Source organism: Nansenia antarctica (assembly GCF_963989245.1).
Source record: "Nansenia antarctica genome assembly, chromosome: 7".
NCBI classification, from domain to species: Eukaryota; Metazoa; Chordata; class Actinopteri; order Argentiniformes; family Microstomatidae; genus Nansenia; species Nansenia antarctica.
In genome coordinates, this window is record NC_137677.1 from 10721289 (window position 1) to 10793377 (window position 72089).

A 72089-nucleotide genomic window follows, 5' to 3' on the forward strand; every position below is an offset into this window, starting at 1 on the left:
TCTCTTTGGAATCATCACTTTCTTTTCTTTGTTTTTAATCAATAAACTATTTTTGTATAGGCCTATATAATATGTTCAATGACAACAAAAGCACATACAACAATCAATCAACCAACCAGTCAATCAATCTAGGGTGACAATCTGAAATTAGTGATTATTAGAAAAGCAAGATATTATTTATTAATTTACAGTTAAACCCACAGATAATGTTGATCTTTCACACAATGTGGGAATGACTAAATAGTCTTGTTAAGGTTGAGGTGGTGGGCTGACATCCAAGCAGAGATGTCTGACTGCAAGACACAAAGAGATAGGTGGTGTTGCCACCTGTGAATCAGAGGTGGTAGGAGAAACCAGATCAGCGGTTCGAGCCTCGGCTGGCCACATGTCGAAGTGTCCTTGGGCAAGACACTGAACCCCAAAATTGCTCCCAGTGAGCGGGCCAGCGCCTTGCATGGCAGCTTGTCGCCATTGGTGTGTGAATGTGTGTGTGAATGGGTGAATGAGTGGCTGTGGTAAAGCGCTTTGGAGCAGCTCTGGAGGAGCAAAAAAGGCGCTATATAAGTGCAGTCCATATGAAATTACAGAGACAAGAGATATGGTATAGACTAGAGCAAGAACAGTAATGGCCTTAGGACAGAGCCCTGGGGGACCCTAGTGGTGAGGGTGTTCCTCTCCCTGTCACCTGGTAAGAGCGATCAGCCCAGGTATGCTGCAAGCCAGGAGAGTGCAGAGCCAGAGATGCCCAGATCAGAGAGGGAGGAGAGGAGGGTCAGGTGGTCTTCTGTGTCCAATGCTGCAGACAGGTCCAGAAGAAGAGAGAACAGAGAAGAGGGAGGAAGCTCGAGCAGAGTGGAGGGCCTCCGAGACGGCAAGGTGGCTTTGTAAATCTAGTCAACATAACATTTTAGACAAGCTGGTTAGCTTACTTAACACCCATTAAACAAGATATCTGAAATGACAAATGATCAGCCATCTGCACATTAGCAGAAGATGCTAGTTAAATTAGCTATCCAGATTATAGCGGTCATTTGTCATTTTTCTACACACAAAGGTCGACAGTGTTGTTCCGAAAATACATGTTGAAAGCTTGTAGCTTAGAGAGAGTGAAATTGCCAATTTTGGAAAAATGTACCTTTTGTACCTAGATTTTTTTTTTATTAATTTGATTCTGAAGCGTCAGATTGCACCCAATATTATGCTAATAAATGCTAACATTTTCACATTTATCTCAATTAATTTCAACGCAAAAACAAAATACAATTCGGCTCCAGTTCTCCAGATCACATTTGGAGGGCGGGTCGACTCAATCAGTGACAGAGAAGAGACGGGTGAACTTTACTTTTAGTGCTTTCTTAGCTAATCTGGCGTTAAAATGGATAGTTATTTTACCTTTTGAGCAAATTGATGATTGGAACACGCGTGAATTGATCAATTTATGTCAGCTACCACTTGGTAAGCCACTACATTTAGGCTACTCCGTTCACAGGTAAGTAATATATCATCATAACTAGCTAGGTAGCTATACAGTGGCTAGATAGTCTAATTCCATTTAGCATGTTTTTGTTGTTGTTGTTTTTTTTTTTAGTTCAGCTGTGGAGCCTGATTGCCATCGCAAACCCTTGCAGCAACAGATTAACACATGTTGTTAATTAATTCATCTGCATTATGACTATAGGATCAGGGCTGCCAAGTTTCACCAAAAGTTTGGAGTGAGAATTTTTGGCGGTGGAGCGACCCAAAACGGTGCGCGTTTTGGCAGCGGAGGCCCCTCTCTCCCGCCCAATTATTTGTGCTAGTTTCCTGCAATTTTACATGTTGTTCATAATAAACCAGCACAAGAAATGAAAATAATTAACGTTTTATAAAACAAGAAAACAATTCAGACAATATATCATATTTATGAAATCTTAATAAACAAATACAGTAGCCTACAGACTCTAAAAGAAAAATGGGCCCCATCAACAGGACTCAGCCCCTTGGTCAGCAGCAGAAAGACCCTTGATCATCATCTTATATACAGTGCATTGCTCATAGATGGCTATCATGTTATACAGTACATACCAGGGTTTTTCCTGGGTCAGGATGAGGGCTCGGTGGTTGATCGCCCACATTTTTTTTGAGGGACCCCCAATTGTTGTATTTGTATTGTAAATTGTAATTATTATGAATTATTGTTATTATTATTAATGTACCTGGTTATGTTACAGTAGAGAAACAAAAAACAGTTACCAAAACGGAGTATTTACTAGATAAGATTGGCAAAAGATTGGCGTGGTGCAACCGAAATGAGTAAACAACTAGTTTGAAACTAGCTAGTAACAACTAGGGGTTTAGTAACTACTAAATGCCTGCATTTAGTAATGACTTACGCCAAATTGGTGCAACCCAGTCCAGTAGGCTACCAGATTACGATGTTGTAATGTATGCACATATTTTGCTACCACGGTTGCCAGATGGAATTGACAATGTCCAGCCCAACCGGTCTAAAAGCTGCCGAATCCACCCGTCCAGTGTGACCAAAAGTAGCCCAATCTGGCAACACTGCTTGCTACGTTCTTGCAGCTCGCGTGAACACAGGTTCTTCCATCAGCGCTCGCCTGCCGCTTCGATTGCAGACTCAAGTTAACGCGCGTGCAGAAAGATGCCACGAAACTCATGTTCGGTAGCTTTCTTTCAAGGAATTTAAAACAATTGTTATTTCTCGCCGTGAGAAATAGAGGTGCGGCGTGAGAGCGTGAGAACTGGTTGAAATGCGTGAGTCTCACGGCGATTGCGTGAGACTTGGCAGCTCTGTATAGGATGGTGGGGCTCAGCATTATACCAAACCAAACACATGTGTGTGCTGATGAGAGATAATTTATTTTATTTTGAAGCACAGATGATGAAAGAAGGAAAACAGACCACCGCCATAGTCAGGGGGTGTGGGGGGGGCTCAGTTAGTTTGAAGGACGAGCGGGAGAAATTGGAGGTTGACAGGAGGTATTCCTTCACAAACCACCACAACAAAGAAATAGGCTACGACCTCTGCGTGCCCCCTGGAAGTCCGTCCAAGCCAGGCCCCCGGCCGAGGAAGAGTACAGCTCAGCAGGCCATCCTGAGGCAGGCCTTCCTCACCTGCCAGTGGCCCACCAAGGAGGACTACACACTTTTGCAGGCGCAAACGGGTCTCACCCGCCATTACATCACCCAGTGGTTCGGCGACACGCGCTACCACGTCAAGCACGGCTTAGAGAGATGGATGAGGAAGGAGGATCGCTGTAAGGTTATAGCTGAGGTCAAAGAGAGGCAACAGAGGAAGTCACAACAAAAGATGATGATGATGATGATGATGAAGTGATGATCCCTGGGACAGACTTGTCGTCGTCTCCCTAGAGGTCAAAGGTTACTAGCTCTGTAGGAAGTGTGAGATTATATATAGATTGCTGATAAAGTTATTGCAAGTTCTGTTGTGGTTTTGCAGTGTTAACTTGTTTGTTTGTCGCACCCTCTGTTTATAGTTATCAATTCATTCAAGTATAATTATATACTCTAACTATAACAAACTTCAAATATCAACTCACTTTTGGAATTGTACTTTTGTACTAAACCTATTTCCAGTTTGTTATTTTGTTTTAATCTTCATTCACTTTATTGCCTCCAGATTTACATGTTCTTTCTCATTTCTTTATGAATAAACAGTTTTTTCCTTGTTCTGCAACTATTGCTCCTCATTTATATTTTGTGAGCTGCATCATTGTCAACAGAAGAACTACACAGATGAAATCATGTATATAAGAGAGTAGGAGATGAATGTAATTAAAAAATGCCATCTTTGTCCATCACACATTATATCATCACTGTGTTTAACACGGTACAATTGATAGAAAAGGAGGATTATATACATCAAACATATTTGTATTCTAATTTGTACAACCAACTTTTCTACATTTTACATTATACACCAGCAGCGTAATGTGTTAAGCTTATCATACTCATTGTACATATTATACTATTACATAGTATTCAAAATATTACTCGAACAGAATCGTTGCCACGATTGGCACAAGTACATGTTGTGATCAGCTCCACATCTTATCTTCTATTCTCATTAGACCTGATGAGTGATTAGCCAATCACAGAGGGTTAGGGTTAGGGTTAGACACTCCCCTAATTCCAGTACTCCATAGAGCCTGCCGGCTGGGGCTGCCAGGACTCCGCCCCCTCGATGATCCGGCGAATCACAGAAGCAGCGCTGATCATAATATGACCAGCTGCTTGGAGGAGGGTGGAGGCAACACGGAGGGCTTCTCTGAGAGAGGAAGAAAGTGAGTGAATCAGTTGAATATACAGGCAGTAACTAGTAAAAAAAAAAGTTCAATACTCCCCCCCCCCCCCTTACACGCACAAAGTCACACCATATCACACTCTGCTCACCTGACGATTTTCTTGGGCCCAAGGCATTTGAAGTCTGCACTGACTGAATACCAGCCCCTGAAGGTGGCCTTCACGCTCAGAGAACCAAACAGGTCCTTAGGGTTCAGTCTGTACAGGTCAAAGGTCACACGTGCGATGTCTTTTCCTGTCCGGGGCTTGATCTGATCCTGGGATTTGGAGTAAGCCTTTCCCGGAGGGTTTGGTTGAGAGAAACAAGGCTTTAGTTTAGACGGTAAGGCAGAGAATTTCATGTCGAGATCCTTATGGATCACACACTTCTTCTTTCTTTTTTTTCTTTATTTATCCAGGGAAAACTGAGACCAAGGTGTCTTTTGCTCCCTGTCTACACTATTAGTATGATTACAAACCAACATTAAATATATATTAAATATGCAACACAATAAAATACAAAATATACATGCTAATTAATCAAAACACGGGCATGGTTCTATGAGCTGATCCCTAACCAAGGACTTAAACCAACTAGTTTAGCTCTAAATAAGAAACCTCATCCTGGGTATACTCATTAACACAGCGTGAGCTTAGAATTATAAGGTTCTATCTCCGTTTAGAATTATAAGGTTCTATCTCTGTTTAGAATTATAAGGTTCTATCTCCGTTTAGAATTATAAGGTTTGCAAAAGGTTTTGCCAGAGCCAGCCGGTGAGGGCCCTGTCAGAGGAGACGGTGGTGTCTGTGCTGAGCACGCTCCACGAGGTGCTGGGCTCCAGCCTGGACGCCGCCAAGACCCTCCGAGCCTCCCAGGGCATCGAGAGGCTGGTGCTCATCAACAAGGACGGGTAAGAGAGGGGGGGTGGGCAGGGTTCCCACGGGTCCTTGAAGTTTGTGAATTTGAGGGGAAAAAATCAAGGTCTTAAAAGTTTTTGAAAATAGACATGGGTCATTAAAAGTGCTTGAATTCCCCTCTCTCTCTCTCTCTCTCTCTCTCTCTCTCTCTCTCTCTCTCTCTCTCTCTCTCTCTCTCTCTCTCTCTCTCTCAAAATAAATAAATATATATATATAAATGTTTTACTTAGCTCCTCCTCTCTGTATTGCTTAACTTTACTCATATTTCACAAAATATTGTTTTGCTGTGCTGTGGTACAGTGTTTCTCAACCCTCTCCTCGGGGCGCCCCAGCCGCACCACATATTTGATCTGTTCCACCACCAGCACACCTGATTCAACTAATCAAGTACAAAGCAATTCTCAAAACTATGCCGTGTTGGGTCCTTGAATTTGAGGGAATTGAGTCTTGAAAGTCCTTGGAAGGTGCTTGAATTTGATGTTTCAGAAGGTGTGGGAACCCTGGGAAGGGAGGGAGGGGTGGGGGACAGGGATCAAGAAGATGCACATGTTCTTGTCTGGCTCATCCTCTTTCTGGGTTGGGGGTTAACCGTCTAGCTGTGTATTGGCAGGCTTCCCCTCTCCCCTTTTGGTACTGTGTGTGCTTGCGTGCGTGCGTGCGTGCGTTTACGTTGATCTCATCCCACTCTCTCTCTCTCTCTCTCTCTCTCTCTCTCTCTCTCTCTGCAGTAACCGGTCGGACCGGGAGGTGCGCGGCGCGGGCCTGTTGCTCCAGACGGTGTGGGGTTTCAAGGAGCTGAGACGCACCCTGGAGAAGGACGGCTGGAAGAAGACGGACTTCATGGTGAACCTCAACCCCCCCAACGCCGTCCACTCCAACGGGGGCTACGAGGACAGCACCCTGCCGCTCATAGACAAGCGGGACAGAGACATGATTCCACTCAACGACATGGGACCAGGTGAGTCTGAGCACACAGACACACACACACAGACATACACAGACAGACAGACAGACAGACAGACACTTCTAATGTGTGTCCTCTCCAGATGCCTACTCCACACTGGACCAGAGGGGAAGGAGGAACACTCTGGATGACTCACTCGAGCCTGCCGACAAAGACGCAGCACAGGTAATCACACACACACACACACACACACACACACACACACACACATACACCTGCACGCCTATCAGATTGCAGTTCCGCACTGTCTCACACACTTTCGGCATGTGATTGCATGTCTCACCTAATGTAACGGTTAACTGGTGTTCTCACGAACATTTTCTCACTAACTCGAGCGAGCTCAACTCTTTTGAAGGTGTGTTTTTTCCCACGTCTTCCTCCTAAACTAAACCACTTTATTTACCTTTCTTTCTTTCTTTCTTTCTCTCTCCTTATCTGATGCCCCCGATCTTCCTGTTGTTCTGTTTCCATTTCTGCCCACACCCATCATCTTTTTCATTCTTTCTCTTAATCTTTCCTCTCACTCTCCTTAAACACCCTACTCCTCTACCCACGCTCCCTTTCCTTCTTTCTCCTCATCCCATGCTGTTTTCACTCCATGGTTCTCTCTCTCTCTCTCTCCCCCCCTGCTCCCTCCCTCCTCACACACTTCCTATCATGCCTCCATCCCCCATTCTCTCTCTCTCCTCCCTCCCTCCCTCCCTCCCTCCTCACCCACTCCCTATCACGCCTCCATCCTCCCTTCTCTCTCTCTCTCTCTCTCTCTCTCTCTCTCTCTCTGTCTCTGTCTCCCCTCCTCTCAGGGAGAGATGTATGAGGGGGGGCGGGGCTCTGTGCCTCTCATGGACTCTTACGACGGTTAGGCCACACCCACTCACGCACTGCATGGCTACTTTGGGTGGGTGATTAGGGTCGGGGTGTTTGAGTAGGTTTCTATGAACTTCCATCGTATTTGTGTTTATTTGTTCCTGGCTCCCCCTGTTGGTGATTTGTGTGTGTTACATGTTTGTGTCTCAATGTGTCCATCTCTGTATCTGTCTGTGTATCCACGTTCTTATCCATGTATCTTTTGAAATGTATATGTTTTCATGTTGTTTGTGCCTAATGGATGTTGTGATGTTAATGTCATCTGTTCTCTGTCCTGTGGGCTGATATGGTAAAAAAAAAAGGAAAAAAAGAAGGCCTTTAAACGTGAACATACTATGTGTCTTCACACATGTCCAGATGTGCATGTTGTATTAACCCTCTTGGCATTCATCCATCCTCTCCTTTTCCTTTTGACAGAAAAACTGATAGTCTGCATCACGAGAAGAGAGCAGCACCCTCCCACCTACTGCCCCTGCTGAACCTGTGGAGACCACACTCACTCTCTCTCTTGCTCAAGGCACAACAAGGCACAACAGCAGCTCTACTTCCTGAGAGTCCTCAGGAAGGAACACAACAAGCAGGAGATACTGGTGGCCTTCTACCGCGGCGCAGTGGAGAGCATCCTCACCTACGGCATCTGCAACTGGTTCTCCAGCTGCACAACCGCGGAGAGAAATGCGCTACAGAGAGTTGTGAGAACAGCCCAGAAGATCACCGACGCCCCCCTCCCCTCTCTGGAAGAGCTGTACAACACACGCTGTCTCAGGAAGGCCTCCAAGATCTCCAGAGACCCAACCCACCCTGGGTACGAACACTTTGCCCGGCTGCCCTCGAAAAGGCGGTACAGGACCATGGCCGCAAGGACAAACAGACTGAAGCACAGCTTCTACCCCAGGGCCATCCAGGCCCTGAACACAGCAAAGACCTAGGTTCTGGGCCCTGGACAGTCTGGACGGATTGATGGCAGCTGCTGGACTGAAAAAAATCAGGTGTAGTGCTGAGGCACAAATATGTACATTTCAAGCCTGCAAACTGCGACACTTTAAATGAATGTGCAATAACACTATGTGCAATATGACAACCCTAGTCGTCTATCTGTACAGTATAGTATAGTGGATAGTGTACATAGCCTTTATTTATGTAAACCAGCTCCTTCCCTTCTTTTTTATTTTATTCTATTTTTTTTGTTTTTTTTCTTTCCTAGCACCAGGGGAGCCACCCCTCCTAAATTTCGTTGTTTGGTACCTGTACTATAGCAATGCCAATAAAGACCATTCATTCATTGCTCACTCCATCTCTCTCTCTCTCTCTCTCTCTCTCTCTCTCTCTCTCTCTCTCTCTCTCTCTCTCTCTCTCTCTCTCTCTCTCTTTCTCTCTCTCTCTCTCTTTCTCTTTCTCTTTCTCTTTCTCTTTCTCTTTCTCTTTCTCTTTCTCTTTCTCTTTCTCTCTCTCACACACACATTCCTCTGCTGAAACGAACAGACGTTAGCCACTAAGGAAACATTACGGATACCAGAGATCCCTCTCCGCCACTCCCAGCGGAACACTCGACATGACACATGACCCAACCCCCCTTTTAAGCTCCTCCCACTGTGAAACCTCATCGACTAGCTCCTCCCACTCCCAGACCCACAACACTATCCACCGCAGTCACAATCTCCTAACTCCTCCCACTATGATACTGACAGCGTCGACTCATCTCATCATTACCGACCTCGGAATTTACACTACGCGATAGCTAATCAAAACAAAGGGAACCATTGGAATCGGAATTGGAACTGAACTTTTTCCTCTGAGAAGCCGTTTCTCCCTGGAATGACTGAATCACAGTGGCCATTTTTTTTTTTTTTTTTAAGTGCTTGCTTTCCTCGAAGTGACCGTGAAGATTGCCAGTCTGGGATTTTTGTGTGACGACTAATGAACTAAACCTTTCCTACAGCAAAGAACCCAATGTTTTTGTTTATCTAATTCTGGTGTCGCTTCCCTCTCTGTGTTGATTGTGATGCCTCCCGCATTTGTATACCACAGTGATGTACACGTGCTGAAACTTCGTACTGAATATTTCTGAACACACTACATAGACTCCTGCTGCGGTTCTACTGACATACTAGATTAAGTTTATTGGATTGGGGAAGGAGAGGGTATGTTTGGCTTTAAGCTGAATCTGTTACCCTAGAGTAGGCCCACACTAACACTTTGCCTCCTGCGTTTTTTTGGGCATCCCTGCAGTGGTTGCCATGGGAACACACGCCAAACCTTGTGCTGCTATCTGTTGTGACAAGATTGGTCAGAGTTATTGGAAAAGGATTTGGGGGAAATAATCTCTGTTGTGTGGTCTTCATTTAGACGACCGTGTACACGGGTACATCACAGAACATGCAGATTAAAACAGGTTGAATAGAGCAGACATGGTGTATGTCGTTGTTGTACCCCACTAAATAAGCCCCTTCTTTGATTCTTGTGAAGCTTATGAGAAACCACATTGATTGTTCCGGTGTGCATTTTTTTTCAATCTGCAAATATATATATATATATATATATATAAGAATATCTATATATATTAATGTGTAAATAATGTGACTGGCTTTAACAACCTTCTGTGTTCGCTCGTTGATGTGTCTTAACGGGTGGACGGGTGGGCCCGGGAATGTGTGGTTTGCCAAGAATGGGTCTACCATTGATTGATTGATTGATTGATTGAAAACTTTATTAGAAGATTTGCAGAAGTAGGTACATGAAAGTACATATTACATACAAGGTCAACTAACAGGATAAAAACCCAAGAAAGCCACTGGCTTATTTCAATTGGGGTCCTTCCCAGTGAGCAATAGACGTCTTTTCAACCTCGCGTCTAGAATATAAACCAATATAGACCAGCTATATTACGGCTATATTTTCTACTTATCTTAAATGCATGAAAACCGTTATTAAACCCCTCTAAACTGTCAGAATACGTCCCAGACGTCATGTAGTATGAGATTCCATGTAGTCTAGCATAGTTATTCATGCGGAAGTGGTGGTTTAAATTGCGTCTATACGTCGCTGTCCTTTAACCCAGATAAATGCGGTCTGTGTCTAAACCTGTTTTAGTCTAGCAGCACGTTGAGTTTAAATTAATACCCTAAACGCCTGTAGATTGTCAAAATATATACCAGACCGTCATTTATTCTGAGATTCCATGTAGTCCAGCATAGTTATTCATGCGGAAGTGGTGGTTTAAATTGCGTCTATACGTCGCTGTCCTTTAACCCAGATAAATGCGGTCTGTGTCTAAACATATTTTCTACTTATCTCAAATGCATTAAAACCGTTATTAAACCCCTCTAAACTGTCAGAATACGTCCCAGACGAGTTGATACATCCACACACGCACGTTTGACAGGCAGAGTGATAATGACACGTGGCTTTGGTGTGTGAAGCTTTTAATTGAATAAATGTGCTTGTTTTAAACATTTTAAACATTTTAAACATTTTAAACATTTTAAACATTTTATTCATTTATTCACTAGCATCTTCCAATCCCGGGCCATGGCTAGCTGTCCAGCTTCTGGTTTGGTTGGAGGATGGTTGGACTTTTTCTGTCCCTCTCGGATGAATGCTGGTGCCGTGATGGAATTGGTTGCTTTCAAGGGCAAGGAGTTGGTGGTATTCCTCTTGCTCTCAAGAGCTGCTGCCAGGCTCTTGAGGACCTGGTTGTGCCTCCAGGTGTAGCGGCCTTGTGTGAGGCTGGTCTTACAACCGGACAAGATGTGTTTGAGAGTCGCTGGAGTTGGGCAGAGGGCACAGGTTGGGTCCTCACCATACCACTGGTGAAGGTTTTTTGGAGATGGAGATCATAGGTAGCTCTGATGATGAAGCTGATGTTGCTTGCCTCCATTCCCCAGAGCTCCCTCCAGCTGAGCTTTCTCCTTTCCAGACCAGCAAAATCTTATTTTGGAGTTAACATCTCTTAACATTTTGTGTTAATTACAATGTACTCATTATAAATAAATGTCAGGTAGTCCCAATACACCTCCTGCTCATTATGAAGCACAGAAATGCCTGACAGGTCTGAGGGCCAATCACTCGTCCCCATTCTGCCTCAGTTAGCCAATGAATGAGCCAGAAAGGACAAAAGGGGGAGGGACTGAGGTGGCCTAGTATGACTTTTAAATTACTTGATGATTTTATTTCATTTCTTTAATTTCTTATTTTTATACATTTTACCCACTTATGGGATGATATATATTTATATATATCCATGTGCTGGCATTTTTACCATCACTTAATGAATAATAAAGTATTACTTGAGCAGAGCAGTTCAATGAAGCGTCGCTCTTACCATACGTCATCGCACCACACACCTCTCCACACACCTCTAATCCTCGACGCGGAAGGTCACATAGCAGTTTCACCAGCGAAAACATCACATTTTCAGTGAAGCAAGTCGAAAACCATGTCCTTTCACCACGAAGGTTTGTACAAATTCATTAACTGGGTATTTGAAGGGGTATTTGCGGGTGAGTACACAAATATGTTGTTTTTACTTTGTACAAACCATGCTGTCGAAGAACGTAAATGAAACTAGCTAAGCGGTTAGCAAGTGCTAACCTACGACACAAAGCTACGTTAACGTTATCTAGATTTTTAGATACGTTTTTAGAGTTTTAGATAACGTTACTTGATTGTTTGTTAAACACTGCAGAAAAGAACGTAATGTCATTGCTATGAGTTTAACCAGCTTTGGGTGAATTGGAAGCTTAAGTTAGGGCTACTCTAGGAATCGCCATTGGCCGCGTGGAGCTAGCTAACGTTACAGGCCATGGCCTTGGTTTGTCTAACTGCAGGCAAATAGTGCTGGCTAGCTGCTGCCGATTTGCAATGAACGCAAGTGAAAGTGCGCCTATTAGGTAGCCTAAAATTTCGGATTTAAACCCAATGCTTAATAGGTACCTAAACATTGAGGTAACCTGTAAACTTGAGCCATTTCTCCTTCTCTTTACTCTTGTCAGTGAAATGGCACCATTGTTTTTTACTGACTGAGAGCCACTGTTGCACTTGCAAATTGAGTGACAGGAGAGCAGATCAGACAGGCGATCTCATCCCAAACGAACTTTTTATTTGATGAAAGTGGGTGTTGATATGAGAATTTATTCATTTATTTATATTTATAAATACATATATATTTTACAATGGTATGTGTAACATTTGTGGTTGTGAGATTCATTGTGGGCATTTAATTTCAGTGTTTTTTTTATTTTAAGTTATTGATTTTAAGGGTTATTGATAGGGGTGTAACGGATCACGGATAATCCACCCTCCACAGTTCGGAACGCATGTGTACCTGCGGAACAATAGCAAAATGTAATCAAGTAATAACATTACTTAATATTAGTTAATGTCTCTTGTAAATCACGACGTAGAGTTGCCATGAAGCTGTGTGCAACCTGATACCCTGAAATCTGATACCCTGAGCCCTGCGAGAGAAAAAAATAATCTGTGACGTACTCACTGACTCGACATCACCCTGGTGTGTTGACCGGGGAGCAAGAAAAAGGTAGCTCAACAACTTCTCCAAATGTCATTTAAACAACCCATTCCTGCAGACTCAAACCGTGCTAAAGCCATTACAAATTCCATTGGGAAGTTTATCGCGACAGACATGAGGCCATACTCCGTTGTGGAGAACAGAGGGTTTCAAAATATGGTCAACGTGCTTGAGCCACGCTACCTGGCTGTGCCTGCTACTTCAGTTCCTAGCGAGAGATTATTCTCCACAGCAGGAGACATAGTGACTGCAAATAGATCTACCCTCTCCCCAGACAATGTGGACATCATCTTTTTGAAAATGAATATGAAGTTATAAACTTGAGGCTGCTTTGCTTTATTTGCTTTTTTTTAATATACCATGTTTAAAGGATTTCACTTTATTATTTAGGTAAAGTTAGGTTTCACTTGGCAACCAGATTGCAGCAGTGATGTTCAAGGAAAAGGTAGTTTTTATAAAAAGATAAAAATGTTTTGTGTTGATCCGAAAATGATCCGATCCGTGACTCTAAATCCGTGACACGATCCGATCCGTGAGTTTGGTGATCCGTTACACCCCTAGTTATTGATTTAACTGGAATTTTTCTGTATGAATTTATGACCTGACTCATCCTTTGTAAATAGTCTCCATTTCAACCCTTAACGGGTTAAATGGACCCTTAGCGACCCTTAACAGTTGAATACAAATCATTCTATGTTTCAGGCTTGTCCAAGAAACGCCTGACTCCACAGAGGGCACAGAGCTCCAATGGTACTTCCTTTTGATAGTAAGAAGCTTACAGGTCTGTATTAGTGACCTGTATCACTAACATGTTTCATTCTCATTTCAATAGTGGCCCTCTCTGACTCTCCACCAGCACAGACCAGGACTCCTAGAGGTTCGTGTTCAAATCATGTTGTTGTTGTTGTTGTTGTTGTTGTTGTTGTTGTTGTTGTTGTTGTTGTTGTTTTGACACAGATGAAGTCAAAAGCAACCCATTGAAGTTGAATACAAATGATTCTATGTTTCAGACTTGACACATAGAAGGCTGAGTCAAATATCAAGGTCCAGGGCCCTCATTTCTTCACCAGCACAGACCAGGACTCCTAGAGGTTCGTGTTCAAATCACGTTGTCACAGCATGTCTTAGTTATTGTTGATGTTTTGACACAGATGAGGTCTAGAGCGACCCTTAACAGTTGAATACAAATCATTCTATGTTTCAGGCTTGTCCAAGAAACGCCTGACTCCACAGAGGGCACAGAGCTCCAATGGTACTTCCTTTTGATAGTAAGAAGCTTACAGGTCTGTATTAGTGACCTGTATCACTAACATGTTTCATTCTCATTTCAATAGTGGCCCTCTCTGACTCTCCACCAGCACAGACCAGGACTCCTAGAGGTTCGTGTTCAAATCATGTTGTTGTTGTTGTTGTTGTTGTTGTTGTTGTTGTTTTGACACAGATGAAGTCAAAAGCAACCCATTGAAGTTGAATACAAATGATTCTATGTTTCAGACTTGACACATAGAAGGCTGAGTCAAATATCAAGGTCCAGGGCCCTCATTTCTTCACCAGCACAGACCAGGACTCCTAGAGGTTCGTGTTCAAATCACGTTGTCACAGCATGTCTTAGTTATTGTTGATGTTTTGACACAGATGAGGTCTAGAGCGACCCTTAACAGTTGAATACAAATCATTCTATGTTTCAGGCTTGTCCAAGAAACGCCTGACTCCACAGAGGGCACAGAGCTCCAATGGTACTTCCTTTTGATAGTAAGAAGCTTACAGGTCTGTATTAGTGACCTGTATCACTAACATGTTTCATTCTCATTTCAATAGTGGCCCTCTCTGACTCTCCACCAGCACAGACCAGGACTCCTAGAGGTTCGTGTTCAAATCATGTTGTTGTTGTTGTTGTTGTTGTTGTTGTTTTGACACAGATGAAGTCAAAAGCAACCCATTGAAGTTGAATACAAATGATTCTATGTTTCAGACTTGACACATAGAAGGCTGAGTCAAATATCAAGGTCCAGGGCCCTCATTTCTTCACCAGCACAGACCAGGACTCCTAGAGGTTCGTGTTCAAATCACGTTGTCACAGCATGTCTTAGTTATTGTTGATGTTTTGACACAGATGAGGTCTAGAGCGACCCTTAACAGTTGAATACAAATCATTCTATGTTTCAGGCTTGTCCAAGAAACGCCTGACTCCACAGAGGGCACAGAGCTCCAATGGTACTTCCTTTTGATAGTAAGAAGCTTACAGGTCTGTATTAGTGACCTGTATCACTAACATGTTTCATTCTCATTTCAATAGTGGCCCTCTCTGACTCTCCACCAGCACAGACCAGGACTCCTAGAGGTTCGTGTTCAAATCATGTTGTTGTTGTTGTTTTGACACAGATGAAGTCAAAAGCAACCCATTGAAGTTGAATACAAATGATTCTATGTTTCAGACTTGACACATAGAAGGCTGAGTCAAATATCAAGGTCCAGGGCCCTCATTTCTTCACCAGCACAGACCAGGACTCCTAGAGGTTCGTGTTCAAATCACGTTGTCACAGCATGTCTTAGTTATTGTTGATGTTTTGACACAGATGAGGTCTAGAGCGACCCTTAACAGTTGAATACAAATCATTCTATGTTTCAGGCTTGTCCAAGAAACGCCTGACTCCACAGAGGGCACAGAGCTCCAATGGTACTTCCTTTTGATAGTAAGAAGCTTACAGGTCTGTATTAGTGACCTGTATCACTAACATGTTTCATTCTCATTTCAATAGTGGCCCTCTCTGACTCTCCACCAGCACAGACCAGGACTCCTAGAGGTTCGTGTTCAAATCATGTTGTTGTTGTTGTTTTGACACAGATGAAGTCAAAAGCAACCCATTGAAGTTGAATACAAATGATTCTATGTTTCAGACTTGACACATAGAAGGCTGAGTCAAATATCAAGGTCCAGGGCCCTCATTTCTTCACCAGCACAGACCAGGACTCCTAGAGGTTCGTGTTCAAATCACGTTGTCACAGCATGTCTTAGTTATTGTTGATGTTTTGACACAGATGAGGTCTAGAGCGACCCTTAACAGTTGAATACAAATCATTCTATGTTTCAGGCTTGTCCAAGAAACGCCTGACTCCACAGAGGGCACAGAGCTCCAATGGTACTTCCTTTTGATAGTAAGAAGCTTACAGGTCTGTATTAGTGACCTGTATCACTAACATGTTTCATTCTCATTTCAATAGTGGCCCTCTCTGACTCTCCACCAGCACAGACCAGGACTCCTAGAGGTTCGTGTTCAAATCATGTTGTTGTTGGTACACCCCAGAAAAGCCTGACTCCCCCTAAACGTATGTACTCAAATGCATCTCACCATTATCTGCATGTTTGTGATTTTTTTCTTCTGCTCCAAACTGATTTAGCAAACTTGTTCGTATGCTCTCTATCTCAACAGGACCTAAAGACAAACACCCAGTCTCAGAGAACAGTAAGAATTCCAATTGAAGCTAGTAACATTTCATGTTATTTGACTTCAGTCCTGTTAAGTATGTGAAAATACAAAAGAAGAAGCTCCTTCCATTGCCTCAGTCAGAAATGGTTATATTTGTGAGATCTTTGCGGTTTGCTTAAGCACGGAATGTTTTCACTTTGTTTAACTTATTACATTGTGATTTACATCAGCATTCCAGAAGAGAGTTGTGGGCCTACTCCTCGAAATTTTGGACGAGGTGAGGAGGAGAGAGCCAGGGCAAACATTTTCACTGCGACAGCTGGGGACAGAAACAGAGTTCACAGAGCAGGAGGAGGAGCTGAAGAAGGAACATTTCCGACAAAGCATGGTGATAATTTAAAATAAAAGTTTACGGCTGCATTTACCGCAACAAATTTAAACCCCCAAAAATGTAATATACACGAAAATGAGTTCAATGTATAATACACCTGAAAATGAGTTCAATGGAGATGGCAAAATATTTAAACTTCAAAGGGTTGAAATGATTGTACGGAACAAGAGGGCCTTTGGGCAGACTGCCCTGTACCGTGTCATATTGGGTAGGTTGGAACCGATAACTGGGCAAGAAGCATTGTATCTGCAAGGGGTGGGGCTTTTTTCTTCTCTTCCTCTTGCTACCCTTTCTATAGTCCACAATCGGCTCCTTGGTCTTGTCGATGCTGAGGTAATTTTCCAGGCAGCATTATACTAGGTGGTTAACTTATCATCTGTACTGTAGGCCGCCATGTTGTTGTTGATCAGGCCTGCACCGTCATCAGCTAACTTGACATGATCAAAAAGGTGTGCACTAAAGGTTTGTTGTCTATAGCAACGGCTTCAACTCTACTATCCATACACGGGGGTCTAGGGTGGGTGGTAGCATACTACAGATTATTTTGTGGCGAGTGTCAAACATTTGCTCACTATAGGAACAAGAGCTACAGGGCACCAGACATTCAAGCATATTACATTTTCTTTGGCACATAGTAGGCAATCCACAATTTATCTGGCTCTTTACTCTTGCTTTTTAAAGTTTTAAATGGGATTCTTCTGTGAAAATAACTTTTATTTTGCTTTATTTAATTACAGAGGCTGTCATGAAACTAAAAAAGGTCACAGAGGTGGAGGCAAGGGCGAGCATCGGAGATCACCTGAAGCAGGCCCCAGGCAGAATGGGCGGTGCTGGCTACAGACAGAAGACAACCTAAATGTTGTCTCATAACTGTCAATAAAAACTATTATGTTGTTAAATGTTCCTATTTAATTGTTATGTTATTAAAAATGTTGTAAATATGTTGTTAAATGTTCCACAACAATCAACATTGTTATTATTTAATATTCTTTTTTCCTTATTTTTATTTTGTATTTACTAGTTAAATGTTTACTAGTTAAATGTTCCTATTTAATTGTTATTATGTTATTAAATATGTTGTTATTATGTTGTTAAATGTTCCACAACAATCAACATTGTTAATATTTAATATTCTTTTTTCCTTATTTTTATTTCGTATTTACTAGTTCCCTAAATAAATACATGTTCCTATTCATATTTCCTTATTTATATTTACTTATTACTCATGAAAATTGTATTTGTCTACTTATACTAAGTGTTTAAACGTCTAGGCTATAACAAAGCTAAATTGATGTGAAATTGGAAATTGAAACGTCTGTTTAAACTGCATTTCAACAGCTATATATAGTCTGCCGTTGAAATGCCTATAGAAACAGTCGTTTCAATTTCACCTCCATTTGGCTTTGTTTTAGCCTAGACGTTTAAACACCGGTATTTCAATGTCTAGGTTATAATTAAGCTAAATTTAGGCTAAATTGGAAATTGAAACAACGTCTATGTTTAGACGTTGAAATGCTGTTGAAACATAGACAGGGAAACAACGTCTATGTTTCAACGGCATTTCAACGTCTAAACATAGACGTTTTTTAAATTTCCAATTTGGCGGATATTTAGCCTCGATTTCGCCTAGACGTCTACGGGCCATTTAGACGTTGTTTAGACGTCTAATCAACGTAAAATTGCTCACTGGGTTGATTCTCAATTCATCGTTACATGTAAGACCGACAAATAAAACTAGTACTATCTACAAGATAATACAGACAAATAACTAGTACTATCTACAAGATAAACATACATCCAACATGGGAAGAACAATACAACAAAACATAAGGTATGTACAGCGGGTAGGACAGGTGGGGACATACACCACAGGTGGGGGCGGGGGACAAAACACAAAGTATGTACAGTGGGTAGTTCGGGCAGGGGGACAGACATATAATATGTACAATGGGTAGTTCGGGCGGGGGGACAAAACAACAAGTATGTACAGTTTTTGATTTAGAGGGTCCAGTTACGGATTGCAGCCTCCTGTAAATGTTTTTTGAGAGTGGTTTTGAAGGTGGGCAGTGTTTTGCACTCCTTTAAGATTATAGGAAGGGCGTTCCACATTTTTACTGCATAGTTTGCAAACCCCTTGTTTGTGGTGCAACGCGGTTGAACGTGGTTCGTGGAGCTTCCTCTGGTATTGTATGTGTGGACGTTGTTGACTTTTTGGAAGTATGTTGACAGGTACTTGGGTGTCTTTGTGGTGTAGCGTATCTTGAAGACCAGGCCCAGTGCAAGCTGCTGCACTCTGTCAACTACTCTTAGCCAATCAAGGCTCAAAAAATGAGCAGCGGTTAGATGTGTCCTAGGGTTGAGGCCTAGCAGAAGCCTAACCAGTTTATTTTGGGCTGTCTGGAGTCTTGTTTTTTGGGCCTTTGTGGTTCTATAGTACCATGATGTTACGGCATAGTCGAAGTGACATTGAATGAGAGCTCCTGATAGGGTCCTCAGTGTGTTTTTACTGACAAGTGAGGATATCCTGTACAAGAATCTAGTTCTTTGGTTAACTTTTTTGATTACTTTTGCTGCCATTTTATCTCCGGAAAGATTTGCCTCTAAGATGGAGCCCAGGTATGTAATATCCTCTTTTCTTGTGATAGTAATGTTACCCACTTTTATTTTGTAATTTACAGCCTTTCTGAGTTTAGATGGGGATCCGTATAGGATGGTTTCAGTTTTACCTAGGTGTATTGATAGTTTATTGTCAGCTAGCCAGATGCAGATTCTACTCAGTTCAGTGCTTAGCGCTTTTTCCACCTGCAATATGTCCCTGTCAGAGACCAGCAGAGCCGAGTCATCCGCGAACAGGAACAAATTGCAATCACATGCTGATGACATGTCATTCACATATATTAGGAACAGTAAAGGTTGAATACACCATGGGGTGTATTCAATGGCCGCAACATTCTAGAACCTTGCTACAAATTCGATTCTTTATGGATTCCTAAGAGGTTAAGCATGCGGAATATTGAACCGTTACATATTCTCTTTTTTTCTGGCAATAGCCTGGCGTATTGAGTAATCCCCCTGGTATGCCCTGCAGGGCAGGCACCAGGCAGTCACTCAAGGCTGCAGAACAGTAACAGAGAGAGGACGCATTACGGTTGGTTGTGTTTCCAGAGTTCCTTAGTACAGTGCTTGTACCGTAGACTGCATATTCTCAGTGCTGAGTAAGATGTAGATATTTACTGAGTGGATAATTAAAAGCACTAGGGGTAAATGTGTGTTCTTTTTTTTCTTTTTTCTTTTTTTTAATTGTTTTGCTTTTCATGTCAATTCAACACTACAAATTGTCATTGACTCATAATAATAATTTAAAAAAACAATTTGCCTTGCAGCCACATTCTAGAATGAGATGGTTCGAGAATAGATAATGTGTAGACCTCCCATGGAATGTATGAAACTTATGAAACGGTTTAACCTTTACTTTTGCTGTAGTGGAGTACCCCAGACAGTATTTCGTTATGTAAGTTTGCTTCATAGACATATTTTGTTTCGTCTAATGGCCATAGCCCTTTTATTTGCATAGTAATGTCCAAAATACCTCACAGACATTACAATCCAACTCATTATGACAGCACCCCTCTGTAAAAAGTAATTATTCAGACAATTCAATTATGTCACTTGATTTGTGTGAGTATCCGCGAGGCCTTTCGGACACATTTCTCGAAGGAATGGCTACATGAATACATTTAACTGAAAACTGTCGAGGCTAAACAGTTACAGCTAAGGTGGTAAAAACAAGAACATTCTTTAAAAAGTGGAATGGGAGCTTAGGTTAAATTTACAAATCTGTTAAATCTTGATCTATGGAGGCAAAAAACTGATTTTGATTCTAGTTGCTATTTAGATTAAGACAAATAAATAAAATAAAAGCACATTTAACTATATATACAAGAGAATATTTGTTAAATGTAATGGTTTTATGTATTTCTTTTTTATATTTTATGATTTGGGTTTAATTGTTTGCGGGTATTGTGGGTGAACGCATATGCAATCAGTTTTATTTTTTAATTGAAAACATTTACAGTTTATATCTTTTAATTAAAAACAAAACAAGCAACAACAGCAAAAAGTTCTCAAGTTATGTTGGTCATCAGTTATTCGAAAACTAATCAAAAAGCTGATTCTGGAGTAATCCTTAATATTTGCCTTGGCTCTTAAAGTTACACATTTCTCTCATGAATGGAATATGTAACTAGCAATACTGTTTTTAATAAAAAGAATGATTTTTTTTCATATGTTGACTGGTTGTCTATGCGTTTGTTACCACCAGGTTGGACTACTGTGTTGTATTTGGGGGCCCCAACAGAGTCCTCAACAGACAACACATGCAGAACACTGCCTGCTTGCTCACTAGAACCCACTCCAGAGAACACATCACTCCAGTCCTCCAAAACCTTCACTGGCTCCCAGTCCCATTTAGGATTCTGTTTAAGATTCTCCTCACCACCTACAAAGCCCTCAACAACATGGCACCCTCCTACCTCTCTGACCTCCTCCAGGCTCCAGCACACCCCTACCCGCAGTCTCATATTCTCATATATATTGTCTCCATCACCAGAGGGGTATTCCATCAACGTCCAATCTAGGCTTATTTATTTTTATATAAATCCCGCGACATTTATAAAAAGATCCAGCCTTATTTGTATAATATAATGCATTTTATTTGGATCAAAATAAACCTGGATTTTCCTTTAGTGACGTTGATGGAATACCCCCCAGGAGTAAAGGTCACCTCAGTCAAATGATCTCAACTCATCTTTTTGAACTTGCCTTTAATTTGTAACTATTGTTACTGACTATAAGCTTTCATGTGACTTTTTTTTAATTTATCCATCTAATCTGGTTCTCTCCATGTAATGAAGTGTATTTGACTACTGAGAAAAGCGCTATGCAAAATACATAATAAGAATAATAAGTAGGCTATTATTATAATTATAATTATAATTATATTATTATACAATGGATACAACATAAATGCATTATTAATAATGATATTAATATTATTAACAACGCAAACCCGAAACGACGCTGTTCTGATCTGGTGAACTTCCTTTTTGGGATTTTGACTCAGGAGAGTAAAGTCCGTTGAGGACATTTCGCGTACAGTTTTACATTTTAGCAAGTCGTGAATCAACGTTTCAACGTTTTAATCATTTGTTTCACGGCAGTGGTGGTTAATATATCAGTAAAAGTCGAAGTAAAACGTAACCGTATCGAACAAGCAGCATTTAGTCCGAGTGAAAGGTAAGCGTGTGCGGAGTTAGCTTTGATGGCTAATTCTTCCGTCAGGACCGTGTCCACTCTCCCAGCTGAAGCGAGGCTGCTAGCCTGCTGTCAATCATTGTTAAACTATGGCGTTTCACCAATGCGTGAGATAAAAACAAATGAGGGCCTTTGGTTGAGTAAGTTAGCCAATGCTTTGGTTGAGTTAGTTAGCCAAGGCCCGGTTGAGTTAGTTAGCCAAGGCCCGGTTGAGTTAGTTAGCCAAGGCCCGGTTGAGATAGACGAGGCCACCGTGGTATGATTTGCGTGGTTGCAACTCAAGTGTCGGTGCAGGACAGTTTAGCGAGCTAGCTCCTTACTCGTGATGGGAACCGCTCGCATTAGCTATGCATTAGCTTTGTGACAAGTGTATTATAATTAGTTAAAGCTAACTATCCTACGTAATGTGTTCATGGAGTACATTTAAACAGCTGAGTTAAGTTGTCAATGTTTCTTTCTTGACATATGACCCCCACCCACAGGGCCGGACTTATGCATGGGCTTGAGCCCAGGGGCCCCGGGCTACAAGGGGCCCCAAAATAAATCCAAATGTATGAATAAATATTTGCTCTTTGATTTTGAATTCATAAATTACGTTCAAATTGGAAAAAAGTGTTTTGTCGCAGCGCAGGGCACGGAAATACAGCCCCCCCCCTCCCCCGCGGGCATGGAAATACAGCCCCTATCACTATTCCTACTGGACGCTCTGATGAATGACGTGTTTTCATTTGTTTAATTATACTGTATATTTAGGCCAATGGAGAGGTTTACATCGACGCGTCACGCGCAGGGCAGGGGCATCATCTTTGGTGGAGCGATTGTCAATGTCATGATCATGGCGGACAGGAGGAATTACGAGAGTGGAGCGCAAAAAAGAAAAAAGAAAAATGAAAAAGTGGAACGCGAAAGGGAGACACTGAGAAAAACTCCAAAACTTACTGGGTTTTTCAAACCAGTCGTAGATGCTTCATGAGTTCAGACACTCGCGCCCAGACACATACTGTAGCTGTCCAATGCACACCTCACTTACATTTCGTCTCAGGCACCCACACACTCCCCCCACGTAGGCCCTGTTAGTGTAGGTTTGTTATTTTGTCTGTCTTTATTAAATAAAAATGTTATTATTGTCACCCTTGTCTCTGTGTCCGTCTGTTCTGGGGTTCTGCCACATTTGACCGCTTGGTTCAGGCCTAACACTTGCTTTTTTTTCATGTGCTTTATGCCAATAACATACTCCATTGGGATACGTGTGTTTCTGGTCATAGGTTCTGGTTGGTGTAGTTGTAGCTTATCATTTTTAGTGTAGGTAGGGGCCCGAACAATGACTCAAGCCCAGGGGCCCCCACCCCCCTAAGTCCAGCCCTGGCTACTGCGCATGGGAGGTGTCGAGGAAGGAGGTGCTGCTCACCCTCCAGTCTATCCTGCAGCACAACTCTGACAGCCTCGTCTGGACCAGGACATAGAACCAACACCATCTGGACCAGGACATAGAACCAACACCATCTGGACCAGGACATAGAACCAAAGCCATTTTGGCCATCTTTTAAATTTGATCATAATTATGTTTATGATAATGTTGACTACTGTGCGATATCTATCTATTTATTTATTTAATTATGTATTTATTTATCTATCTAGGTATATATGTTTTCTGCAGAAAAACCGTGTTGTTCTTGATTAAATGTTTTGCAAATAAACATCCGCACTGAAATGGAGTTTGTGCCATGGTCTAGTAGTGGTTTGGTCCACATGGCAGCAAGTAGGCTAATCAAAATGTTCAAAATGACTTTTATTTTGAAACATGGAAATACATTTAAATGTTGTTGAAAATCACAACACAAACTCGCTCAAGCCAAAATACTGCAACGCAATAGATTTGGTGAGATTTAACTCTAACACATTGTTAGCAGGCTCGCAAAACAAGCTATGTTAGTTGACTAACAACACTGAAATGTTTTTACATTTTTCAAAAGAAAAGTCTGAACATTAAAGCGGATGCCGACTTGGACCAATCGACCGGACCACATATAGGCTAGTTGGTTGGCAGCGAGTGTCTTTTTTGTGTTTTAATAACAGATTTGGTGTTTTGTGATGCTGTACATTTACATGTTTTCATTGTAGACATTTAGTAGACACCTTTATCCAAAGCAACAAATCCAAGCGGGGGGAGGAGGTCTTTATTACCAGTGGTGGGCCGTCAGGGCCAGCAAGGCCTTCTCTGCTGGCCTAAACATCATCAGAATATACATTTAATTTTGATATATTTTTCCACAAATATGTATTGAATTATTCCCTTAGTCTATTCTCTTCATTTCATAGCTTTCTTCTTGGTTGCGCTGCTTCCAGCCATTTGGAGGGCTGGGCTTTAGCTTTTATCCAATAATTTAATTTAATTTCAGCCATAATGTGTTGCCAGGGTACCAAGAAATCTGCCCGCCTGCAGATTCAACAGTGGCGCGAGTACAGATTGTAATTTAAAGTGAACGAGAAAATAACTGGCGTACCGTAGTGAGATCTCGAGTTGGCGAGCAAATCCGACAAGGCGCCTGCTGTGTGGCGCACCACCTGATCAGCACCTGCACGTCTTTTGATTGGATACGAACTATTGGGAGGCAGAGCTAGCAAACTGAACTTGATCTCGCTAATTTGTGTAGATGTAAACTGTTGTTCTACAAGCAGCCACAATGGCTGAAGGAGGAGAAGAAGTAGATTTGGTGGCAGATATTATAACAATGCCATTTTCAAGAAGAACCTTCCAAGAAAAGCTAGACATAATCAGAAGAGACCCCGACGTTAGCAACGCTATCCATGTAGAAAAGGACTTATTGGTGGAACTGATCAACTGTACAACAGAGACATTGAAGTCTTGTTGAGGAAAGAAAGGAGGATGGATTTTGTGTTCAAATAATCAGTTGTTTTGGTGAGTACAAAGCATTTTATTTTTTCTGCAAGAGATGTAGATATGTACGGAGCCACCTTGGGGTCCGTAGATATGTGTGTGCTGGCTCAGCTGTGTGAGTAAGTGGGGCTTCAATGCAATCTTTTAATCACTTGCTACCGTAGAAAACACACCCCCGTGACCGTATGAACATGAGGAAGATAACCAGCCTCGAATGGACTCGATACGGTCCTCCTATCGAGATCGACAGGCCGATAAGCAAAGTTCGGGAAATAACTGACCGTTTTCATGCAATGAATACACCCAGACGAGGTGCAGCTATAATAACAATTGCAACGCCCGGTTATACTGCGTTTCTGTCTAAATGTATAGTTTCTAGAGCCATGGCGTGTCATAATGATGGTATTAAGAGGTGGAATAATTCAGGTAGGACTGTGTAGGACATCACTGAAGGCCTAGGTGTGAAATGCACCGCCCGCCACTGTTTATTACCCCTTCCACCAAGGCAGTTTGAGGGCCGGTGCTGCTGCCTAATCTCCAACCAGATCTTTGCATTTCGACAGCAAAAGATGAGCTCTCGGCTAGGAAACTGAGTGGCACCAATACTGAACACATTTCAAAGGCGAACATTATCATCTCATGTTTAATGTTAATAATAATCAAAACCTGTAATGACCTTTCTTCTTGAACATAATCGCTGTCCCAATCAGGGAGCAGCACAAATACGTTGGACCAGTCATCTTACTGCCGACACCCACCTTATGAATCTCTAAAAGTCCCTGTGTGGGTGGGTTATACTGGCAAAGTTTCGGTTTCTGTGTGGTGTTGTTGCGGGCACCAACATTTTACATTTACCTGAAGAAAACTAAGTTAACCAATGTTTCCAAATTAACAGTTTTCATAAAGATGCAGACCTACACGTCATATAATATGGATTATTTGGGGGAACATGCCCTGCCCACCCCTGTACTTTCAATATTAATAAGTTAACATATCTACAGTATATCCCTGTGCTATAATGTTACATCCACTCTCAGTAGGTAACACAAGAACAGAATGAGACGATGTTCACAAAAAGGTTTTATTCTCGTTTGAGTTTTTGACACTTCCAGTGTAAAGCAATGTAGGCAACATAGTTCACATTCCACAGGAATTCCATAGGCCTCAAAAGTAAATACAACATATAAATAAATATAATAATACATCATGATATAAATACATTGTTATAAAAAATGTGCAACACATATAAATAGAATAAATAAAAAATATATATAAATAAATAAAAATACAAACAGTATCAGTTTGATGGACGCTTTATAAACTGGTTTGGTCAGGTGACCAGAGGTCAGAGGTCAGGGGTCAGAGGTCAGGGCCTCCTGGTTTGAGCTGCCAGGATGTCCAGCCTCAGGAGGTGATCTCTGGTCTCCTTCCTGATGAGCTCCCACGCCTGAGCACTGTACTTCTGCAACAAACAATACATAACACATATTATTATTATTATTACTATTATTATTATTACTATTATTATTATTATTACTATTATTATTATTATTACTATTATTATTATTATTATTATTACTATTACTATTATTAATAATAATATTATTATTGTTATTATTATTTTAATAACAATTATTATCATCATATTATCATTATTATTATTATTATTATTATTATTATCATCATTATTATTATCATCATCATCATATTATTATTATTGTTCTTATTGTTCTTATTATTATAATATTATTATTATCATCATTTTTATTATTTGTATGATTGTTATTAATAATTATCATTATAATTATGATAATGATAATGTTTATATGATTATGATGTTATGATTGTGATTATTATGATTGTTATGATTATTATTATGAGTGGAGGTGACCTCACCATCTTCCTGAGGACCCTGTGTTTCAGCTTCCTGAAGTAGCGTTCCAGCCTCTTGTCTGGCTTCCTGTCTGACACCTGCACACCACAACAACACGTTAGCCTCTGAGTTACCTGAACGTGAGATAATATAGAATACAGAATATAGAATATAGAATACAGAATACAACACCACACCACACAACACAATACAACCCCACACCACCACACCACACAGCACAACACAACATAATATAACATAATAGAATGGAATGGAACGATAGAACACTTAACCAGTATAACCAGTAGGGTTAGGGTTATAACCAGTATAACCAGTAGGGTTAGAGTTATAACAGTAGGGTTAGGGGTATAACAGTAGGGTTAGGGTTATAACCAGTATAACCAGTAGGGTTAGGGTTATAACAGTAGGGTTAGGGGTATAACAGTAGGGTTAGGGTTATAACAGTAGGGTTAGGGTTATAACAGTAGGGTTAGGGTTATAACAGTAGGGTTAGGGGTATAACAGTAGGGTTAGGGTTATAACAGTAGGGTTAGGGGTATAACAGTAGGGTTAGGGTTATAACAGTAGGGTTAGGGTTATAACCAGTATAACCAGTAGGGTTAGGGGTATAACCAGTATAACCAGTAGGGTTAGGGTTATAACAGTAGGGTTAGGGGTATAACAGTAGACTCACGCAGGCTGTGAGGTTGTCAGACTGGCGGTGGAGGATGAGGAGGAGGTGCTCCAGGCGGGTCTGGTCCCAGGTGACGGCCTCCGTGTTTCCCTCCAACAGATCCCTGATGTGGCGGATCGCCTCGCTCAGGAACCACACTCTGTCTGAGTACTGGACCAGGAGAGAGATACTGTTATTAACAATAACAACAACAACAACAACAACAACAACAAAAACAACAACAACAACAACATCAACAACAACAATGATAATAATGCATTTATTTTGTATACCGCAGATAGATAGATAGATAGATAGATAGATAGATAGATAGATTGATTGATAGATAGATAGATGTGTCTATAGATAGATAGTGCTGCCTTGATGCGAAATTTAAGATATATATCTTTACTTTTTATAGTTTCTGATATAGATCTATCCATCCATCTATCTACCTATCGATCTAGCAACATTATTTCAGCATGTCAGATGTCTCTTACCTCAGCCTGGTGGATGCGTCTGTACAGAGAATACGGGAAAGATACCGGCATGTGCTCCTGGGTGTACTCTCCTCCCTACACACACACACACACACACACACACACACACACACACACACACACACACACACACACACACACACACACACACACACACACACACACACACACACACACACACACACACACACACACACAGATAACGATGTTAAGTCACAGATCATCTCAGTCAGGCAGCCTGCTTGCAGAGTGTGGAGGTCCTTCACAGACATCAGACGTTGTTAAATCTCTAATAATAAACAAGACTTTTAAACTTGAGTGTTACTTTGACAGTTACTTCTCTCATAGATTATTATTCAGTCATTCACATTGTCAATATCCTACGAATCAAATCAAAGTTGATTTGTCAACATAATACAGCCGGAGCCGTAGACGCTGTAATGAAATGCTCAGGGCAAGTCAGCTCATCAGCAATGCAACGAAGTGACAATAACAATAACAACAATAACAACAATAACAACAATAACAACAATAACAACAACAACAACAACAACAATAACAACAATAACATAAACCTCGTTGTATCTCAGCACGTGAGGCTGAGGTGTGTCTGCAGAAGGCTGCCTTGTGTCACCGTGCAGAGCTCCGTTAACCGTTAACTCACCATCGTGTCCACGAGCGACAGCGACTCGTTGCTCAGGTACCGGTAGTGGTGACGTAGCCAGTCGCATCCCTGACCCTGACACGCCGGCGGCGCGCTGCAGAGAAGAATGAAAACACACGTCCATGTCTGCATGGTGCTCGTGTACATGTCGAGATACAGTTTAGTCTCCTGTTAGTTTCCCAGCGGGGTGTGAACATGGTACCTACCTGTGCTGTTTATATGTCTGGAGTGGAGTTAGGAAAGGGAAAACGGGGGAGAAATCCCCAACTCAGGCAGCGGGGGCGGAGACTTTCACTCTCCCCGGTTTCCCCCGGCCGGTGGCGCTGCAAGGCGGCAGGAACACCGTCCCCGCGCTGCAAAAGAAAAGTGAAAGAGAGACGTGACGTCAGAACCGCTCGCGACTTTCTCTCACCTCTGCGTTTTCTATTTCGCAGTGACGTGACGTCACTCACTTTCACGGCGCACCTGTCTGCTCTGGGGAGGTGTCTTGTCTTGCTTTTTGGAGGTCTCTGGTTTGGTGTTACAACTTACATCATATTGTTTGTATTGCATTTATTGTTCATATTGTTTAGCAAATAGCCTAATGAATAATACTAACTGTCATTTATGTATATAGTGCCTCTCAAGACACCCTGTGCTTTACTTGTGTATCAGGTGGCCAAACAAATATGAATAAAGCTGCATGAACCAAGAATGTCATGTTCTCATCAGCAGTATTCTTATCATGTCCCCCCCCCCACACACACACACTCCCTCTCCCTCTGTCTTCCTCCCTCTCCCTCTGTCTCACTGTGGGTCTTTGTGACTGCAGGTGCAAAGACGGCCTTGACTTCCTGACACAGACAGGCTGGTGGAGGAGTAACTCTCATACAGGGAGGCCAGGCCCGGATTAACCCCCTAGGGTGCCCTAGGGTGACCAGACTTGATGTGTGCCCCCCCCCCCCCCCAACACACACACCCTCCTACTTTGCAAGTGAAAGTGTGATATTTACTATGGTTACAAAACCCATAGATTTACAAGAGCATATAACTACAGTACAGGCTGATGCTCAAATCTGAATGCAACTCACATCACAATGCAACACGACTTTCTAAATATAGGCTAATTATTTCCATCATAAATGGCCTGAGACTACATGCTAAACCATAACAAAGGGGGAAAATGCACATACTGTATACTACAATAAAACAAGCTCAATACCAACCAAGTCCAATAACGACTGTTGTAGGCATTGTCGTGGGCAATTCCTTCAATATCTTATTTATCTTTACTCAATTACTGACTAGTAAATTATCATAGAAACCAGAGCTGTTGTTTGTTCAAGTTAGACTGCATTTATTGCAAAGTACAATAATACACAGCCGAAATCTGTTTGCAAAAAGAAGCCCCTCCTGTTCACCAAATCCTCCTTATATATCTCTCCATCAGTAACTCCCCACATTAATGATTTCCATATATGGTTCTGAGTGTCTCCCTCCCCTTAACTGCTTCTTTCCATCTGTCCTCTGCCGCATTCCCACCTGTCGGTTATCTGGCTGAAATCTTGGTTACAATTAGTGTTGTTCCGATACCGATACTAGTATCGGCATGGCCACCGATACGCACAAAAATGCTGGTATCGGTATCGGCGAGTACTAAAAAAAAAAAATCCGATATTTTTTTTTTTTTTTTTTTTTTTTAAGTACTAAAGTTATTTTGTTTGTAAATGTTCACTTGCTGTTGCACTACTACTACGACTGTTTTATATCTTAAATGGATATTGCACTGATTGGCATCTGTGAGAGCCACATTTCAGGTTTTATAAGGGGTTGATTTTCTTGTCACCATACCAGGTAGACAATAAAAAAAAGTTCTATAGTATTCACTCTCTGTTGGTATTTTTTCCTGTTTTACAAAGGTTTTGAGCAGTGCCAGACTAAGTGTTAGCAATAATTTTACATCGAGGTGAGTATGCGGCTCAAAAAACATGTTTTTTTGTTTTGTTTTTTCAAACGCCGTGGTATCGGATCGGTACTCGGTATCGGCAAGTACTGCACGGTCAGGTATCGGTATCGGTATCGGGATTAAAAAATGGTATCGGAACAACACTAGTTACAATGCCCTTCCTTGACCTTTCCCAGTTCCTGCTATTTAAAACTCCTTTGCAGTTTTCCTGCACCCTCCCTCTGACCCTGTAATAGTGCCATCCATCCCCCCAAGCTGCTCTCTCCCACCCCACCTTGTTTACTCAGGCCTACCATAAAGATTTTATTACTCATCCCTGCTCCCCCTTCCTGACCCACAGCTTTAAGAAGCACACAGGTCAACATTTCTACAACCATATTCACATTTTCAAAGCTCACAAATTCTACGTAATTCCCCCCTTTGAGACTTCCATCAGAAGTCACACATTACAACACAAGCTAACAGTTACTACGCACCACACAACAATTACGTGGCTATAATTAATACAACCTCAATTAAACATCTCATCACCAGTATCACACACTATTATTCAGCTATAGTTAATATATTTTAACAACACACACTTTATCAGTTAAGGGCGTAAAAAACCTATTTGACTGTTTATTTAGGAAAAAGCCCTTAACCCAAGTATCACCACTGTCCTCTTATCATTCAAGTACAGTTATATCAAAATCATTTCCCAGCCGTACTATTTTACTGCATCCCCTGCACAGTTAGTCTTCGTCTGAGCCCTCAGACTCCCGTTTCTGTCCTCGTGGTATCAGATCAGGGTATAATTCCTGATACAAAATGTCCACATTTAGGTCTGTGCCATTCTCTAGATCTGTGTCCTTTTCTGGCAGCTGGCTCGAGGACTTAGCAACTTCACGGACAGCCATCTCTGTCTCCCCAAGTCCAGCTCCCCCCAGTTCTGTCATCATGTTCATTTGCTTCCCTGCTCCCTGTATGATAAAAGATCTCAAGACAGGTAAAAATTGCTCCCCTAAGGCACTGAGTACATCATCTGTGTAGTTAATAAATCTCTGCTGATTTGTAATAAAGACAATTCATCCATTCTCCGTTTTTGTTTATCGTGCACCACTAGCCTGATGGGAAGGAGGATCTCAGGATGTTGTTTCCAAAAGTCCACCAAATGTCATCCATCGCCTAGCTCTGGCTAGTCTGTAGGGAGAAGAACTAAAACAATCACAGACACTTGACTTGCAATTATTACATGATTTGGTAGCATTAATAGGTGCAAATGGGATGTTAGGTTGATGGTGATTATTATGTGTATCTTTCAAATCTCCCCAAGCTCCTGTCTTTTCTAGTCTTATTTCCCTTTGAAATTCTTCTTAATAGGATGTGAATCCCTATGATTATTGAGATTATTGTCATAATGACCAGGACCTTTTTTCTCACTCACTGAATTTATAGTGTTTTCTTCTATTTTTAATCCTCCCCTGCGAGAGTTAGGGCAATTGGCTTAATCTAAATTCTCTGGGTTATGATGGTTTCTTCACTGGTTTTCAGACAAACAGACCTAGTGATTCTGAATCCCTGTTTACGCCTCCCTTCGCCACAGAGAACAGAGCCTTTTGCACAAAAACTACTCAGAGAGGACGGCTCAACCTAGACAGTTCACCAGCAGTTAAATCTCACCCTCAGTTAAATCTCACTTTTTTGCTAAAAAATCAAAAAGCAACCGCACCGCCATCTGCTCTGCTCCTGCTTCTAGTTGATACCCTCCCCCCTTGGACGCCGGGTCCCTGACCTCGGCATCCCCATGACGACAGGCCCCTCATGGTCCTGTCTTTCATCTGTGTTTCATCCTGTCTGACCACACCATTCCTGTCACTGTCAGCCGCAACACCTTGTCCACGGTGTCCGATGTCCTGCTGGGAGGTCCTGGTGCAACGGTTCAGGTGGTACCATGTTGTGCTCCCTTCCACCTGTACTGCAGTGGGTGTGGCCCTGACCACTCTGTATGGACCCTCCCTCCGTGGCTCGTTCCACTTCCTCCGGAAGACCTTGACGTACCCCTGGTCCCCTGGCACCACTGGGTTGGGTGCGGACGGCTCTGGTTCCGGCTGCTTATTTTTCTCCTGTAACTAGATGTTCTTATGTATCACAATTAGTTGGTTTCATATATTGCCGTAGCTCCATCTGGAGCTGTTCCAGCAGAGGCCCTTTGTAGGCCCTCTCAGCGTCGGCCCAGGCATGGGTCGACCTGTGAGCATTTCATGCAGAGTTAGATGTGTGCTCCTGTTAGTTTGCATGTGTTAACTCATTAGTGCATATGTTTTGTGCTTTGTCTTAAGAGTTCCATTCAAAATGTGCCCAAAATATTTTAAAGGTCTATTCATTGTCCGAATAATTTGGTGCCCCCCCATTGGCTGGTGCCCCAGGGCGTTCACCCGATGCAATATATGGATAATCCGGGCTTGAGGGAGGCACTGACCTCTCAGCCTCGCCTCTCACTTGCATGACTGGTTCCTGGTACCCCCACCGCATGACATATAGGTTGAACCGTGTAACCCGTGTAACCCTAACCCGACCTATAATGTCCTCTGACTCTTCCCATTCTTCTTACTCTGAAGCTGCGTCTTCAGACATGTGCTCTACCGACTCTTAAGGGCTCTGCACACAGCGTGCGATTTCTGTTGCGCGTCAACGTTCCATTTTGAAGTTTGAATGGAAGTCTATGAGAACATCGCATTTACCCACACACGGCCCCGATTTTAATCGCACGGCGAACATTCGATTCCATTCATTTGACAGTGCGACAAAACTCGCACGCCGTGTGCTTTGTCCCATTCAAAATGAATGGAATCGAATGTTCGCCGTGCGATTAAAATCGGGGCCGTGTGTGGGTAAATGCGATGTTCTCATAGACTTCCATTCAAACTTCAAAATGGAACGTTGACGCGCAACAGAAATCGCACGCTGTGTGCAGAGCCCTTTAGACTCTGACCTCAGTTTTGTGTCTCTTGCTTGCAAGCAATAGCCTACAATAATCACTCGTGTACTCATATCTTTATTTCTTGAACTATGTCTCTAAAGAGCCCAAATTGCAGTGTGGTTTACCCTAGAATATTTACCATACGATTCATCAGCTTTAACTCTATCACTGCTGATTGCATCATTTAGAACGAGATTCCTGGAATTCAGGGAGCAGCATTCTGATTCCAAGCTACTGCATTACATCATCTGCTTACAAACTCTCTGGTTAAATAAAGAGAAACCGTATTTCTCCACACGTTCCCGTCTCGTTCATTTTTATCTGCGCCGCAGATCTTGCATCTTGACGCAACAGAAACACAACACCATCTTAATAGCCTGTTGAACCAAGAGTCAATAAATAAAGATATAACATATTTTTTTACAATGACCTGGCAATTTACTTTAAATCAACAGATTTTCAGAAGAAAACAAAGTATTAGACTGACGCCAGGAATATAGGCTATGTCTGAGAATATGTTATACAAAGTAGAGGAACGTTTTGTTTTCTTTGTATTTGATCCAGTATTGATGCATGTTGTGTGTGTCTGCGTTTCTGGTTTTTGTTATTGTATGTTTTTTTGGGTTATAAAATAAGGGGTGGGGGGGGGGTGGGGTTGTTTGTTTGTTTATTTGGATCCCCATTAGCCATTAACCAATGGCTACTATTAGTGGGGTCCACACAAAATCAATGCATTACAGTATAATACGATACAATTCAATAGCCTAATAATACATTATAATACAACAACAACAAAATACAACATATAGATAAATATAGGCCCTATCTATATTTAATGCAACCATATCCAGACAAAATAACAAAAATCACAATTTACATTATCAATATGAATAGTAGGGCTATTGTATTTGTATTTGATCCAGTATTGATGTTGTCTGTATTTCTGGTCTTTGTTGCGCTGCTTCTCAGGCTGCTCTGTCGAAGAGGCAGAAAACAAACAGTCAGCTCGTGTAAAATATGATCATTACGTCATGACATTTACAGGCAATGCATCGTACATATTGAGAAGTCAAGTAATCAATGATAGCTTACTGTATCGGGGGGATACACACCCGTGGACTATTATTACCTTAGTGGCACTAATTTAACACTAACACTCTAGACTAAATTGGATTCAAATGGTGGACACCGACTAAATAACTGAGCGGGGGGGAGACAGGCATCAACTATAGAACAATTACAACATTTAATACATACAGATGACATACACAAATGCACATACATATACAGTAACATTGATATATCTACAGAGTACGGTGTGGGAGAGTGCGCATATGCTAGCGCGATGGAGTGCGCTCGGGCCACCTTCAGGTGTTTGAGGAGGAGGGCATACTTGTACCTCTCATCCTCCACTCAAGCATCAGGGTCTCAAAGCACATGCGCAACTCTATGTACTGGGCCCGGTCTTCTCTCGTGAAGTCCGGGAACGATGGCTTGCCTAGGTAGGGCCCTATGCATGGCAGTGATCTAGGCGCATAGGTGGGAGGCACTGAAGGTGGACTTCTTGGTCCCGGGGGGGGTGGGTTCAGGTAGGTAGTCTTGTGTCTGACCTGAACTGGTAGGCCTGGAGGCCAACTGACCATCGGGGGAGGGGGCGTCTCGCTCCTGAACTCCCGGCTGTGTGACGATGGGGGGTCACGGTGTAACGCGTCGTAGGTGGGATAGGAATTGTCCTTGGTCGTCTCGATGGGGACGTGATAGTGCCGGGGGGTCACCTGACTTCCCTCATCTACAGTCAGTCCCTGCAGTAGGCCGGCCAGCCGTTCTGCGACGTTGAGAGGCTCTTCTTTGAGGCTGGTTTCTGTCCTGCCCCCTCGGTCCGGAGAGGGTGCCTTAGACCCTCGGCATGATGACCTCCGGGAGGTCCGGGTGGAGGAGCGGGGGGTCAGGTTCTGGAAAGCCTGGGTCATCGCCTGCAGGTAATCCCTTTTTGCCTGGAGGCGTTCTCTCTCCATCCGTTCTTGACGCTCGGCCCTCTCCCTCTCGGCTTGGAGGCGTTCTCCCTCCATCCGATCTTGACGCTCGGCCTTCTCCCTCTCGGCTTGGAGGCGTTCTCTTTCCATCCTTTCAAGTCTCACTCTCGCCTCTCTCTGGGCTGCAGCGGCTATCGAGGTTGCTAGCATCTCTAGCACCCTGACAGATCCCCTCGAGGATGTTGTTGATGTCATCGATGCGGGGCTGCCCGGACTGGGCGACCTCCCCGTCTCCATGTGTGCTCCAAGTCTCTCATCGGGGCTGTGACTTTCAACCAGTTCGGCCCAGTAGGGCTCTGTCAGTCCCCTAACGTGCACTGGGCTAGTAGTGTCTAGTCTAGCTAGGTTCTCTACACTACTGTGTATAGGTGGGGGCAGGGCTAACACTTGATTATTGTCGGGTAGGCTCTGACTATCAGTCCCTATATCAAGGCTGGGAGGTAAATCTAGAATGTAGTCTTCTAGATGGGAAGGGGGTTGCGCTGGCGCCTAGCGCGCTGTAGGTGGGGGGAATTATCTGGCGAGTGTCCACCGCTTGCCATGTTGGCACTAGTTTATCCGGCTCGAAGGACCAATTGTATCGGGGGGATACACACCCGTGGACTATTATAACCTTAGTGGCACTAGCCTAATTTAACATTAACACTCTATATATAGACTAAATTGGATTTAAATGGTGGACACCGACTAAATAACTGAGGGGGGGGAGACAGGTATCAACTATGGAACAATTACAACATTTAATATATACAGATAACATACACAAATGCACATACATATAACATTGATATATCTAGCCTATCTAATGGTACCAGTAGCCCGGGTTTTAGCACGTGTGGTGATGGTGATGGATGGAGGGAGAGGTGGAAAGTTCAGTGGAAACTCCGTAGAGGTAGCTAGTAGACAGATGGATCGTAGAGGTAGCTAGTAGACAGATGGATCGTAGAGGTAGCTAGTAGACAGATGGATCGTAGAGGTAGCTAGTAGACAGATGGATCGTAGAGGTAGCTAGTAGACAGATGGATCGTAGAGGTAGCTAGTAGACAGATGGATCGTAGAGGTAGCTAGTAGACAGATGGATCGTAGAGGTAGCTAGTAGACAGATGGATCGTAGAGGTAGCTAGTAGACAGATGGATCGTCTTCTGAATATCCCGACTCAGGACTGGACGGGCACGTCAGACTCACGATGAATTGGGGTGGAGATGGCTAGCGTCGTTCGCTAGCCGCATCCCACGGTCCTAACTACTACTAATAATAAATATAACTGACTCCTATTTTAACTAATTTTAATTCTTACTCTGGGCCTTCAGAATAAATGTATTTCTATATTTCAAAATAAAAGTAATTTTGAACATTTTGATTAGCCTAGTTGTTGCCATGTGGACCAAACCACTAGACCATGGCACAAACTCGATTTCAGTGCGGATGTTTATTTGCAAAACATGTAGGCCTAATCAAGAACAACACGGTTTTTCTGCAGAAATAATTTTAATAAATAGAAAAGATATATAGATAGATATAGATGTCCTGGTCCAGATGGTGTTGGTTCTATGTCCTGGTCCAGACGGTGTTGGTTCTATGTCCTGGTCCAGACGAGGCTGTCAGAGTGGTGCTGCAGGATGGACTGGAGGGTGAGCAGCACCTCCTTCCTCGCCACCTCCCACGCGCAGTAGCTATAGTTCTGTAGAGAGAGAGAGAGAGAGAGAGAGAGAGAGAGAGAGAGAGAGAGAGAGAGAGAGAGAGAGAAAGAGGGCAGGGGGGAGAGACAGAGAGAGAGAGAGAGAGAGAGAGGGAGAGAGAGAGAGATAGATAGAGAGAGAGAGATAGAGAGAGAGAGAGAGAGAGAGAGGGAGAGAGAGAGAGACAGAGAGAGGGCAGGGGGGAGAGAGAGAGAGAGAGAGAGAGAGAGAGAGAAAGAGGGCAGGGGGGAGAGACAGACACAGATAATTCGTATATATACGAATATACATTTTATTAGTACTTAATGTTATTTTATTTCATGTTCTCAGTTAGAGCTTACCTTCTCTTTTAAAACAGTCTCGATGTTCTGGAAGTACGTCTTCAGCGCATGCGCTCTGACGGAGTCATCAGTCCCACGCGCTCCGCTCATCATCTGAAATAGTCACGAGACCTCAGTCACATATTATTATATAGAAAGACTACCTTTCCACGGAAAACAACCTTCATCCGGGAAGGGGAGAAACAGCGGACCAAGCCATCACCTCCAGACTCAGGCCCACTGAACGCAGCCCGGGATTGGGAAATGCGGGTAGACCTCAGCCAGAGGCTCACCTTCCCACCCGAAATTGCAGCGACCAACCTGCGCCCAGACCTAGTCCTCTGGTCCAAGTCCTGCCGGCGTGTCTTCATCGTAGAACTGACGGTCCCATGGGAGGAGGCCATTGATGAGGCATTCAAACGGAAGAGGCTGCGGTATGCCAACTTAGCAGTCGAAGCAGAGGGGCGGGGCTGGAACGTGAAGGTGTGGCCAGTGGAGGTGGGCTGCAGAGGCTTTGTAGCCAGCTCCACCACAAGGCTCCTGAGGGCAGTAGGGATCAGAGGACAGGCCCAACGGAAGGCAATCAGAGAACTGTCCACTGCAGCAGAACGGAGCAGTCACTGGCTGTGGCTGAAACGTAGGGACCCAACATGGGCTCCCAAATGACCACGTGGTGCCACCGTGCGACACACACCCAGGCCTGATCAGCCTGTGGTGGGCCAACCTCGGCAGAGGGTGTCTTGTGATAACTGGCCGAAACACCCAATGAGGTCGGGGACCACAACTGAAGATGTGTCGTACTGGTGGCACCACGTGATCATTGCCAAATTCCACTCCACCCAAGAGGACATCTCCAACTCCACTCAATTGTTGTGCTGAATATTTAGGGATTTTAACAACCAGTCCTATTAAGAATCCTATATATATTATATTATATTATATTTATACATCTCTCACGTCTCTGACACTTAAACAACGACGCCATGATTGTCCACGCTTGTTACAACAACACACACATTAACAACGGTCCAGGATTAAAAACACAATAAAGCCTTCTGTCTTGTATCCAAACGAAGCCATCTCAATTGTTATAGTTGACTTGAATTATGATATTTGACACATTAGAAATACACATAGTTTACAAATACAACAAAACACACATTCAACTAACTAACTAACTAATAACTAACTAACCCTATCCCAAAGGCACTTTACATCCCATAAACATCCCATAACTGGTGACTCACACATCTGCTCTCTTCGACCTGCCGGTACACAATGTTCTGGAAGTCGTCGAGCTTCTGCTGATCCCACTCGGTTGGCAGGTGGTCGGCTCCCAGCAGAGAGTCGATGCTGCTCAGACTCTCATAGACCACCTTTAGGGTTAGGGTTAGGGTTAGGGTTAGGGTTAGGGTTATGGCTCCCAGCAGAGAGTCGATGCTGCTCAGACTCTCATAGACCACCTTTAGGGTTAGGGTTAGGGTTAGGGTTAGGGTTAGGGTTATGGCTCCCAGCAGAGAGTCGATGCTGCTCAGACTCTCATAGACCACCTTCCCGACGTCCCGCTGGAGGAGAGAGGACGTGATGACGAGGCCTCAGGCCTACTGAAGCATTCAATCCAACACGCAGCGCAGAGCGACTCTACCGTCCTGAGACTATTGTTATTGTTATTGTTATTATTATTATTATTATTATTATATAATCATCACCATCATCATCATCATCATCATCATCTTCATAATCATAATCAGTAGGCTATCACTGTACTCAAAGCCACTAATTTCATAGAGAGAAATGAAATAAAAAGAAATAAAAACTAAGACAATAGCACAATCAGTAAAACAACAATAAACATTGTTGAAGATTAAAAGCAAGTTTAAAAGATGAGTTTTGAACGATTGTTTTATAATGTAATAATAACACTTATTATTACCTGCGGCGAGGCAGAGGTAGCGAAAGACGGGGCGGGGAACGCGATGACGACATTCTCCTGCAGGCACCGCGCGGGGAAGTTTCCCCCCTGAAAGAACAGTCAGAATAAGTTACTCGGCATCACAAACATCACCGGGAGTGAAAGCTTCTTCTTCTTCAGGTTCAGTTCAAGTCCAGCAGACTGACCATGTCTCTGAGGAGGGTGTGGCTTATCTGGCAATGCGCAGACAAAAGATACACACCGATATTTACAAAGTAATATTATTATTATTATTATTATTATTATTATTAATACATGTCATTTATGGGCGCCTTTCAAGCCTCTCAAGGACACCTTACAAGACATATTTAAAACCATATATCAAAACATAATAAAAGTACAAGGAATTTAAACAAAGCATATCTTCTTGCCATTTCCCACTCACACTGGTTTTCCATCTCAGGGGAAAGGCTGGACATGGAGGTTTAGGCGGGGAAGTATTGATGTTAGGGTTAAAACACATATAATACTATTATTAATAGAGTCAGTGGAACTCATATTGTATTCATATTGATTTGACTACTTTAATGGCTGACGGCGTTCCAAGTCTCCCAGAATGACCAGTACAGTGACCACAGGTACAATACACTATGCTATGGCGCCCCCAAGCGGCCAGCTCTATCATGAACCCACGTTGCTCTGCTCAGCTGATGTTTAATTGGATGCTATTATACGTAGGCTATTATATACAAGTTAAGGCACAATGACAATTGAGGTTAGCCTATAGCATACGCCAATCAAATAATGTTTTGCACACACCAATTTAAAACAGTTCTGTTTTAAATTGGTGGACAGGACAGGTCGAACGACTCTCAATCAAAAACAGATTATAATAAGATTTGTTGTAAAATGGTTGTAGCTGTCATGTCACGTGACAGATTGGAGGCCAGGGTTGCCAGGTGAGGCGGGTTGGGCTACTTCCTGATCACACTGGGCCGGGAAAAAAGCATTTGGGCGGGCTGGGCTGGATAAATAGCATTTAGGCAGTATCCAAATGTCATTGCCTGAAAGTCACAAAATGCGTGAAGTTAAACACACACCCTAGTTTAAAAAAAAAAAGTATTTTACAAACATCATTGGCAACTGACATACAGTTTAGGGGTAGGAGATTTTTTTGGGTGGATTTAGCGGTTTTTAGACTTTGGTTATGCTGGAAAGTGTCTCACCCATCTGGCAACCCTGACCGTGTAGACAGACAGCGCAAGCGACCTGACCTCTCTACCGTCGTTACCTCAGCAGCATGTCGGGCACAGCAGAACAGCCAAACTCTCTGATCTGTGACCTCTGTGGCCAAGCCTACAACCTGCCTGGTAAAGTAACACTATCATATGTCTTATGTCATAGAATTCCCTTTTTAAACGGTCTGGTCGTGTAAACTGTGAACGTGTGGAGTTAATCACCACCTGGTGTCACGGCTCGTTAGCTAGCAGGCGGACACGTGTTGAGCAGACGCCATCTCCTTCAGCTAGCTATCTAAAGCTACCTACCTTTAATATATATATATATATATATATATCTAGTTATCTATAGTATAGTATATATATAGTTAGTTATCTAAAGCTACCTACCTTTATTATCTTTTTCTTGTTCTCCATATAGTTTTAGCCAGTGGTGTAGTCTACCTACGTGATACGCAGGACTACGCCATAAAGGCCAAGGATTTGCGTATATACCCACTAAACAAATGTGTGAGGATACTACGGCGTTTTGTGACAGAACTTTCACACTTTTATTAATAAAATTCACCCCGTCTGTGTTACGAAGCACTTACTTCGAACTTTCGGACATGTTTGTTATCACATAACCAGTCGTTCAGAATGCTCTCAGTATTTCCCCTACAATTGCCTTGGGGTGGACGGGCCAGACCTGCCTCCACACATGTAGACATGGTCAAGACGATCTGCTGAAGTTCAAACCAGCATCAGAATGGGAAATAAAGGTGATTTAAGTGACTTTGAACCTGGCATGGTTGTTGGTGCCAGACGGGCTGTTGCGTGATATTATAGTGTCAATGTGGACCAAAATCTCTGAGGAATGTTTCCAGCACCTTGTTGAATCTATGCCACGAAGAATTAAGGCAGTTCTGAAGGCAAAAGAGGGGGTCCAACCCCAGGGTGTGCCTAATGAAGTGGCCAGTGAGTGCATGTGTATGCAAATAACACATTTGACTACTATTGATTTGATAATGATGTATCCTTAATTTTCTAATGTATTCATTAAACAATATTTTGTAATTATTTAAAAACGTTAACCCTTTTAGATTAAGATTGGCCACAAAAGGGATGAATATCTAGGAATATTTACAAAAAATGTTTGTAACTACAGTCCCTCCCCAATGGAAGCAATCTTATTTGCTAGCCTTTGGATAGTATCCTATATTCAAATTGAGAAATCTATCATTAGTGTCATTCTGAAGTTCGTATTGCGATGTGCTGGTCTTAAAACTTCAAACCTAAAATATACGATCGCATCGAACTACATTAAAATAAGCGGCATTGAGAAGAAGCGAATATGCGCATGTTCACGTGAATGGCACTAGTGACAGGAGACCCACAACACTATGGCTGCGTTCGTAAACTCGCTCTGGAATCTGATCAGCACTCATGGAATGCCTTTTGTCCAATCAAATTACTTGGTCTCTTTATGACGTTGAACGCAGTGTGCGCTCTGGCGCTCTGAGCGAATTTACGAACTATGATGATAACGAACTACGAGAGACTGAAACAGCGAGAATGAGGTGCGGCATCGCTTTGCTTGCTATTTTTTTTTTACTATTCAGATCGGAAGGAGGAATTAATGTTTGCAGATATTAATACATATTGATTTGTTTTTTTGTTTTGACTTGTCCATCGGACAACTGCAGGAGGAAGTCCACTTGTCCAAACATAAAATGTACTTGGCCCGGACAAGCGGACAAGCCTTAATGTCGAGCCCAGTTGTGACTAGAAAGTGTCTGATTATAGTTTCATGGTGTGATAAATAGTGTCAAAGAACTAGCAAGCGAGCTAGCTAGCTCAGAGGTGATTAGATGAGCTAAGGCCCTTGCACACATGCCAGCTAAAGAGCTAACTGGAGGCACTTTATTATTTTACTTAAAGTAGATATACAATCTTTCTTATTCTGCTAGAATTGGGCTTTATGGTAATACCATAATGGTATATTTACAGTATAAATAGAAGCATTGGAACAAACATTATAGTAGAAGCATTGGAACAAACCCTCACTCATTGGAATTGTCTGTTTTTTGTAGTTTGACATACGATTTTCTTACAGGTGAGAGAGTAAGTAAAGACAGTATCTGACTGCATTGCCCACAGCAACCCAATATTAAATTAGAATGATGTTATGATTTGATATGAATTCAATGTATACCTCTTATTAAATTATAAATACTCTGGTTGTTATATTTGCCTTTTGGTTGACAGCAAAAGAGGGAGAGAGGAGGATAGAGAGGGAGAGAATGAGAGAGAGCAGGATGGTGTCGGCACACCAGAGAGAGAGCAAGAACCAGGTGAGAAAGTGGACATGTAGTCAAGACCACATAAGTAGCCTAACGGCCCTTAAGGGGCAGGAGTCTATCTCCTGTTTCTGTAGCGTGAGGCAGCTTGATGTACAGTCCATGCCACCCCCCCCCCCAAGGCAGCAAACACTGGTGTAGATGCATACTGTATGCATAAGTGAGTGTGGTGGTGCTTATGGGGTGTCCAGTGTTTCCTCCAGGAATTTTTACAATGGTGGCGGGTAGCGTTGACCGCGCGCGCGCTCGCGATTTTTTCCGCGTGCACGCGCATGAAACGCGCACGCGCGCTCAAAACAACGACGTAATTTCAGCCAAAACTCGAGGATGGCCCAAAAAAATAAAATGTTTTCCGGTACTTCTCCCGTGTGTCTCTTATTGTCTGTGTCTGCATGTTTTTCCAGCATGTAATTCCGTTGTCAATAAAAAATTCGTCTCCCCTTCTTTTCATTATCATTATGGAGGCTTTATGGTTGTTGTAACTATTATGGGAAGCGGTTGACACAGTAGCCGCTTTTCGTGTACGCTGCAGTGGATCCCTTCACAACGCAGAAGAAAGAGGAGAGAGAAAACATTGTCAATGTGCAGGGAAGAATCATGTATCAGCAGGGTTCAACAGTAACGCTTGCCTGGGGCAAGTAAAAAAATTCGCCGGGTTTGTTTGCGCGAGCCCGAAGACGCTGCTGGATCCTGGATCTGTTTACCTGTGTGCAGGAAGAAAAACAGACGGAGCAGGCGCCAGACCAGACTAGATGATTGTGGAGTGAAGAGATTATTAAAGCGTACGCGATGCGACGGGTGATCGACAAGCACGTACACTTTCATAATATCTTCACTCCACGATCATCTAGTCTGGTCTGGCGCCTGCTCCGTGTTCTTCCTGCACACCGATGCACAGATCCAGGATCCAGCACCGTCGTCGCGCATATTGTAACATTTGAAGTAGTTTGTAGACTACACGCAGCCTAGATGTATTCGACCAATCACAAAACAGTTTTGCAAGCGCGTCGCTTCGCGCTTGTGGGTGTGTCTAGCGATGTGAAGGTATGAAAAGCGGCCTATTTTTTTTTTTTTTTTTTTTTTGAGAAATCTGAATGGTGGTGGAGGAAATTCCATCGTGGCGGTCCGCCACGATGAAATGCATGTAGAGGAAACACTGGGTGTCGCTACGGGACAGGTGTCGCTCTGACTGGGAGGGCAAAATCACAGTATACCCACTAGAAAAAACTAGACTACACCACTGGTTTTAGCTATTTTTCAGGAAGGTGGAATTTGAAACGGCTTCGCTGTTTTATAAACTAGTTAGTTAGCTGTTTTATAAACTAGTTAGTTAGCTGTTTTATAAACTAGTTAGTTAGCTGACAACAGGCCGTGTTGAAGAGGCAGACGAGGGTTGAGTTGAACTGATTTTCTGTCTCGCGACTAGGGCTGCAACAACGAATCGATTTAATCGATACAAATCGATAACGAAATTCGTTGGCGACGAATGCCATTATCGATTCGTCGTTTTTTTTTTTTTTTTTTCGGGTTTTGTTTCCATAACAAACCTACTTCCTGTTGACGCACGCAACGCTGTCTTGCGGCCGGTGTAGGCATCGCGAATCATAGCGAATCATAGCGCTACCTATGTCCGGAAAGGGCAGAACCTATGACCGGAACCGGAAAAGTGGGAAAATCCGGTACCTACACCGGCGCTACATTTAAATCATGCTACTCAAAAGCCTTGAGAGTGAAGCTGTCTGCTGTCTGCTGTCAGGACATGCTAGTGAGTTAGCTAGCAGGGTTAGCTCGCTGCTGCCGCTAGCTGACGGTCACTACGCTGCTCGTCCAGCTGTAGTCTGCGTAGCTGTGCTGAGAACCAGAGCACTAACTATGTTTCTATAGAGGAGGGTTACACTAACTATGTTTCTATAGAGGAGGGTTACACTAACTATGTTTCTATAGAGGAGGGTTACACTAACTATGTTTCTATAGAGGAGGGTTACAGCTAACTTCCTATTGTTTTATTATATAAGTCCTGCTGGGCTCAGCCCTTCCATGGTCTCCTGCTCTCCATGCAAATGCGTTAGTGTGAGTTCTGGCGAAGCGTCAGCTAAATGACTGTAATGTAATACCTGATTTCAGTATGAACACTTTTTGGTTTTACTCTTTACAGAGGATTGTGAATCTTGAGTGCACAACGGCCAGATTGAACAAAGCAAGGCCCAGTACAGTTGATGCGTAGAAGGCTTATTCATTGAACTTGACTAACCTGACTGCTCTATGATTTGATTTTCCACTTACCCCAATCCGGATTGTGTTGTATTTCTACTATTTGGCTGTGACTTGTCTGCTACACTACCCCTTTTCTTTTTTGTTTTCTTTCTTTTTTCCCTCCCTTCCTTTCTTGTTCTGTATTGTCATTGTTATGTGTTGATAAAAGCAATACAAAATCTTGATCACAAAAAAAAAAAAAGTTTATAAACCAACCTGGGTTAACTTAACATGGTTTGGTTAATATGGTTTATAAACCAACCTTGGTTAACTTAACATGGTTTGGTTAATATGGTTTATAAACCAACCTTGTTTAATATGGTTTATAAACCAACCTTGTTTAATATGGTTTATAAACCAACCTTGTTTAATATGGTTTATAAACCAACCTTGTTTAATATGGTTTATAAACCAACCTGGGTTAATATGGTTTATAAACCAACCGTGGGTAACTTAACATGGTTTGGTTAATATGGTTTATAAACCAACCTTGTTTAATATGGTTTATAAACCAACCTTGTTTAATATGGTTTATAAACCAACCGTGGGTAACTTAACATGGTTTGGTTAATATGGTTTATAAACCAACCTTGGTTAATATGGTTTATAAACCAACCTTGTTTGATATGGTTTATAAACCAACCGTGGGTAACTTAACATGGTTTGGTTAATATGGTTTATAAACCAACCGTGGTTAAAATTCTCATGTTAGTTGGTGTTTTATTTCTTTTCAGAGGACGAGACCGTTGGGAACCTGCCACGTGCCCTCCTGTGTGGCCACATCTTCTGCACGGGCTGTCTTCACTCTCTGGAGGTGGACAACATCATCCCGTGTCCAGAATGCAAGGTACTACTACTACTACTACTACTAATAACTTTATTTGTATATCCTGCAAACGTTGCAGCTCAAAGTGCTTTAATCATTATATAATCTTACTTTAATTATTTAGTCATTTAAAGGCAATGTTAAAAAGATGGGGTTTTAGTCTTGACTTGAACATATGTGCTGAGGTTGCATCTAGGGGTGGGACGATTAGAAAATGTCGTCACGATTATCGTGGGCAAAATAATCGCGATCCACGATATTATCGCGAGAATAAAAAAATAAAATAAAAAAATATAGATATATTTTTAATGCCAATAAAACACACTGTAATCACTTTAACTTAGATTTTGTTGTATTTTTAGGACATTTTAAGTCAGTAATTCAGATTCTAGTGGCACATATCTCTGGCCATAATCCGGGTCCTTAAGAAAGAGCAATTCCTTTTCGGCCAATCAGCACCTTTCATTAACGTACCCAAGGAAGTTTAAAGAACGCACTCCCAGTGTTGCCAACTTCCAGAGCCCCTTGGCGACTTAATTAGTCAAAAGCGACCAGCGACAAATCTAACTTCCTTTTCTGGTCATTTGGGGAATTACTGTAAAGCATCTAACATATCCTGTATTCCACGGTTCACGTTACAACCGAGCTCAGGAGAGACGAGTAGGGATACAGTCTATGGCGAGCAAGGGTTGCCGTCTCCTCTCTCCCTCAACACTCACTACCGCGGCCAGTCTGATAGCAGCCGCGGGGAGCGTACCGTTGTTCCCCGGGTCCTCGCAGGGGGTTCGGGAAATAACGGACGGTTGTCATGTGTTTATACAGCATGTTACGTGCCTAATGCCTTTGATGCGCACACTTGCTACTTGCCGCTTTAATAATTGTATTTAGCCTATAGCACAAGTCATGCATTGCATGTAACCTCAAGTGCTGAACAGTATTAAGTAAACCACAATATATTTGCTAAAGCTTAGGAGCGACCGTGCCTTTTGCAGCCATAGACTGTCACTGCCTGGTAATAACAAGGAAGGCCAATGACAGTATCCCGTCTAAAGTTTTTCACCAGCCATGGTGAGTAGGCTAGCATACGTTACCTAGTGACTGACTGACAAGGCTGACTTGACAGTAACGTTACCCATGCAGGCTGAACAATAGCGCGAGACAAGTTCTGTGAGGATATTCGAGCGCGGCTCATGTGAGGAATTGCAATTATATTACAGTAACAGTCGCTAACTTGACTGCAAATGTAATGTAGCCTAGGCTGAAAAAAAGCGCCAGACATTTGTTAAACACAGTTTATTCATAACATACGATTATGACGATTATTCAAATAATTAAAATTCTCCACGATTAATTTATCGCGGGTGTTTTTATCGCGATTAACGATAAAAACGATAATCGTCCCATCCCTAGTTGCATCCCTAATGTAAACTGGCAGTGAGACACAATCTGGGTGCATAAAATGAGAATGCAGCCTCACCAAACCTCTTTTTTTGTACATGTGGTACACAGAGAAAACCACCGTCAGATGCTACAGTTGAGTGTGTGTGAATGAATGGTTTAAAGTCACTAACTACAGTGTCAAGGATGAAACAATCATGGACCTACCAGTTAATGGTCCATGTTCTGGGTAAACGTTGGAGAGCTGGGACACAGGCCACATGGGCAGTGTGAGTAGATCAGTGGAGGCTGGCTCGTTGTAATGAGTGGATTGAGGAATGCTGTCAATCACATGTTTTGATACCATTCTTCATTTTCCATTCCTTCCATTACAATGAGCTTGACCTCCAATTTCTACCTCCACTAGCCTCCCCAGGAGTCAATACCAGGGTTTAAATGAGGCAGAGGTGGTACAACTGGTGTTTGACATGGGGGGGGGGGGGGGCATGATGCAGGGCTGTCTGGGGGTCCTTAAACGAGCATCAAACACTTAATTTCTTGCATTCTGGTGAATTGATATGCACCAATTTGTGCCCTTTCTGCATCAATTTATGGTGGAAATGTCATTATTTATGTAAAGGAAAACACAATATTCAGACACCAGATGACCAATCAAAATATAATGTAATATAATGCAATATAAGGCTCTCAGGCATTCTGTACTTTCAAATATGTATTGTCCTTGAGCAGTTAACATCAACTATCAGCTATTTCGCTAGCAAAAACGAAAGCTAACTTATTTGCGAAACAGCGCCCCCGCCACCACGTCGGCGCAGTGCCGCAATTGCAGTTAGAAATGACAGAAATCCACAGAGTGCAACGCTTGTAGAAAATACGACCGTCAGAGTTTTGTCGAGAGCTGGAGGCGGCTAGAAATATGACGGAGGCGGCCGCCCCATAGTTCTCTATGCAGGAAAAACCCTGAAGACACTGCTGTCAAAGAGAGTATTTACAGGGTTCCCACGGGTCCTTGAAATCCTTGAAAGTTTGTGAATTTGAGCAAAAAAAATCAAGGCCTTAAAAGTTCATTGAAAGTGCTTGATTCCCCTCTCTCTCTGTCCAAAAAAATAATAATGTATTTATTCAAAAATGTTTTACTTAGCTCGTCAACTAGTAAACAAGTCTTAACTTTACACATATTTCACAATATATTGTTTTGCTGTGCTGTGGTAGAGAAGGCAAGAGACCATCTAGTGTTCACACATTCAAGCCTATCTTTTTAATTGTTGTCTGTGAGCGGATAGTTCCTATTAAATAAATTCTCATCTAGATCTGTCTCAAACTATGCCGTGTTGGGTCCTTGAATTTAAGGGAATTGAGTCTTGAAAGTCCTTGAAAGGTGCTTGAATGTGATGTTTCAGAAGGTGTGGGAACCCTGTATTTAAGACCCCTGGTGTGTGTGCAGGTGGAGTCCCCTCTCTCAGAGGGAGGGGTGGAGGAGCTACAGATGGACAGCAGAATCATCGGACTCATCTACATAACCAAGATGAACAACATGAGAAGGTACCAGCCTGCTTCTCTACACACACTTACTCTATGGTGTCTTTGGGGTTTTGGGGAACTCATCCTGAATGATGGTGATGGACAACGGTGAAAGTTGATTGGTCGTGTGTATAAAATATTAAAAATAATTCTAAATACCAATACAATACAACAAATACATGCAATAATCATAATGCATTTATGTTGTATAGCACTTTTCTAAATACTCTATTTACACTCTATACACTACATTCTATGGAGAGAACAAGAATAGATAGATACATAACAAGTAAAAACAACCCCTTGTAAAACAACCCCAAAAGATAAAAAGCAAGTTTAAAACAAGTTTTGAATCAATCATGACAATAACACTCAGAGTGTAATAGTACCATGTGTCCCATCAGTGTGTGCTTGTTGTTGTTGTTGTTGTTGTTGTTGTTGTTGTTGTTGTTGTTGACGACCTAACACTGTTTAAATGATCCTAGCCATCATGGCGTGAGACTGACGCATCGCAGACCGAAATCCTCCTTGCCTGTCAAAGAGAATCTGAAACAGGTATGACGTGTCTGTATGGGTGTTAGAGACTCCACTTCTGACCAGTCCTCCGTCCCCATATCTCCTGTAGCCTCCTTCCTCCCTGTTGGTATTCTCCTCCAATGCTGTTTGAGACTGAAGCGATAGGAGTCACTGTTAATGTGCATGTGAAAAAACTTTAAGATGTCGTATTTGTTTTTCCCCGCTTTGCGTCATTTCAGCCATTCATCTTCTTAATTTCACATCACAACATGCTGAGAGAACAGCAACATGCTAGAAACACATAACTACACATAATTAGATGATCACACAGCCCCAAACACGAACACGTCCCAAAACGAAAGTATTTATATAAGTCTCCGTTACCACTAGCCTATGGCAAACGAGAATAGTGAATCCAATCCACAAATTACAAGTATTTTGTGATCGTTAAACTGTTTATTATATCGAGTGGGTACTTTAAAATGTATATATAGATATAGATACATATATCTCAGTATGGAGGCTATGGAAATAAACTAATGTCGAGCCCTGCCTGTTATCACCTCATATAGTGTGTGTGTGTGTGTGTATACATATACAGGCTTCATCTTCAGTCATGGAGAGAGCGGTGGAAAAGGCTCTGTCAGGCTGCAGAGAGCAAGGCCCAACTGAAGAACATCCACCAGGTGAGCAGGGGGACTAGACACACACCGGGTGAGCAGGGGAACTAGACACACACCAGGTGAGCAGGGGGGACTAGACACACACCAGGTGAGCAGGGGGGACTAGACACACACCAGGTGAGCAGGGGGGACTAGGGACACACCAGGTGAGCAGGGGGGACTAGACACACACCAGGTGAGCAGGGGGACTAGACACACACCAGGTGAGCAGGGGGGACTAGGGACACACCGGGTGAGCAGGGGGGACTAGACACACACCAGGTGAGCAGGGGGACCAGGATGTCAGCCCGGGGTTCCTGATGCTTAGTGAGGATGAAGAGAGCCTGGTGGGAAGGGATGAGGTGAGGGATGAGGAGAGGGGTGAGGAGAAAGAGCAGGACCAGGTAGAATGTGAAGAAGGGACAGAGATGGAACCCATAGAAAGTGACATAGAGAAAGAGGGTGAAGATGGAAAAAGTCAAGAAGAGAAAGAGAAGGAACACAAGGGAAGTAATAAAGAGGATGAACACAGAGAAAGTACAGAAGGAGAGGTGGAAACGATGAAAAGTTTTCACAGTTCTGCTCTAGTTGATCCTCCTCCACCTTGTGCAACACTCCCTCTGGCTGATGAAGGTAAACCATACTCTAGCTCTTCTCTTCATCAGCCTTGACAAATGTACGCCAACCGTATGGCAAAGTCTGTTCAGATGTGTTTTTGAGGGATGAAATCACTAACATCTTAAACATTTACATTTTTACATTTACATTTTTGGCATTTAGCAGACGCCTTATTTCAAAGCGACTTACAACATATACATTTGACTAAGTAAGTGAATCATCTATCCACCAGTCTTAGTAGGAAAAAGTAATCTAAGCTCAATCCAGGGGCCATTGTCAGTTGAATGAATGAATGAATGAATGGTCTTTATTGTCATTAATACAGTACAGGTACCATACAACGAAATTTAGGAGGGGGGGCTCCCCTGGTACTAGGATTTAACTAAAAACAAGAAGGGAAAAGAGCTGGTTTACATAAATAAAGGCTATATACACTATCCACTATACTATACTACTATACTATACAAATAAAACACTGTGCTGTACTCTATGCTATTCTATAAATATCCTAACATTTCCTATCTCTGAACCTTATGTACACGAGGGTTGTCATATTGCACATAGTATTATTGCACATTCATTTAAAGTGTCGCAGTTTGCAGGTTTGAAATGTTCACATGTTGTATTTCAGTATTGCACTTATGATTACAATCTAGTAGCTGCCATCAAATAGTCTAGATTGTCCAGGGCCTAGAACCTAGGTCTTTGCTGTGTTCAGGGCCTGAATGGCCCTAGGGTAGAAGCTGAGCTTCAGTCTATTTGTCCTTGCGGACATGGTCCTGAACCGCCTGCCTGAGGGCAGCCGAACAAAGTGTTCGTTCCCAGGGTGGGATGGGTCCCTGGAGATCTTGGAGGCCTTCCTGAGGCAGCGTGTGTTGTACAGCTCTTCCAGAGAGGGGAGGGGGGCGCCGATGATCTTCTGGGCCGATCTCACGACTCTCTGTAGCGCTTTCCTCTCTGCGGCGGTGCAGCTGGAGAACCACACGCAGATGCAGTAGGTGAGGATGCTCTCCACTGTGCAGCGGTAGAAGGTCACAAGCAGCTCCTGTCTGAGGTGGTATTTCCTGAGGACTCTCAGGAAGTAGAGCCGCTGTTGTGCCTTCTTGATGATGGCTGCTGTGTTGGTCCTCCAGGACAGGTCATCCTGTATGTGCACCCCCAGGAATCGGAGAGTTGAGACTCTCTCCACGCTCCCTCCATCGACGAGCAGGGGCTGGACCTCAGATTTTTTCCTCCTGAAGTCCACGATGATTTCCTGGGTCTTTGACTGGTTCAGCAGCAGGTTGTTAACCTTGCACAGCTTGCCCAGCTGCTCCACCTCATCCCTGTACGCCGCCTCGTCCCCCCCCCGAGATGCAGCCCACCTGTTCCAGGTCCTCATGCTCATATTCCTGCCATGAGGTGTCATTCAGGCAGATCTGCAGTGGAGCGGACCCTGCTGGCCAGGTTCTGACAGTCTTAGTGGAGATGGGGGCACTTTTCCTCATGGGAGTGTAGGCTGGGATCAGGAGGATGGACACGTGGTCAGACATGCCTAGATGAGCTAGCGGTCTAGCCTTGTAGGCAAGCTTGATGTTGGTGTATACCTTGTCCAGTGTGTTATCTCCTCTTGTTGCACATTTAACATGCTGATAAAACTTGGGTAGTACTACCTTCAGGTCAGCATGATTAAAGTCCCCCCCGATTATATGTACTGCTTGAGGATCTGTGCTCTGTCCACCACTGATGACGTCATGTAGCCGGGCTAATGCTAAGCTAGCATCCGCGCTTGGTGCGATGTAAACAGCTGTTATGTACACTGCGTTGAATTCCCTCGGGAGGTATGTGGGTCGGCATTTAACAGTCAAGTATTCCAGGTCTGGGGAGCAGTGGCTACTTACAGTTTTTGTGTTTAAGCACCAGCTGTCCTTCGTAGATATGATCAGGCCGCCTCCGCGCGTCTTCTCGCTAAGCAATGTCCTGTCCGCCCGGTGTAAAGTGCGGCCTTGTAACGCAACCGCAGAATCAACAATGGAAGCGCTGAGCCAGGTTTCTGTGAGAATAATCACACAGCTATCCCCCACGGTGTTGTTGGTAGCTACCTGCACTCTCAGTTCGTCCATCTTGTTAGCTAGGGATCTTACGTTAGAGAGGAATATACTCGGCAAAGCTGGCTTGTCCGGGCACTTCCTCAGCCTAGCTAGCAGTTGTCGTGGGAGGTAGTAGATGTCTCAAGAGAAACAGTATAGGGGGTTAGAAAGAAAACAACTCTTTGAGTATACACTTTCTTATTTATATATTTTCAGTCGATTAATCGTTATAGACGTTTAATAACCAACTGACCTCTGAGCTATATGTTTACTGCATGTTTGCTGTTCTTTCTCACCAAGGAAAAGAACATTGGGGGGAGGAGCCTGCCCCACAAAGGAAAAGAGACCTGTCTGGAAGCGTGAAGGATGAAGAGGAGTTAAAGAGTTGGAAGAAGGCCAGACTAGATAGAGAAGAGGAGGGTGGGGAGGTGGATGGACTTGAGTATAGGTCAACAGTAGAGGGAGCAAGGGAAGGAGAAGCGGCTGAGAAGCCCAGAGTAGATGAAGTAAGGCATGAAGTAAGGGATGAAGTAAGGGATGAAGGGGAGGTGGAGTGGCTGATGAGGAAGGAGTGGATCAATCCAGTTGGAGAGGAGGATGGAGAGGAGGTGGAGAGGGAGGAGAAGATGCCAACGACAGTGGATGGGGAAGAGCTGGAGGCACATCTGGAGCTACAGACCTGTGGGAGCCAGAATAGCCAACACAGGTTGGAGAAGGTTGGTGAAATGTATGATTCCCTTGATATGAAATCCATGATTCCCTTGATATGAAATCCATGATTCCCTTGATATGAAATCCATGATTCCCGTAATATTTATTTGTCTAAATCAGTGGTTCTCAAACTTCTCCTCTGGGACCCCCAGCCGTTCCACATATTTGATCTGTTCCACCACCAGCACACCTGATTCAACTAATCAAGTACAACGCAATTATGATTTGTACTTGATAAGTTGAATCAGGTGTGCTGGTGGTGGAACAGATCAAATATGTGGAGCGGCTGGGGGTCCCCGAGGAGAGGTTTGAGAACCACTGGTCTAAATACAAAAACAGCATCCCAAATCATTGTCAAAAGTACAGCAAATTTCCTGTGTTGTGAGACTTGGAATAATATGGTTAGATTTCTGCATTTTCAAGAGCCCTCTTGTTGTCACTGACTCATTAAAGTCCTCTCTACCTTTCCTTCTTCTCCATTTGCTGTGATATGATCATATGATGGAGAGAAAACATCAGAACGGATAATAAAGAATTGTATTCTATTCCTGTTCTTTCCTACTGTGTAGGTGGTGCAGCATCTGGTAGCCGAAAAGTTGCAGCTGCTGCAGCTCACAATCTTTGATAAGAGCCTTCAGGAGCTCCGTGACAGGGTGGACAAAATGGACTATTCCAAACACGAGAGTGTAGTCAACAGCCTGCAGGTTAGTTGTGTTGCAGATCACACACACACACACACACACACACACACACACTTCCTTGAGGACTTGAGGACATCAATGTTGGATGGCAGAAGTCTGAAGTGGTCCTATTTGGTTCCCCCGACTCCACCAATCTAATCACCAAAAGCCTAGGCAGTCTGGCCCCTTTTGTCAAACCCCATGTCAAAAACCTTAGTGTGACATTCAACCCCGCCTTTAAGTTTGACAAGCAGTTTAATACAGTAGTGGAAGCCAGTTTCTTTCAGCTACGGACAATTGCAAAAATCAAGCCCTTTCTCTGATTCAAAGACCTTGAGAGGGTCACCCACGCCTCCATAACCTCACGACTAGACTACTGCAACTCCCTTTAGACAGGGATTAGTCGGGCATCCCTGTCCAGCCTGCAACTTGTCCAGAACGCTGCTGCCAGGCTCCTGACAGGTCCCCGGAAGAGAGACCATATTACCCCAATTCTGGCCTCTCTCCATTGGCTTCCAGTGCGGTTCAGGATTGACTTTAAGGTCCTCCTGTTTGCCCTTTTAACCCCTTACTCCACCTCCAGGTGCCTCAGTTCATCTAGCTTAGGGCTCCCTAAGCTGTCCTGAAATCAAGGCTCAAGCTCAGGAGTAACCGTGCCGGACCCTAGACTGTAGAATAGCATCCCCCTCTCAATCAGATCTGTCCCCTCTATTGACTTCTTTAAATCTAGGCTTAAAACATACTTATATTCTTTATGTTTCCTTAATGTGGTTTTTGATTTGTTGTTCTTTGTGTACCTTCTATGTATGTCTTTATGCTTATTAGTGGTGCAAACTTGTCACCTTTAGGTGAAATTCGCCGTTTTTACCTCAAAATTAGGTGACCTACGTGAATCATGCAGATCTGCAAAAAAAATATTTTGGGGGGGGGGGTCTACATCTCATCTCATCCAAGTCACATGATGCCCAAGCTAACATCTTCCTGTCTGCTAAACTCTGCTGCAGTTGAAATAAAACGTCTTAAAAAGGTCTTAAGATGGAAGTAGAAACATAAGAAGTAATAAAATAAAATAACATAGAAGTTATTTCTATGTTGCGATAACTTCTCAACAGGATTTTACAGGGTTCGTTCAAACTATCGTAATTCTTGAACTATATGTGCAATCGAAAAAAATCCAACAGTTTCTGAAAGCACAGAAGTTGCATTCTCTAGCCATTTCATAAAGACCATTCATTCATTTAGGGTTATTACGGTAGTTCACCAAAAAAACTAATGCATTGACCTCAAAGTGTCATGGAGTCATTTGAAGAGAAGCTGTATTTTAGCGGTGTTTTATACTTTAGTGAGTTTCTGTACATATTATGTTTGTGATTGTGAAATGTCACAAAGACCATCTAGGCTAGGGTAACCAATCCACCTAAAAGTTTCATCGAGGACGACGATGTAAGTGACGAAGGACTGATTTCTTCTTCTGAACCAGGGTAAGGGTTAGTTCTAGCGAATTTACCTGATAGAACATCGACATGCTAGAAACACATAACTACACATAATTAGATGATCATTATAAGTATTTAGTGATCGTTAAACTGTTGTTTATTATATCGAGTGGGTACTTTACAACTTCAAGTTTCGTGTTATGAAAAAAACGAGTCGGCGAGTGGTTTGCCCTAGGCTGCGTTCGTAAATTCGCTCTGGAAATCTGATCAGCAGTCATGGAATGCCTCTTGTCCAATCAAATTACTTGGTCCCTTTATGACGTTGAGCCCAGTGCGCAGAGCGAATTTACGAACGCTGCCCGAGACTGTCTCGCGTCCCCCTTTACCTCGCTTCTACCTGGATGCTATAACATCAGGATCAGACACAGGGCGAGACTTTAAAAATAAACCTTTTATAAATTTGGCGTTCAAATTCTTGAACGGGAGAGCCGCCGGTCCCGGTCCCAGAGAGACAGAGAGCGGCAGAGGAGGAGGGTGGACCTCGCCACTGACCGCCAGGCCACGGAGCCCTCCTCGGGCTCCGACCACCGGGAGGTCTGCACTCATTGCTCGTGTGACATTGGTTAAGCTGCGCCCAAAACCCTGATATTTTGCCACGTGAAATGATAAGACAAGAGGCCACGATACGATAATCGCCGTAGGAGGCGATTCGACTGTAGGCATGTGAAGTTAGAATTTCTTCAAACTTGCAGTGGTAGCAACGGTGTGTGTGTGTGTGTGTGGACCTAATTTCAAACAAAACTAGAGGCAGGATGGCAAAAAAATAAAATAAGAATATACAGAATATAAACTTGTGACTGACAGTCACATACACACACACAAAGATCATCAGCTATAATATAATACGAAGTAGGCCTACATGAGCACAAAAGCGGCTAATGTTACTGATTAACTGTTTACTGTAGTGCCGAGAGAGGGGAGTCAAGGCGGCGTATCAAATGACAAAGCTAAACGTTTAATGAAGGACATGAACGATTGTCAACAACACACTCAAGCAGTAAATAGAACAGACTAAACAACTTGGGTACTACGCACTCAACTGCGGACGGAACAATACTCCCAACCCATAGTTCCGTGCGTGAATTATGTCAACCCACCACATTACAGAAGTAAAATCACAGTCAGATGGAGCATTCGGTAAACAGCTGAGTATCAGCTGAGTTAAAGAAAACAAACTCTTACCTTTGATGACACCCACATGAGCCCTGTTTTCCCGTACTTCTCCCGTGTGTCTCTTATTGTCCAAATGTTCCCTGAATTTTAGCTGCATGTTTTTCCAGCATGTAATTCCGTTGTCAATAAAAAAATCGACTCCCCTTCTTTTCCCCTTGACAATACTGTCGTTGCTAAAGTGACGGCACATAAGAATCGTTTTTTGACTTGCTAATGTCTGCTGATACACCAACACAGCTAGCCGATGCTGATGGCTCTCCCGCTGTAGTTGTAGCTGCTGGTGGTGGTACCCCGCCATAAACGTTGTTAGCTTGATCCACCACCTAGCTCCTTTGCCAGCCATGCAGTTTCGGATCACTCATAGCCACTGCTAGCTTCAGCAATGTTTGAAGTGTCTGGGACATCTTTTTTCTTGAAAAATCCATCCATCTGTCGCAGTTTTCGTTAAATATTTCGAAGTTATTTAACGTGATATCTTATTTGTGCACCTAGCTAGCTAGATCAGCTTTTTGTATCTTTTAGATGGTACTACCGGTGACTTTTAGCCCGTTATTTGCGAGGAGAAAACACAGGCGCCCGAGCATTTCGGCAGGTAAGACTGCTGAGCAGGGATGGTTGAGTCTGCACGGTTCTCATGCCGGTTCACATTTAGACCAATCAGGAGTAGCTCTTGTGTCACGTCATCAACTGAATGTTTAATGTCATTAATCTGATTTTGGATCAGCGGTTAGAGAGAGATGGGCGTGGATTTAGGTGCACTTTTAGTCAACAAGTCCAACAAGCACCTGGAGAGCATTCTGGAGGCCACAAAGGCCCATATGAATCTGGAGGTTTCTCAGCTCAACAAAATACACGTTGAAACTATCAAGGTAAAGGAAGTTACCTTTCTGGAGATCTCACATGGCTCAATTCTCAAATACTATGAGTTTTCAAGTGCAAGAGCTCAGAGTTTAAGCCTTGTCTGTCAAACCAGCCCTGTACTATATATGGCTATGATTAAAAATATATATTTGTGTGGCCCCCCCCACCCTATGTCCCCCAACCTAAGTCCCACTCTTTTGTGTCACACAGAATCTCACCACCCCAACCAAGGCCTACAACCTGCGGACCCGCATGGTTCCTCTCTCCAGCCCGGGCCCCCTGGGAGGGGGGGGTGCATACGGGGACCTGGAGGCTGAGCTGCCCCCCCCAGAGATAGATAGACTTTATTTGTCATTGCTACAGTACAGGTACCAAACAACGAAATTTAGGAAAAATGAGATGACGGAGTTGACCTGCCAGGCGCTGACGGAGGAGCTGAGTCAGGTGCAGGTAACAGAAACAAGAAAAAAAAGCAATAAAATGGGGGGAAATATTGCTTAAAATAAGCAAAATTATTTGCCAATGACATGCAGGGTTCCCCAAGGATCAATCCTTGGCCCCCTCCTATTCAATCTTTACATGCTTCCATTGGGCCATTACATTTTACATTTAGCATTTAGACACCTTTGTCCAAAGCTACTTACAACAATAAAAAACGTTAATCAAATAAAAACTAGTCCTCGGTTGAGATAAAACAGCAGTATTTAAAAAATAGGATATGAGACTTGACAAAATAAAGTGTATTGTAAACACAACAGACAGACAGGAGGAAGGGGAGGCTTCAGGAGGGACAGCTAAGGTGTAGCCTGAAGAGACGGAGGTCTTCTTGAGGGACCGTTAAGGTGTAGCCTGAAGAGAATGAGGTCTTCAGGAGGGACAGTTAAGGTGTAGCCTGAAGAGATGGAAGTCTTCAGGAGGGACAGCTAAGGTGCAGCCTGAAGAGGTGGGGGGGGGGGGGGGTCTTCAGTCTACGGCAGAAGACAGGAAGTGATTCTGCAGTCGTGACAGCGGTGGGGAGCGGTTAGCGGTTGCGTAGCAGCCATGCAGCCATAGTTCTATTGGTTGTCTCTGAGCTCTCCTCCTCCCTCCTCCAGCAGCACGCGGGGGCCGTACAGGCCCAGCTGGACCAGGAGCAGCTGGTCACTCTGGGGTCAGAGGAGGCCAGCCGCACCACCGAGGTAGGGAACGCCCTCTTCTTGTTTATATAATATGTACAGTATGTGGATGAAATAGAAACTAGTTTCGCTTCCATTTTGACTCGTTTAAGAAAGTCTGAGGGATGTGGTCTATACATATATAAAAATAATTGCAGTCCACGTATACAACAGCATAGACAAGCTGAATACATAATAGTGTATAAAAGGACCCCTGTTGTGAAGATGAAGATGAGATTGCTCTCTCACTGCATTTGCTTTCCGTTAATTTGACCACTCAATATATGTACTGAAGACACAGTTCAATAGTGAATATATGTACTGAAGACACAGTTCAATAGTGAATATACGTACTGAAGATACAATTCAATAATGAATATATGTACTGAAGACACGGTTCAATAGTGAATATGTGTGGTGGCCTGGGAAAACCCGTCGGATGTCGCTGGCGTTCGTTTGTGGCAAAGAGCAAAAATAGATGGAAATCGTGATTTTGGCGATTTTGATATTATGTGGTATTCTAGTACTTTGAACTCCATACTACATTATGGTGAATAAACATTTTAAGAAAACAAAAGAGAAAGTACTTCTTTTTGTGTTTTTGTGGTGGGTAGTTTGCTAGCGAAACAACGTCATGTTGAACGTGTCTCATTCTCAGTTAAGCAACGCACGCACACATGAGCGAAAGGAGAGACGATACTTCCACCTGTGTTATTGCCAGTTTACTGATGCTCACAATAAGCATAAAGTAATAACATCTTAACTAGAAGACACACAAATGGATCTGTCCCTCACATACCGACGAGGCGAGCAGACTAACACCTGGATAGCAAAAAAGAATCAGGATCACTCTGATCCAGATTAAAAGTTTTGAACAACTGGGCCCTGACCATCAAAGCATTAAGGGAAACAAACAATAAACATATTGTTTTTGTTCAGTCATAACAACGGTAAAGTGTTTGTTCACCCATCTTATCTTTCCTGGCAATCATATTCTTGTGAAAATAATATCTCTCTTGAATTGTAGGAGCTGACCGCCTCCCTCCAGACTGAGAGGGACCACAGCAGCAGCCTGACCTCCCAGTCCAGACATGACAAGGAGAGCACCTCCAAGTCAGTTTTACCCACAACCTTCAGACTGTATAAAAACCTGAGATGTCATAGTTTAATTTGTCCCCCTATTTCAACAGTTAAACACATCAAACGTCCAGTTTAACACATCAAATGTCCTCTGCTTCTCTCCAGAGAGCTCCTACAGGCTCTAGAGCAGAACACTCTGCTGAGGAGGCAGGTGGCTGACCTGATGACTCAAAACCAACAGCAGGTGTGTTTTATGTTCTGTTCTGAGTACAGTTCATCCTGTGTGTGATTGTGAATATAGTATCCCTGTTGTGACAAGGATGGTTACAATGTAATAGAGAATCCTGTTTGTTTTCACTGAGCGTAATCTAGTTCTGAACACTAGACAACCCTAACCCTAGACAAGCTGACACATCTTCATCTTCAATCCAAACAAATTGACTCGGCCTCTCTATTTTTTGTCTGATTTTCTATTGTTTTTCTGTGAAGGTTTCCAACAATGCAAGTCTTGAGCAAAACGTGACAACTGCCAATGGAACCATCACAAGCCTCGAGCAAAAGATTGAGCAAGACAAAGTAAGTTTCCCTTTTGAACTGTTTTTGTTGGTATTGATGGTTCTCATTCAGCTACCATTGATTTAGGCGTGTGTGCACTGATGTCTGCCATGTGTGTTGTTGTCTGTGTGCTCTGCTTAAGATTGAAACATTCACCTGTGGGCGGACCTGTGGGCGGCCCACTGTTGACAGAGGTAACCTCGAATTCAGCCGGCTCCTAAGCCTTAACACTTGGCTCTCTGGGGCGTGCAAACTTAAAGGGCTGAAATGACCACTGGAACATATTCTGGAGGCAGAGAGACCTATTCAATAGAGACGGCCTCCACTTAAACAGATCAGGAGAATACCATTTAACGAACAACATACTCTTGTAAGGTCTGCCATGTGTATTGGTGTCTGTGTTAGGGCTGCAACGATTAGTCGACATAATCGACGACGTCGATTATAAAAACTCGTCGACATGGAATTTTTGTGTCGACTAATCGTATAAAATAAAAAAATTAAAAGTTTTATTTTTATTTATTTTTATTATTATTTTTTATACGGGAGCCATGCAAGAATCAGCTGGGTAAGTTTTAGCTAACGTTGTTAGCCAACTGGCTAACGTTATATTGTTAGGGTCGTAATGTTTATGTTAGCTTTACTGTTACATGTTGGAAAACAACGTCTCATGGACAGGGCTGTACATGCTATGAGCGTTTGTGCTATTAATTTATTTGCCCTGTGGCACGCGTGTGACAGACAGAGGCGCTTGTATGTAACGTTACGTAGCAGGGGTTTTCCATGTTGAAGCCAGGAGAACACGAGATGAAATGAAGTGAGGGGTGGTCGCTATTAAAATACCAGGTAGTCATGGTGGATGATCATGAATGATGCTTGATAAGTGAATGCTATTTCAATTATGTTGAGTCCACCAGCGAGCTGTCTGTAAGATAAACAGCGCCAAGCGTAGCCTACTAACGTGAGCTGTCTGTAGTCTAGCCAGCAATGCTAGCTAGCCAATCAACTAGCTCTGTGAGCAGCTGTAGCTTGGCGTAACGTTAGGTTAGATAGCTAGTTAAGCCGGATTTATGCTTCTGCGTCGCCATTTACGCGCAGCGAAAAGCCACACGACTAATCGCGACTAACCGGAAAAATAATCGACAGATTAGTCGACTACCAAAATAATCGTTAGTTGCAGCCCTAGTCTGTGTGTTGTAATGTCTGCCATATGGTTGTGTGGCTAATAATCGATCTATCTCTCTCTATCTCTCTATCTCTATGTGTTGCCTGACAGGGGTTCGTGCTGGAGCTGATGAACCAGACCCGGGAGCTCCGCAGTGAGCTGACCCAGAAGGACCAGAACCTGGCCCTGCTGTCAGGAGACGTTAGTGACATCACGGTACTGACTGGATTCATCTGTTTGATTCTTTTGACCCGTGACTAACTCTGTTACTTTTTAAACAAACATGTTTTCTTACTCATTGTTTCTGTGTTCAAATAGTGAAGTTTTGGTTTGACTTTCTTAAAGGTTATTTTTTTCTGAGTGGGGCAATCACACTCAGATTTGTCATTTTATTGGATAGAGAGAGTGAAGATGGAGAAGATGTGTGCACTGTAGACCGCGGTGCTAGACCACTGGACACCAGAGTAGAAGGTTTTAGTCTGACCCCTGTCAGTGTAGAAGGTTTTGGTTTTAGTTTGAGTCCTGTCAGAGTAGGAGGTTTTGGTTTGACTCACTAGGAGGTTTTCTAACAGGGTGTTTCATGCTGTTTGTCTTGACAGGCTAAGTGCAGCGCTGCGTGCTCTGAGAGGGAGCAGGTCCAGGAGCACAACTCCAGGATGCAGGCTGAGCTCCAGGCCTTCAAGGAGGCAGAGGATAGGAGGGTGGCATCCAACCAGATAGAGGTGAGAGTGATCGAAGCCTAACCCAACCAGGTAGAGGTGAGAGTGACCTAACCCCAACCCAACCAGGTAGAGGTGAGAGTGACCTAACCCAACCAGGTAGAGGTGAGAGTGACCTAACCCTAACCCAACCAGGTAGAGGTGAGAGTGACCTAACCCTAACCCAACCAGGTAGAGGTGAGAGTGACCTAACCCTAACCCAACCAGGTAGAGGTGAGAGTGACCTAACCCTAACCCAACCAGGTAGAGGTGAGAGTGTCCTAACCCTAACCCAACCAGGTAGAGGTGAGAGTGTCCTAACCCTAACCCAACCAGGTAGAGGTGAGAGTGATATTCAAAAGCACTAGTGGAATTCTTCTCCGCTAATTGAGGCCCTGTCCACACCTATACGTTTTTTTGATAAACGTGGATTTTCGTTTTGGGGGGTTCGTCCAGACGCAAACGAGTTTTTGCCCTCTGAAAACGAAGATGTTTAAAAACGCCTGCCAGAGTGAAGATGTTTAAAAACGCTGTATATACGCCGTATACTTTTGACGTGTGGACGAGATAGACGGAGCTCTTTGTATTCGTGACGTCATCATGCGCGTAGATTTCTATGATCATGCGCACTGCAGCTGTTTGCTGTTCCCTCCAACATCATATCCTGGCACCAGTAACTACTATGTTTACAACAGGCAACGGTGTTCGAGGCTACACAAGCGAGGAAAATGGATGTGAACAAAGTGCTTCTAGTTCTTTCACTGTTAACTGGACTTTTAACCTGTTCACAGATAAATGCACAGTTAATGATCGAGAACATTGAGAGACAGAGGCGTCTGATTGGCCAGCGGGGCTATGGGGTTAAAATTATATCGCCGACTACTGGTGTGGAATGCTCAATGACAGCGTTTATATTGCGTTCATGCGTATGCATGTGGACACAGACATTGTTTATAAACATGCTGGTGTGGACGGTAATATTTGTATATACCAAAAACGTTTATCAAAAAAAACGTATAGGTGTGGACAAGGCCTAAGACTTGGACACCCCCCCCCCAAAAAAAGAGGTAAAAACAACAGGTCAGAGGGGTTGAAGGTCCCCCCCCCTCCCCCAATTGTCATTGTTATAATTCCCACTCTGCTTGTGTCATAGTACTTGTCATTTTTATAGGGGCGGCTGTGGCTCGGCAGGTAGAGCCGGTGTCTAATGATCTCAAGCTCACAGGCTCAAACCCCGGCTCGCCACATGTCGAAGTGTCTTTGAGCAAGGCACTCACAGGGTTCCTCCTTGAAATCCTTGAAAGTTTGTGAATTTGAGAAAAATAAATCACGGTCTTAAAAGTTTTTGAAAATAGATATGGGTCATTGAAAGTGCTTGAATTCCCCCCTCTCTCTCTCTCTCTCTAAAAAAAAATAAGAATATATATATATAATATATTCAAAAATGTTTTACTTAGCTCGTCCACTAGTTCTGTCTCAAACTATGCCGTGTTGGGTTCTTGAATTTGAGGGAATTGAGTCTTGAAAGGTGCTTGAATTTGATGTTTCAGAAGGTGTGGGAACCCTGCACTGAACCCCTGTGGGGAGCATGGCACGTTCTGGCCTGCAGGTGGAGCCAGACTGTGATGGAGTGGGGATGACGGCACTGATTGCGAACAGGTGTCGGCAATCAGACTCATCATCCAGATAGTCTTTTTGGCTTCGTTCACACAGCAGTGAAATGTGACCCAAATCCGATTTTTTTTTATTTAACGTTTTGATCCGGACTTTGAGTCGCTGAGAATACGCCAGCACACCCAAGTAGGGTTGGGCGCCAGATGTGGTGTATCCTGGTGCTCTTTCTGGGCAGGATTCCCCCGCTGTGTTGACCGCCCCCGGGGAACAAACACACACAGGTTAAAAAGACCATCTGGATGAGGTGCAATAAGTATCCATTTTATTTCATGAATTGAAAACAGCATTGATATCACATAAAAGCAAACTGGCAATAGAAAAGCTGTTCAAAAGAATCTTCTTCCCTTAAAACGCTAACGTTATAAAATACAAACATATAGTGGAGGTTAAAATGAGAATATGACTTGGCTTGAACACATTTTCAGTCAGGAGATTTTTTTTTTGCTTTAATCCCTGACATCCATTATAGCGCTGATCTAGGATCAGATATATTTTAATCAGCTAAAATGTTCAGAGGTGGATATTATTATTATTATTTTTTTGTTTTGTTTTTGTGGACTGAATCAATTAGTGGCGGAGGAAATTCATTCGTGGCGGCATGAAACTTACATTATCATTGTTCTATATGCAACAGAACAGATCACCCAGCATTGCTAATGAAAAGAATCAACGAATGTGAGTCTAATACCAATACTTGCTCAATAGGTCTTAAAATCTATTAAAAGTGGTCTTAAAATCTATTAAAAGTGGTCTTAAAATCTATTAAAAGTGGTCTTATAAAGGTCTTAAATGTAACTTGTTGAAACCTGCAGGAACCCGCATTATTATTTTGAGAACAGGTTGCTTACATTAATTATGCGGGTGTTAAGGTCAGGGCCATCGCTACTTACACGCGCATCATTGTTAGACTGTTAATAATAGAGCTAACCATCTACGGGCAAAAAAAAAGTGTCACCTTTTTGGACCATCGCCAGTTTGCACCCCTGAGTATATCGGGCAGGTATTGCTCATAGATTATCGGTGATCGGTATCGGTGGCAAAAATACGGTATCGGGGCATTTGTTACAGTAGGTCAATGGCTTTTAAGACACCAAGCTCTCTGATGAATCTTGCACCCACACACACACACACACACACATGAAAGTGAGCATTGTTGGTGTGTTCATGTGTGAAATGTTGCCTCCGTTCCGTCTGCAGCCTCAGGCGCCGTCGGAGAGCCATGTGTTTCCTCTGTGTGAGGATGACGAGGGGGCGCTGCAGTCTCACTGCAGAGTCACCTGAGACGAGTGGGCTTCATCGTGGCGTCAGGTACAGGCTCATATTATATTTTATGTACGTATATCACTATTTTTACTACTTATGCATTACAATGAGCCTGTCATCCGATTTCTGCCTCCACCAGCCTCCCCTCTGTGGGCTAAGTATAAACTATGTAAACTAAAATAAAAAGAAGTAGCAAAGAAGTGACACATCGCCTCATGCATTGACCTGATGGTTTCATTTGATGGGAGAATGGTAAGAGAGAGCTCCATCCCATTTTGACTGACTGTGTTTTGTATCCTGTGAAGATCCCCTCAGGATTTGAAGATTCCAGAGAAAGCTGTGTGATCCCCGAAATCCGATGAGATTGCCTGAATTCCAAGGAGATGATGAGGATAATGTCACACCTAAGGTGTACCTCATTTTAAAGGTTTCTTATATTATTTGAATACAGTGATGTGTTTTATCAGTTTGGAATATTTTGGAGGAGATTTATTTTCAAAAACAATCCAATGTATATCTGTGTATTTGAAGGTATTGGTTGGTTGGGACCCTTGCTTGAATTCATATAAAAATCTCTGTGTTCTTACTACTAAAAAATAGTAGCCCCAGGCAAGTGCTTTACTGTTTATGTAGTTGTTACATTGTATTTATTTCTGTTTGAAGCCGTTGTCTGAAAACGAGAAGTCTTAATATATATATATATATATATATATATATATATATATATATATACACTGTATATTCATAGAAAATACATGTTTTATGTATTTTTAGATTCCACCTGTTAAACTCTTTATTAAAAGATTTTATTTTTTTATAAGCAATCTTTTTTTATGAAGACTAAACAACAGGTAAAGCATTTCCATCCTTTTCAGTGAATCCACTGAAGGGTGCCAGACCTGTTGATTATGGCGTTAAAATCATTTATTCCATCATTTGTGATTGTTTCTTCAAACATTGTTGTATGCTAACATTGCCTGCACTTTCACTGTTACCTGTAAGAAGTAGATGATAGTACCTACCTCCATTCACATTAGTCTTCTTACAGACACATGTCAGTAATAAGCCATCTTACATGTCAAATACATCGGAAAGAAGGTATATTACCCATACATGACACCATGTGGTCAGCAGGAATTTGTCATTTTTTGTGTATTATATCATGTATTTCTGGCTGGGGCCCTAAATATTACAGTACATGTGAATACAGTATATTTTTTGCATGAAGTTCACTACAATATTCTTTGATATTTTGAGGATGATTTTCACTGTACTCTACATGGAACTCCATTACATCGTCAGCACACTCAAACATGCGCTACATAAACCCAGCAGTCCAATTCTTATTAAACTGTTTCTTTGATTTTTATTGCGTTGACCTGCTTCCTCCATCACAGAAGCACGCACACTGTATCCATCAAGTAGCACCAGGGAGGCAAGTGGCGGTCAAGTTGAGAGTGGCCAGGAGAGGAGGCAGGGGGGGATTGCACCTAATGAGAAGCATCTACGCTCATTAGCTAAGGATCCAGGGGTCTCAAGAGCCAGTGCCCTTGTGCCTCAAGTCCAACCTTCCCCTCCAGAGATCATAATAAAATCACTGTATTCTTATAATGATGTCCATAACACATGGTCTGTTTATTCACTGTAATTCACTGTTGTCTTTAGCTGACTTAAGCTGTTGAATCTGCAGTTGTCTGGGTTGGATGACTACAGAATATTCTGCTTTTACAAAATGTTATGCTGTTTATACAAAATATCCGGCTCTTGTTATGCTTTTAGAATTAGTTTGACAGCTACGGAGATGTAACATCAATAGCCTGGAGTAGCTTGGTATGTAGGCTGCTGTAGTGGAATGGGTTGCGATGCTACTGTTGGCATGGACTGGCCTGAGACAACTATTGCTGTATTGATTGGTTACGGTTGTGGCTCAGGAGGTAGAGACGGCGTCTAATGATCGCAAGGTCGGCAGTTCGATCCTCCTGTCCACGTGTCGAGGTGTCCTTGGGCAAGACACTGAACCCCAAATTGCTCCCAATGAGCAGCCTTGCATGGTAGCTTGCTGCCATCGGTGTGTGAATGTGAATGGGTGAATGAGAGGCCATTGTAAAGCGTGTTGGACTGCACTTACTATATAAGTGCAGTCCATTGCAGGTCATTTACATCATCCCACCACTGGCTGCTGCTTCATCCCACTGTGGGCCTCATCATCAGGGAAGAACATATCTGTGCTCCATCTTAAATCTCCTTAGGGGCTTTATGGCCAGCGAGTGTATGACATACAGCGTCAGTATGTCCTATGTTCAGGCTGGATTGTGTGAATGAGCGATAGCCTTGTAACCTGTTTCCCCAATAGGAGTCAGGGTTTAGTGAGCAGCAGATGTCTGATGGCACAGACGATCCTCCATCCGTGCCAAAAAGCTGTTCTGATTATGTTCAGGATTACAGGCCTGCAAGGTTGGAGGGTGTGCCTGTTTGTCTATCTCTGTCTGTTGAGGAGTAACAGTGAGGCTCTTTATCTTATGAGAGACTGCTAATATCAGCACTAGCAACACATCAAGTCTCACTGGTTTATCCATCCATCGACTCTCGTGGCTTTCTATCTACATGCTGCTTTCTTACTGTCATTGATACAGGCCACGCCCACTTTGATAAAGCCACTTCCTGCTTTTAATGAATGAATTAAACTGTCTGGCCACGCCCCTTAACTGTCTAAGCCACTCCCACTTTGACACAAGCTCCGCCCACTTTGATACAAGCCACTCCCATTTTGATACAGGCCACGCCCACTTTGATAAAGCCACTTCCTGCTTTTAATGAATGAATTAAACTGTCTGGCCACGCCCCTTAACTGTCTAAGCCACTCCCACTTTGACACAAGCTCCGCCCACTTTGATACAAGCCACTCCCACTTTGATACAAGCCACGCCCACTTTGATAAAGCCACTTCCTGCTTTTAATGAATGAATTAAACTGTCTGGCCACGCCCCTTAACTGTCTAAGCCACTCCCACTTTGACACAAACTCCGCCCACTTTGATACAGGCCACGCCCACTTTGATAAAGCCACTTCCTGCTTTTAATGAATGAATTAAACTGTCTGGCCACGCCCCTTAACTGTCTAAGCCACTCCCACTTTGACACAAGCTCCGCCCACTTTGATACAAGCCACTCCCGCTTTGATACAGGCCACGCCCACTTTGATAAAGCCACTTCCTGCTTTTAATGAATGAATTAAACTGTCTGGCCATGCCCCGTAACTGTCTAAGCCACTCCCACTTTGACACAAGCTCCGCCCACTTTGATACAAGCCACTCCCACTTTGATACAGGCCACGCCCACTTTGATAAAGCCACTTCCTGCTTTTAATGAATGAATTAAACTGTCTGGCCACGCCCCTTAACTGTCTAAGCCACTCCCACTTTGACACAAGCTCCGCCCACTTTGATACAAGCCACTCCCACTTTGATACAGGCCACGCCCACTTTGATAAAGCCACTTCCTGCTTTTAATGAATGAATTAAACTGTCTGGCCACGCCCCTTAACTGTCTAAGCCACTCCCACTTTGACACAAGCTCCGCCCACTTTGATACAAGCCACTCCCACTTTGATACAGGCCACGCCCACTTTGATAAAGCCACTTCCTGCTTTTAATGAATGAATTAAACTGTCTGGCCACGCCCCTTAACTGTCTAAGCCACTCCCACTTTGACACAAGCTCCGCCCACTTTGATACAAGCCACTCCCACTTTGATACAGGCCTCGCCCACTTTGATAAAGCCACTTCCTGCTTTTAATGAATTAATTAAACTGTCTTGATTGATATTATATGTTGGCTACATACTGTTGATGTTGAAAGTGTAACAGTATAGTTTTGAGCATTACAGTAATTGTACTCTTATGTTTATTTACAGTTTTACAAAATAACCAAACGACCACTCATGTTTCTGAAGATTTAGTAAAGAACTAAACTTTACTCCAGCGTCTGAGGATTCATTGATGTGTCAGTGTGTGTTCGCTATCTGTTGAAGTTGCACCCTGGTTACGCGCAGTGGGAACAGAATAGGTAGTAAACATTTAAAAATGCGTGAGACTTGAGAGCCCTGAATATCCGGTTGTTAAGTCTGACGTCAAACGTGACGTTTTGCAATTTCCGGCTCCAAACCAGAAATTCTCCGCACCAGAGTACCAGTGTACTACAGCGGTAGAATGACAGTTTAATCGTTTTTTAGACTCGGATCTATTCATACAACAAGGGACACAGCACTTTCCCGTTTTCCCCATATTGTCAGGGTATTTGAGCCTCGGAAAAGCGCTATATAAATATAATTTATTATTATTATTATTGCGGCATTTCGAAGACAGCGCCTCAGCCAACTTTGGACCCGGAAACAACCGATATTCGGACAGACAACAGGAGAGGAGAGCAACAGAGAGACAGACAACAGGAGAGGAGAGCAACAGAGAGACAGACAACAGGAGAGGAGAGGAGAGCAACAGAGAGACAGACAACAGGAGAGGAGAGCAACAGAGAGACAGACAACAGGAGAGGAGAGCAACAGAGAGACAGACAACAGGAGAGGAGAGCAATAGAGAGACAGACAACAGGAAAGGAGAGCAACAGAGAGACAGACAACAGGAGAGGAGAGCAACAGGAGAGGAGAGCAACAGATAGACAGACAACAGGAGAGGAGAGCAACAGAGAGACAGACAACAGGAGAGGAGAGCAACAGAGAGACAGACAACAGGAGAGGAGAGCAACAGAGAGACAGACAACAGGAGAGGAGAGCAATAGAGAGACGGACAACAGGAGAGGAGAGCAACAGAGAGACAGACAACAGGAGAGGAGAGCAACAGAGAGACGGACAACAGGAGAGGAGAGCAATAGAGAGACGGACAACAGGAGAGGAGAGCAACAGAGAGACAGACAACAGGAGAGGAGAGCAACAGAGAGACAGACAACAGGAGAGGAGAGCAATAGAGACAGAACTGAGGTGAGGTGAGCAACAGAGATAGTTCAGGATGATAACAAACAGTTCAGTATGACAGAGACAACTAATAGAAAGACAACTGTATGATTATAGAGTTTACATGTTCAAGGAAATATTGTATGATAATAGAAAGGTACACTTTAATTTAATTAAAGAAGTAAAAAAGAACACATTTATTATCACAATTGCATTGTGTTCCATGTCGTTCTCCATTGAATAAATAATGCCTAGTTGAATGGCTAAACAAGACAACTGTCTGGACAGTACTGCTAGAATTATTCACCTTACCGCTGCACAGATAGACAAAGGGTATAAGTCCATTCTGTTAACATTAGGTCTACTCTGCTAACAAAGACTATTCCAGTTGATTTGTCAGTTGTTGTGCATTATACTTTTGTTGTGTTTGCAGTTTGCCCTTTAATAAGTTAGATATAAAAATAATTAAGTTATATATATATTCTCATGCTAAAATCGACTGTAAATCCAGATTTTAAAGTTGATATTCTTCCCCGTGGAGCATGCCCCCATAACCTGTGCCCCACCCAAAATGTTTATCACCAGCCGGCAGCCGCCACTGGAACTTGTTATTGTGCTTGCTGCAGCAAACCCTAACCCTCAATGCCTAAACGATGATATTTCATGTGAACCATTCTAGATCCTATATATTATTTTGGCATACATTGATATAAATATACTTTCTAACACAGATGTTTAATTACTCAAACATGTGTTTTTCTCAATTTCTCACATGTTTATAGTGTAGGCCTACAGTACACTGTCTGTCCTTATCTACTGATGTCTGCATGTATTTGTATATTGTTGATGCTATACAGTTCATGTGAGGAGAAAATAAAAAGCTTTAGCCTATTCACTATGCACCGCCCACACACGGGTGTGGGAAATAGTAATTACCGCTACACCTGCATATAAAACGATGTGGTCATGTGACTCTCGTTCTCTCTCTGCGTCTCCGTGAGAACACACGTGTCAGAATAGATCTCATGGTGGCAGCATGCGCTGTGTCCTCCTCTCTCTCCTCCTGGCCTGGTCTCCGTGTACAGGGGCAGGTGAGGAGTACGTCCTGCCCTTCACGGAGCACCTGGACCGGGATGGGGACGTCACCCTGAGGTGGGGCTTCAGTGAGGTCCAGGGTACCATCACGTTTGAGCTGGCCGTCAGGACCACAGCCTGGGTGGGCTTCGGGTTCAGTCCAAACGGGGGCATGCCGGGGTCGGATATCGTCATCGGAGGAGTCGGACCCGACGGCTTCTACTTCACGGTAAAAGTCAACATTTTAAATCACATTTTGTTTGGGGGAATTTTTACTGGAGGAGAAATTAGGGTAGTGTATTGTAGTTTTAGTTATGGTATTAGAAGCACTAATCCTAGTGGAAATGTTGTAGCATAAGTAAACATAATTGACTCTAATTGACATAATTAACTTAAAAATTCCAAATCTTCTAGTCGTTCAAGTCAGATGTGAAATATATTCCTCAAGATCTTCACTCCTAGGGGGAAAGGCTCTATAGATAATATTCAAGAAACAAACATTCGCTTTGTTGATGAGGAGAGCGATGTAATTTAAGTGTTGCATTGTAATTAGGGCTGGGTTCAAAAAATCGATTTCCCGATTCTGAATCGATCTTCATTAAAATGAGCGATTATCGATTCATAAATCCCGAGATCGATTTTTTTTTTTTTTTTTTTTTTTTTGCTTGCAGCTTCAACCCGCAACGAGATCTCGTGGCCAGATCTCGCGCTACAAGAATTTATCATATCTCACGCAACGTGAGGTCTCAACACTAAAATCTAAAAACATGGCGATGGCAGGGACACTCAAGTCACCACCAGGCTTAAAGTCAGATGTCTGGGTGCATTTTGGATTTAAAAAATGTGACGATAGAGATGAGCTGGACAAAAGCAAAGTCATATGTAAATAAAAAGTACATTCATGTAACTGCTTTGGAGTCAATTCAT

The 72089-nt window shown here is 43.0% G+C and overlaps 3 protein-coding genes across 3 annotated transcripts in view; 1 reads left to right on the forward strand and 2 right to left on the reverse strand.

Annotated features, from left to right (window-relative positions):
• Positions 1-25978: 25978 nt before the first annotated feature.
• LOC308162374 (interferon a3-like) lies at positions 25979-28469 on the reverse strand (the record flags this gene model as incomplete). Its single annotated transcript, XM_080536531.1, has 4 exons — positions 25979-26074; positions 26509-26583; positions 27180-27329; positions 28323-28469. The coding sequence occupies 4 exons, from the start codon at positions 28467-28469 to the stop codon at positions 25979-25981; spliced, it is 468 nt and encodes a 155-aa protein (XP_080392657.1).
• An 8370-nt stretch (positions 28470-36839) lies between these two features.
• On the reverse strand, positions 36840-39653 carry LOC308162375 (interferon beta-like; the record flags this gene model as incomplete). Its single annotated transcript, XM_080536532.1, has 6 exons — positions 36840-36944; positions 37284-37376; positions 38510-38638; positions 39196-39282; positions 39381-39407; positions 39606-39653. 6 exons carry the CDS (start codon positions 39651-39653, stop codon positions 36840-36842), a joined length of 489 nt encoding a protein of 162 aa, XP_080392658.1.
• Positions 39654-71124: 31471 nt separating this feature from the next.
• LOC308162376 (DBH-like monooxygenase protein 2 homolog) overlaps positions 71125-72089 on the forward strand; it is a gene marked incomplete at both ends in the record, with an annotated part of 5513 nt that continues 4548 nt past the window's right edge. Inside the window, one exon of the mRNA XM_080536533.1 lies at positions 71125-71391. Coding sequence (XP_080392659.1) covers positions 71125-71391 — 267 coding nt within the window. The remainder of the gene's footprint in view (positions 71392-72089) is intronic.